The 72,089-nt window shown below is 49.0% G+C and overlaps 1 protein-coding gene across 1 annotated transcript; it reads right to left on the bottom strand.

The window, feature by feature from the left end:
- Nucleotides 1–27,974: 27,974 nt before the first annotated feature.
- LOC104584112 lies at nucleotides 27,975–47,239 on the bottom strand. Its single transcript, XM_010238251.1, has 3 exons — nucleotides 46,934–47,239; nucleotides 45,856–46,320; nucleotides 27,975–28,568 (listed from the first exon to the last, which is right to left on the bottom strand). The coding sequence occupies exons 1-3, from the start codon at nucleotides 47,237–47,239 to the stop codon at nucleotides 27,975–27,977; spliced, it is 1,365 nt and encodes a 454-aa protein (XP_010236553.1).
- Between the last annotated feature and the right edge of the window lie 24,850 nt (nucleotides 47,240–72,089).

Raw genomic sequence — 72,089 nt, 5'->3', positions numbered from 1 at the left:
GGCCTTTATCCAGCTTGTCTGGCAGGCTGGTCTCCGGTGCCTCCTCTTCTACACCCGTCGACGTCCACTCCGGGACAAAGTCTGCCAGGGCCGCACTCTTGATGCTCTTGGAGTTGGTGAAGTGCAGATCGAACTCCGACAGCTCCATCCTCCATTCAGCCACCCTCCCGGTGGCTTCACGGTTGGTAAGGGCTCGAACTCCGTGACATGGTGTTCCTGGAAGTAATAACGCAGTTTGCGAGAGGCGAGCAGAATCCCTAGAAGGAGCTTCTGTACCTGCGGGTACCTCGCACGGGCGTCATGGAGCACCATGCTGACAATGTACACTGGGTTCTGCACGAGCCGCCTGCGCGGTGCCGATGCTGCCGGCACGGGGGTGCTCCCGGGGTCCGAGGTGGCTGCTGGGGGCCGTTTAGCCCCCTTCCTCACAGCCTCAGTCTCCGGGACGTCTTCCTCCCTCTCGGCAACCAGCACCGAGCTGACCACCTGGTCAGTCGCTGCTAGGTAGAGGAGCGGGGGCTCGCCCGGCTTGGTGGCGACGAGGATGGGAGGCGACCTCAGGTTGTAACATCCCAAAATTTCAAATTCTTACATGTGCATTGCATCCATGAGCATCATGCCACATTTGCATATTTGAATTCAAATTTGAATCTCAAAAGGCTTTGAAATGATTTTATTTCAATTTTAAACCCTAGGGTTTCACCCATTTGGTCTTTAGATCTTTAAACCAATAGGGTTTAACTACAAAAGTGGTTTATTACATAAATAAGCTATCCCATAATCTTTAAGATTTAATTTGAAGTTGAAAAACTATTCATTTCAAATAGTTATATAGCCCTAAAGTCATTTATAGCGCAAATGTATTTTTATATATTTTATTTTGAGGGGAAATCACTCCCAAAAGTTGAATCACGATAAAACATGATTTTACAAATTTTCTGGAATTTATTTGGACCAATTTGGCGTTCAAAATCAAAAGTTACAAAGGATTTACAGAAAAAGAAAAAGGGAAAAAGAAAAGGAAAAAAAAACGGTAAACGGACCGGCCCGGCCGATTTGGACCGAACCGGCCCATTCCCCGGCGAGCGCCGCCGGCCCAGCACCGCACGCGCGTGCGCCCACAACCATTGACAGGTGGGACCCGCCTGTCAGGCGCTTCTTCCCCGGAAGGAAAGCTCCTCGCGTCTCGCCGCCGAATCCGCGCCACACTCGCCGCGCCGCCATCTCCGTTCCCGCTGATTCCGGGCTTCCCGAAGCAGGCCGCCCGTGTCCTTTAAAAGCCCGGAGCCCCCTCTCGCACGCGCCCACGCCGCCGCGATCCTTTAAAAGCCCGGAGATCACCGGACGCCGCCGCACAAATTGGTCGCCGCCGGCAAACTCACAGGTCGAGTGCCGCTAGCACCGGCCTCTTCCTCTTCCCCTCGCCTCCGCGCCTCTACTGACGCGCTGCATCTCGCGTTTTTGCCACCGCAGCACCCCGACGACCGGACCCGAAGGCTCCGCCGCCCGCCGTCGTGTTCGAGCCGTCCTAGGCGTGGCGTCCGACGTCCACGAAGGACCGCCACAACCGCCATCGTCCTCGCCAGGCCGAGCCGCTCCCCGCCGCCGCCGGAGCCCCTCGCCAGAACCCTAGGTCGCCGGAGGTGAGCCCGATGCCCCTCGTCCGTTGGATCTTGATCAACGGCCGAGATTAGATCCCGTGTTTTAAATTTAATCGAACCGGTACCGACCAATAGGGATGCGACATGTGGCACTTTAATAGAAAAAAATGTATAATTTTAATCCCCCGGTTTATTTATATGGCACTTTTGCAGAAAAGCCCCTGTAACTTCAAAAGCTTATAACTTTTAAACCCTTTGGCCAAATTTGACAAACTTTACCTCTTTGGGAAGCTCTCAACCTGTAGAAACTTTTGGCGCTCTTTAAATTTAAATTTGAATATTTGAATCTCAGTCAATTTACAGAAAGTCCTTTTATGCCATTTAATTCATAACTAATTATTTAGAAATCCTTTTTAAATGAAACCAGTGCCCAAAATTTTGTTTTAATGTCCTCTGTCCACTGGGAAAGAGAAATAAATATTTTGAATTAAATTTTTTAGCTGATGCAAATAAAACCTTGTACTAGGGTTTAAACCCTACTTTTTGCAATAAGTTTTTAAACCCAATGCATTAATTTTAAACGCTAATGCTTTGGACCAGTTGATCACCCGAATAAAATCAACCCAGTCATGTCACATGTTCTGCATTGCATCATGGCATACTCTTTTCCATTTGATTGTATTGTATGTTTATGTATGTATTGTTTGTATTTGATTTAGTTTTCTCGGAGAGCGATCTGTGTGATTGTGAAGAGTGCTTGAATACCAACTGCTATCAAAGTTCACTTTGACCATCATCGTATTATTTTATTATGCCCTAGAATTTATTAGTTGCATTGTTAGGATTATTATTGTACATATGCTAGCTATGATTCTCCTAGCAGTATAGGATACCTTTGCCATGTCCTCACCACCAATTGCCAACGTAGTAGTAAATGCTATGCTATGTTAGTACACGAGGTTTGGTATTATTACAGTGTGATGTTATTGTATTAAAGTATGGTTTTCCAAGTGTATGGCAAAACAAGTAATTCAATGAACCGTCCTGGGTAGGCTGCTTTGAGTATTTGAGATGTATGTTGACGTCAGGTCCATTTCCATGGGTCCATTTGTATGAGTCGTCTCGCCATTTGTATGGGAGCGCCTGCGTCACAAATGTGGGATGCCACCCGGGGTAACCAGAAACTGGACTAGTTTCCTGTTTAGTAGCTTCCAGTAGTGTAGGTGGGGGCGCGTCCCTCAGGTGGTCTAGGGGATTATGTTCTGAAAATTCCTGTAGTCGATGCCGTTGCTACTATACCCTCAGGACAGCAAGGGATTAACACATCGATTTCTTATGGGTAAAGTGTACCACCTCTCGAGAGTGTCAAACTAAGTACTTAGCCATGTCCCCGGTTACGGACAATTATGAGCAACTAGGTTTGGAGGCTGTAAGGAAGGTCTCACTCATTCCAATTTCATAATAAAACGAATGGATTGAACTGGGTAGGAGCATTGATGTATCTACTCAATGTGCCTAGGTTAATAGGAACATGGGTGTTTCTACCCCGTGTCCAATAGAATTCAAAACTATTTGTTTAAAAATGATAGGATTGAACAATGATTCTTTTATGCAACTAGCCAAACCCCTCCTAGCCAAATTATGCATGTACTTGGTAGGTCTTTTATAACTCCGGTGAACTTGCCAATACATTCAAATGTATTTACCACGTAGTGGTTGCAATTAACAATGCAGGTGGATCCGACGATGAGTGAGGTTCGTCGTTATGTTGTGGGTCATGTGCTTACATTCCAACATGCTCTCACCTTGGAGTAGTTGTGGCCCTTATGTTCTACCCTTTTCCGCTGCAGTATTTTGAAACAATGTTTTATGATGTTGAAACCGTATTTGTTTAGCTGGCCCAAGAGGTCATGCAAGGTTGTAAGTACTATTTAAATCCTGGATGATGCGATGTAATAAAGTACTTTTGACCTTTGTTTCTGTATATTTCATCATGAAACTGTGTGTGCTAGTGAGTCGATCCAGGGACTAGCATAGTAAGCACAGAGATCGAACCCTGTAAGGGGGAGTATCGCTTCAGATGGTATCAGAGCAATGTTTTGCCTGTAGGAATGTGACCCTAGCTCTGATTAGGATAAGACCAAAACCATAAGACCAAACCTTAGGATTATTTCTTATCTCTATCTGATATATATATATACATATATCTTACTCCTTATCCCTATTCATCCAAATCATTGCATTTATACCTTACATATGCATGACATGTTTGTTGATTTATTCTACATACACACCAAATATTATGCCTTATACCACAGATGCATATTTGTTTTATTATACCATCCACCACTATAATCATGTTGCCATGTTATTCACATATTACCACTATAATCATGTTGCCATGGTATACACATATCATCATGCATCCAATTATATATCTGCAATTCCACCTTTAATTTTAATCCTTATCACTTTATCGACTTTACTATCTTTTATTTTACTTTACATACATCCGACCATTTGATCATGTCACTGATACTCCCTTACCCTCCTTTCTTGTTTTCTATCTTGCGTGGGTTGGCTTGTATCCCCCTGTGCGAAACCAAGAAACCCAGAAGCTGGCCCGAGTCTACACCGAAGGTGCACTTCTGAGGGTTCAACTTGAGTTTGATCCTGCGGAGGTTATGAAACGTTTCCCGTAGGTCATCAATCAGCGAGTCCCCGTGCTTCGATTTGATGACGATATCGTCCATGTAGGCCTCCACGTTCCGGCCGCGCTGGAATTTTGAGCCTGCATTCTTCAACCCGAAAGGCATGCACGTGTAACAGTACCAGCCAATCGGGGTGATGAACGCCCCGGTGTGCATTCCTCGACCTGCCACCACCCAGGTTCAGAGGCCGAGTCGAGACCGCCGCACCTGAGGGATGGCAGCCATGGTGGCAGATCGAGGCGAAGATCTGCGGGCGTGAGATCGCGCCAGCAATGCTGGATATCACCTTCATCAGCCACTACCCCACCTTCGAGCAGGGCCTTCAGTTCGCCATGCAGTGCGCCTTTGCGCAGGTGTGCCGAGACTATCGGCACGAGTTTCCAGAGGACTCCCCCTTCCTTCTCTTTGGAAGGCGGAACCATGCATGCTCGGCAGTGGCAACAACCAATGACGAGGATGCGACCCCGGTGATGACCCACTTCGAGAACATGGAGGCAAACACCGTAGACCTAGAGTCTTGCCTCGAGCACGAGATGACCAGGGCCGAACTAGCCGAGGAGCAGGTCGGTAATCTAATGGGAGAGAAGACCCAATGGCAGGAGGACAAGGCATTGCTGCAAAACACCATCCTCAACATGGGGGACGCCATTGACCAGCTGAAGTATGAGAGAGACCAGGCTTGCTACTACTGCGAGCAGTTCTAGGCATTCATCGCAGCCGCGGCCGCAGCCGCACCAGCTACATTACCGGCGCCTGTTCAGACCCCACCTCCACCACAGGATCAGGAGATGGTACCTCAGGAGGGAGTGCCGACTGAGGAGGAGGAGCCCCAGGAGGTCCACGAGATGGACACCCCTGCCACCAACACCCGCTCCAAGAGGAAGAGGGTGAATGGAGCCACGGCGACAGCCACACCTCCCTAGTCTCGATGCCTACCAGTTTTTATCGTTATCAATATTGCGAGGTAGTCATTGACCATACAATCTATGTGTATGGCAATGTAGATCGATTGCATTTTCTGTACTTTTTATGGGCAGTGTCCCATCATGAACAAGTGTGATTTGTTATCTTTTTCGAAACCTTTTATGAATGGTTGAGAGTATGATTGAGATATGCTTGTGTTAATATCTGGTTTTGTGGGGACTTATACATCCTTAGCTCTATTCTATCTGTTTCCTCGTCTATGCTACCCTAAACAGATGCCTTCGAGACGCGAAAACCCCGCCAACAATGCTGAGGCCGGCAATGCCGAAGTAGACGGAAATGCTGCCACCATGCAGCAGTTATTGGCGGCACAAATCCAATTCTTCCAGCTGATTACTCAGCAATTGGCCAACAACAACAACAATCAACAGAACAACAACAACCAACAGCACCACCCACCTCAAGTGGATATGCTGACCAGATTTCTACGATTGCGCCCACCTACCTTTTCCAGCTCCACTGAGCCCATTATTGCTGACGATTGGTTTCGTTCAGTCAACAAGAATTTGGTCACCATCAACTGCACTGATGAAGAAAAAGTGAGGTTTGCAGCTCACTTGCTTGAAGGACCCGCAGCATCTTGGTGGGAGAATTTCCAGATCACCACCCCCATAGAGAATGTCACCTGGGACATGTTCCGGGAAGCCTTCTGCACCGCCCACATCTCTGCGGGGGTGCTGAGCCTGAAGAAGGAGTTTCACAGACTACGGTAGGGAGGCCGCTCTATGTCGGAATATTTAGAAGTTTTCAACCAGCCGTCCTGGTACGCGCCGGACGATGTGAACACCGATGCCAAGCGCAGAGAGAAGTTCTTGGACGGTCTGAATGACGAGCTATCAGTTCAACTTGTTGTTGCTTATACCCCCACCGACCAGTCTTTGATTGACAAGGCCATCATTTTGGAAAGTAAGCTCACTCAAATGGAGAGCCGCAAGAAAAGACTTCACCAAGGAGGCTCTCACACTGGCCCGCACCAGAAGCAGCGAACCTCCTATGATGGAAGTGGCAGTTCCTTCTTGAGCAGGAACGGGAACCAGAACAGCCACCGCAGTGGAGGTAATGGTCACAACCACCGCCAGGGAAGCCAAGGACACCACCACCAGGGTGGCAATGGGAACCGGCACCATCAGCAGCACCAGCATCAGCATCAGTCTGCTCACCCAAGGCCCACCAATGGCAAAGGAAATGGCAGGAACAACGGCAATGGCCAGAGCAATAATGGTCAGAACCACAACGCCAACAAGGACCTGAGCAAAGTGGAGTGCTTTAAGTGTCACCAGCTGGGACACTATGCCACCAACTGCCCGGAGAACCAGGATAGCACTAGGAACAAGCCCAATCCATTCCAGAAGGGCCACGTGAATCACGTGGAGGTGGAAGAGATCACCGAGGAACCAGGTATCATACTTGGCACCTTCCACATTAATGCTTTTGAAGTACTAGTTCTATTCGACACTAGTGCATCACATTCAATCATTTCAAGAGTATTTGTAGAAAGAGGCAAATTACCCTCTAAGACCATGGCTAGACCCATGAAAGTGAACTCACCGGGTCGAACAATGCTAGCAACCCAACACTGTCGCCAGCTACCCCTAAGTATTGGGAGACACACTTTTCCCTCTGACCTCATAGTTATAGACTCCCGAGGACTAGACCTCATCCTGGGAATAGACTGGTTGGCCCTATATGAAGGACTAGTAGACTGTGCCCAGAGGACTGTCACACTTACAACCCCTGACCAAAGAGGCATATGGTACAAGTCAGCCCATCAGCTTAAGAAACCCAAGGTTAATGCTCTTAAGGGGGTTAGCATGGACGAAGTACCAATAGTGAAGGAATACCCGGACGTATTCCCAGAGGAATTACCAGGCATGTTCAAGGGTTTGCGGTTCGAGCACGTCAAGCGGAAGGACAACTTCGCTGCTGACGAGCTGGCCAAGATGGCAGCAGAGCGCCGAAAGCCCCCGGCAGGGGTGTTCTGCCAGAAGCAAGCGGCTCCTTCAGTCGCCCCCGAGCCGGTCGCCGGGGATGCCCCTCCGGCGACCGAAGGAACCCCCGCAACAGCAGGGGTCCATGCCGCTGACATAGCGGCATGCGTAGGCAGGGAGACCCCTCCCTGGGAGATGGAAATCGCCCGCTACCTGAAGGAGGGGGCCCTCCGGGACGATGACGCCGCCGCAGAACGAGTGGCCCGGCAAGCCAAGATGTACGCCGTGGTGGACGAGAACCTCTACCGCAGGCGTGCAAATGGAGTCAAGCTCATCTGCGTGCCACAAAACGAAGGGCGCGCGCTGCTGGATGAGATACACCAAGGCACATGCTCCCACCATGTGGCCTCCCGGACACTGGCTGGCAAGGCGTTTTGGCACAGTTTTTACTGGCCCACGGCCCCTACACGTCATCCCCTCCTCGTGGCCGTTCGCGGTATGGGGCTCGATATCATCGGCAAGCTATCGAGAGCAGTTGGTGGTTACGAATATTTGTTCATGGCCATCGACAAGTTCTCCAAGTGGGTGGAAGTGGAACCGGCACGGAAGGTGACCGCCCAGGCGGCCATCAAGTTTTTCAAAAGCATTGTATGCTGGTTTGGTGTGCCTAACGGCATCATCACCGACAACGGCACGCAGCTCATGAGCGCAGTGTTCCAGGCCTACTGCGAGGGCATGGGCACCAAGTTGCACTTCGCGTCCGTTGCTCATCCGAGGAGTAACGGGCAGGCGGAGCAAGCCAACGCAGAAGTGCTGCGGGGGCTCAAGACGAGAACCTTTGACAAGCTCAAAGGCCACGGGAAACACTGGGTTGAAGAACTCAAACCCGTGCTGCGGTCAATCAGGACCACACCTAGTCGGGTGACGGGTGAAACTCCTTTCGCCCTTGTCTACGGGGCAGAAGCGGTGCTGCCCCTCGAGCTCAAGCACGGATCTCCCCGAGTACGCGCGTACGGCAGCACCAGCCAACACGAGTAAAGGGTGGACGATCTAAACTTCATCGAAGAGCTTCGATGCCGGGCTGCTGTGCGAGCCGTGCGCTACCAGCAGGGACTCTGTCGTTATCACGACAAACGAGTCCGTCCCCGGGGGCTCGAGAACGGAGACCTTGTCCCGCGCCGGCTACAAGGGACGAAGGCCGGGAACAAGCTGACTCCGAAATGGGAGGGCCCGTTCCAGGTAGTGCAGGTGACCAGACCAGGGGCTGTCCGGCTGGAAACCGAAGATGGCTTGCCGGTGCCAAATAGCTGGAATATTGAGCACTTGCGCAAGTTCTACCCATGAAGCAGCGGAACCGGACCCTCAGGTGATGCCGCCGATGCATACGTCTCGAACTAGTGTAGCCGGGCAGCCCCCGTGTGTAAACCACTAGTTATTGTGAATAAAGATAAGTGCTTCTTTCCTAAACTTCAAAGTTGCGGGACGTGTGGTTGCCGGGCTCCCCGCAATGTGCACCACGCAGCCATTGTGGCTGGGAAATAGAATGCTCACATCCAAGTTTGGCATCAACCCTTCCGTGCCCGGGGGCTGGGAGGCAGGAGATTACCCGTGTTGCTTTCTGTATTTTCGTGAATTTCGGAAAAAATTGCAGCACCTTGGGCCTGGTAAGAATCTAATCTGCAGGGAAAAGTGGAATCTTGCGCACTGTAATACCCGTGGGCTGCCCACGGGTCGCGGCATGTAGCAGTGCCTGGTGGTGTGGAATGACCGCGCCACGAGGGACTCACCCCACACTCCAAGGCTCTTGACTCAGGAGGGGGCTGCCACGTGTGCCATAGCAACTTGGCATGCAAAGTGGCGAAGACTGCACCGCACTTCAAGGGGAGGGGTGCCACGAGTGCTGCGCTGATCTGTCGCGCGTGGTGGCAAGCCCTTCCCCCGCGCCTATAAAAAGTGCGCCCCAGCAATGGAACGGCTCAGAGCGAAGCCAAGAAAGGGGCTGTTAAGGCGGGCGGTGCCGTGGAGGCGCGATGGTGGTGCGTACGATCAGCGCCTAGCCCCGATGGGTGCACTGCCATCGCGCCCTTGCCGCATCACCCCATCGAGCCTACTCCGAGGGGCGTCGTAGAGACACGGTGGCAGTGCATGCCATGGGCGCTCCGCGCCGATGGGTGCACTGCCACCGTGCCCTTGCCGCGCCTCCTCTAGCGAGCGGCTCCTGGGCGAGGGTTGCCGTGGAGACACTATGGTGGTGCATACCATCGGTGCCCGGCGCCGACGGGTGCACTCCTGTAGTGTCCCTGCCGCCTCCCTCTAGAGAGCGCCTCTACAGGCGGGGGTCGTCGCCAGGACGCTGTGATGGCGCTGGTGCCAGCGGTCGCCGCTCGTTCCGGCCCACCATCGCGTCCCTGCCGCGGCCCTCGAGCAAACTCGCTCCCGAGCAGCGAGGGCTGCTACGGGGACATCGTGGCGTCCTTGCCGCCCGCGCTCGGCGGTGGTGGCGAGGAAGCCATGATGTCCCTGTTGCGGCCCTCAGGTAGATCTTGTCCTAGCAGCGAAGGCTGCTGTGGGAACGCCGTGGCGTCCTCGTTGCCCGCGTTCAGCGGCGGTGCCGAGGAAGTCACGGCATCCCTGCCGCATCCCTCGGAACGAGCTCTTCTGGAGGCAAGGGTTTCCGTGGCGGCGCGACAGTAGCATCGTTGTCGGCGCTTGACGCCGGCGGCAATCCTGCCGCAGCTCCCCCGCCGCATCCCTCTATCAGGCGTCTGCAAAGGCGGTGAACCAAGAGTGCACCTCCAATGAACGCTTCAAGCGTAAGATGGAACGAAAAGCTAAGTGCTGACACCTAAATGGCAAACCCACTAAGAACTTAACATAATTGAACACTGCTTCGCCAAGTGTGGCCCCGGAACCCGCGCGTGGCCGAAGTGTTAGAAGGACGCTTGCGGGCGATTCAGACGTTGAGCGCCCCAAGCTTCCCCAACAGGTCGGAGAAGAAGGGAATCAATGTGGAGACGTCTGTGCCGTCCACTGCCGCGGCCTGCAGCTCGAACCGGGGCATCAAGTCATGCATCGCCTGGGCGATCTTCAGCAGCTTCTCGGTTTCTAATTGCCGCTGCCCGATCAGCGTGCCGTGATGGAGCCGAGCGTAGTGTGTGGCCTTCTTGGCCTTGCGGAGGCTGCCCTCCAGCGCCGCAAGCTCCGCGGTCTTGACCGCGATGTCGTGGTCGGCCTTGGCGAGCTCCTCCCAAACGGCGGCCAGTTCGGTCTCAAGCCTGGCCGCTTTGTCCTTGGCGGAGCCGAGCTCGATCTCATGCCGGGCCGCCGCTTCCACCGCGCCCTCGGTGACCTTGACCTGCACCTCCAGCTTGACCCGCAGCCCCTCGATCTCGCCGTGGTAGTTGGCGATCAGGTCGCTCTTCTCGTCGAGCCGGGCCTAAGCTGTCGCGAGCACCCCGGCGTGCTCCTTCTTGGTTTCCTCGAGGGTCGCCGCCAGCGAGTCCAGATCCCCCTGAAGTTCGGCGCGCTCAGCCTCCAGCCGTCGGTAGAGCTGAGCCTCCAGGACGACCGGTTCCTCGGCGTCCTCCAGGGCTTGCCGAGCAAGGCGCTCCTCCTCTCTGGCGAGGCGAGTCTCCTCGCGCAGCCGGGAAAGCTCTTGTCGCTCCCTCTCCATGGTTTCCCGCACCTCGCCAAGTTGGCTCTTGGCGATGGCGTGGTGCTCCCTCCCCTCGTTGAAAGAGGTGACGAAGGCTTGCTGTTGGTCCCTGACGGCATCCAGGAACTGGTGCCCTTGCTCGAAGATGCTCGGATCACAGGTGATGGGATTCCAAGCCACCCCGGCAAGGGTGCCGAGGTCGGTGTTGGGGAAGGCAGCCGAGGACGACGAAGCCCCCGCTGCCATTATAGGGCTGTGCGGGGGTTCGTCTGCTTGCTTCGGGGGATCCTGTCGCCATTACCCGGCAGCTTCCCCTTCACCCATGCCCGGGGACCACGGGGCTGGAGAAGCCTCCGTGCCCCCGGCAGGAGCCGTTCTCTATTGGGCGGCAGGCGAATCGGCGCCAGCCGCGTCCTCGGCTGCTGGCACGTCGCCAAGCGCCGTCCCAGTGGTGACGGTGGCCACCGCTGCCGCCGTGGCCGACGATGCAGGGCTTGTTGCGGGAGCCGATGCTGGCTCCTCTACCGCCCCCGTGATCTCGACATCGGGGTTGAGGTCAACCATGGTTGCGTCCGCTCCTGATGCGGGCGTGTTTGGGCCTGCAGCAACAAAGAGTGAGAATCGGCGAGCAAAAGGATAACCGGAAACAAGAGGAAGGGGACCAGGGTGGTTACCCGGCAAGGCCGTTGGACATGCGGGGGGAGCCTCCCCCACCTCATCCATCCCGACGGGAGCCTCCGAGAGGTTTGCCGTGGGCGAAGTGCAGTCTGTGGAAGGAAAAGGTATGGTTGTGTGATTAACTAACAATTGAAAGTGCAGCAAATGAGGCAAGATGGAGCTGTACCTGTTGCCGGCGCCACCTCCGGTGGAGTTGGGGCGCCGGCAAGTGCGGTGGCGGCGCTACTAGCCCCAGCGGCCCCGGGGTCGGCAGCACCGCCGGCATCCACACGCGCCTTCTTGCTCGGCGCGGGCGGCCGTCACCGGGGTGGTCGCCGCCGTGGCTCCGGCGACCCCCACGGGTGTGGTCGCCGCCGAGGTACCGGCGGACGCCCCAGAGGCGACTTCCACCGTAGGGCTGGGAGCCGCCGCTGGGGTGGTTGTCGCCGTGGCCCCGGAAACCACCGCGGCTATGGGCACCGCGGAGCGGCCAGCAGATGTCTCTGGGGCGGCGGCCGCCGCAAGGCTGGCCGCCGCTGCTGGGGCGAGGACGTCAACGCCGAAGAAGATACCGCCGCTGGAGCGGCGGATACCGCTGCGGGAGCAGCGGCGGCCTCTGGGGTAGGAATCACCGCAGCCGCCGTGGAGGCAGTCGCGGCCGCTGCGTACGCCCTTGATCTCCGCACGATCAGGGGTGCGTCATCACTGTCGTCGTCGTCGTCCACAGGGATGACTCCTGGGACGCCGCAGGCTGGCCCGCCTCGTCGTCCAGGGACTGCAGGGGGGGCCAGCTGGTCTCAGATTTGCCCCGCTCACCTCGAGCACCTGCTTCCCACGAGGTGCGGGCAGGGGAGCGCGCGGGGCCTGAGTGGGGGTATCGTCCATCAACCCCCCCTCGTTGCAGGGCGGGAAGGCGGCGATGATGTCGTTGAGCCCCGCGACGCCGGCGTGGAGGGGGATAACCCCCGGCGGGAACCCCGTTGCGGGGAGGTTCTCGCCGGAGACCCCTCTCACCCACGCCTTGAGGGATTCCAAGTCCACGCCTTCACAGGGGAGGCGTGTCCTGTCCTCGGTGCCCGTGTACATCCACGCGGGCCGGGAGCGCAGTTGGAGTGGCGCGATGCGCCGGGTGATGAAGGAGCGCGCCACGTCCACGTCGGAGAGCCCCGCCAGCTGCAGTGCCTTGATCTTCTCCATGATGGGGAGGAGATCGGCATCGCGGTGGTACCTATCCTGCCAGCTGCTGTGGGGTTCCGGCAACTCAGTGGGCGAGAGGATGAACTCCTGGGGGTACTCCACCCGGACCCAGCACTAGTCTCCCCACCACTCCTTCTCGATCTTCTTCCCCGACCGAACGATGAACTTGGACTTCATCTGGTTTCGGGCGTGGAACACCACCCCCGATGACATCGCCTTCGCGTTATCGATTCGGGGGTAGAAGTAGTGGCGGAAGAGCGCCACCGACGGCATCACCCCTACGAATGCTTCGCAGAGGAACTGGAAGGTGGCGAGGAGGAAGAGCGACGTGGGATGGAGCGGCGCCACCCGCTGCTGGTACGACTCCATCAGCGCGTGGAGGAACAACGAGAATGGCGGCACCAGCCCGGTAAGGATGAAGCGCTCGAACACCCGAAAGTCTTTGTCCTGATGCTCGGCGCCCGCGGGGAAGATCAGGGTCTCCCCGTGCTCGTTGAACTTGGAGGCGACAGCGTGCCAGATCTTGTCCAGCACTTCGCCGTTGTAGCCAAGCCGATAGAACGCGAGCGTGGCCCGCATCTCCCACTTCCTCCGGTCTTTGTCGGCGGCTGCCTTGGTTGCCGCCGCTCTCTTCGGGATCTGCACCTCTTTTCCCTTCCTGGTGGTGGGGGGCGCCATGGGGAACGGGGGTGGAAGCTAGCAAGAACACTTGGGCGCGAGATGCGAAGGAGGTTGAAGGCGAAGGCTGTGGGGAGCAGAGTATTTTCCCCTTTTGGCAACAGTAAAAACTTTATAGCGCCCGGTCGTTTGGTAACGGCCGGTTTCGTACCCTACGGGTGGTGGGGATAACTCCTAATCAAAAGGAGTAATGCGGGGAGTGGCCTTAACTTCCCTGTTTAAGGGGGAGGTCAGGGCAGAAATCACGCGCCCACTACTCCGTCTGTAACGGCGTAGTACTAGGGGCAGCGAAGGGATGCGGGCCCGAGGCGAATCGGAGCCCACGCGTCAGTTGGGGCGTAGCCCGGCAACCGACCTGGGGAAAGCTCGTCCGGGAACAGGTGTTGCCGGCCCACGCCCGGGTGCTACTGTCACACCACTGGCACCCGGGGTACCACCGTTGCGCGACGCGTGGGCCTCGTCTCCGAGTTCCTGGGAGGGTCTCATCCCGGGCAGCAGCCACAAGTGGCCCGGCAAGCTACCAGCCTGGAAGGACTAGCGGGGCTTCGGGGAATATTCCTGCCTGGACACCTCCTGGGAAGCCACTTGCCGGGAGGGGGTTCCCGGGTGTGGTCAGGCCTGGGCGCCTCCCGGGAAGCAACTTGCCGGGAGGAGGGGTTCCCGGGCACAGGCTCCCGCCACAAGGGTGGGGCCCAGCGGGCAAAGCAACGGCGCCACGCGGGCGCATGCCAGGCGTCGAGTGCGCAGTTTCGCCAGGGCGAGGAGTGAGGCGCACGGCGCATTAAATGAGCCAGCGGGAGGGGCGTTACCCGTCTAAGTCAGGTGAACAGTGGCTGTCCAATCCTACTTTTAGGATTTTAGACCCCTAGCAGCAGAGTTGGCACTCATGCACGCTCACCAGCGCACCGAGGGGGAGTTGCCATGTCTCCCTGCTCGCCACTTGTAATGCATGCATCGTGACACCTGTGGTATCCCCTTGGCTATAAAAGGAGGACCCCGCCGACGGTCAAAGGGTTCATTTGAATCCCAGTTGGTTCCGGTAGGCTGTCCTTTGGGTTCAGCTCGATCAGCTCACAGTTAGCTTCTAGTTAGCTTCTAGCTGTATCAGAACAGGGTAAGGAACACTTGGCCAAAAAGGAGAGAGTACCCGGGAACTCACCCGGCCACCTGTAAACACTCGGTTTTGCAATAATACGGGCTTAGACAAGCAGGACGTAGGGTTTTACACCTCCGGGTGGCCCGAACTTGGGTAAAAACGTGTGTGCATGTGTTCCTAGCTTGCATGCATTCTGGGTGTATCACTTTGCAGTTTGCGTACGCCATCGGCCACGCTGGCGATCACCGAAGCGATCCCCGACGCCCCTGCCGAACCTAAAAGGGGGTGTGCCAGCACGCCCCCGGTGACAGAGCCCCGTGCGACGACAATCTGAGACAGCGGAGATGGTTGGAACTGATAAAGGATTATGACCTGAGTCTACAATACCATCCCGGCAAGGCTAATGTCATAGCCGATGCATTGAGCCGCAAGGGCTATGTAAATGGACTGACAGCTGGAGAGTTACCACCAGAGTTGTGCAAATAGTTCAAGGACCTGAGACTTGAAATAGTACCAGAAGGTTATGTAGCCACTTTGGAAGTACAGCCCACGTTGCTGGATAAGATTAGAAAAGCACAGAAGGGTGACTCAGAAATAAATGAGATAAAAGAGAATATGATTGCCGGGAAAGCAAAGGATTTTCATGAGGATGACCAAGGAACCATATGGTTCGGTAAACGCATTTGCGTACCGCAGGATCTAGAAATCAGAAAGTTGATACTGCAAGAAGCCCATGATTCACCGTACTCAATCCACCCTGGGAACACGAAAATGTACATGGACCTAAAGGAAAGGTTTTGGTGGTCCGGATTGAAGCGAGACATCACAGAATTCATTGCCTTGTGCGGTGTGTGCAGCAGAGTTAAAGCCGAACACCAGAAGCCAGCAGGATTGCTAAGACCGCTTCCAATACTGGACTGGAAATGGGATAAAGTTGGCATGGACTTTATCACCGGTTTACCAAGGACCAGATAAGGATATGATTCCATTTGGGTAGTGGTTGATCGTTTGACCAAGGTTGCCCACTTCATACCAGTGAAGACCACATACAACAGCGCACAGTTAGCAAAACGCTACATATCCAGAATCGTGTGTTTACACGGAGTACCCAAGGAAATAGTTTCAGACAGAGGTACCCAATTTACCTCAAGATTTTGGGGACAACTACATGAGTCTCCGGGGACGAGACTGGAATTCAGTACATCATTTCATCCGCAGACGGATGGACAGACCGAGCGTGTGAATCAGATCCTTGAGGATATGCTGAGAGCTTGCGCTCTAGATTATGGATCCAGTTGGGATGACAACCTACCGTATGCAGACTTCTCGTACAACAACAGCTTCCAAGCCAGCATAGGAATGTCACCATTTGAAGCTTTGTATGGAAGGAAGTGTAGAACACCATTGTTATGGGATGTTGTAGGAGATCGTAGCCTGTTCGGCCCAGACATGATAAAGGATGCCGAGGAAAAAGTTAGGCTCCCGAGACCAACTGAAGGTAGCTCAGTCAAGGTAGAAAAGCTACGCAGATTCCAAACGTAGGGAAGTTACCTACGAGATTGAAGGTAGAGCGTATCTTAGAGTTTCGCCGATACGCGGGGTAAAGAGATTTGGAATAAAAGGAAAGTTAGCACCCCGATTCATTGTACCTTTCAAGATCTTATGATGACAAGTAGAGGTAGCCTACAAATTGGATTTACGGGAAGCACTGTCCAATGTCCATAATGTCTTCCATGTGTCGCAACTGAAGAAGTGTCACCCCGAGATGGGCGACACACCACTAAGGGACACGATACCGCTAGAGGAAGTCCAACTGCAAAGTGACCTCACTTATGCAGAGAAACCGATCCGAATCTTAGATACAACAGAGAGACATACTTGGTCCAAGACTATCAAGTTCTGCAAGGTTCAGTGGGACCATCATACTGAAGAGAAAGCCACTTGGGAACGCGAAGATGATCTTCGAGAAGACCACCCACACCTCTTTGCTAACCACACCGAATCTCGAGGAGGAGATTCATCTTAAGGGGGTTAGGTCTGTAACATCCCAAAATTTCAAATTCTTACATGTGCATTGCATCCATGAGCATCATGCCACATTTGCATATTTGGTCCTTAGATCTTTAAACCCATTTGGTCCTTAGATCTTTAAACCAATAGGGTTTAACTACAAAAGGGGTTTATTGCATAAATAAGCTATCTCATAATCTTTAAGATTTAATTTGGAGTTGAAAAACTATTTATTTCAAATAATTATATAGCCCTAAAGGCATTTAGGGGGCAAATGTATTTTTATATATTTTATTTTGAGAGGAAATCACTCCCAAAAGTTGAATCATGATAAAACATGATTTTACAAATTTTCTGGAATTTATTTGGACCAATTTGGAGTTCAAAATCAAAAGTTACAAAGGATTTACAGAAAAAGAAAAAGGGAAAAAGCAAAGGAAAAAAAAGGTAAACGGACCGGCCTGGCCGATTTGGGCCGAACCGGCCCATTCCCCCGCGAGCGCCGCAGCCCGGACGGCCCAGCACCGCCCGCGCGTGCGCCCGCAGCCGTTGACAGGTGGGACGCACCTGTCAGGCGCTTCTTCCCCGGATGGATCGCTCCCCGCGTCTCACCGCCGGATCCGTGCCGGACTCGCTTTACCGCCATCTCTGTTCCTGCTGATTCCAAGCTTCCCGGAGCAAGCCGCCCGCGTCCTTTAAAAGCCCAGAGCCCCCTCTTCCATTTCCCTCTCCTTGCCACCTCTCGCACGCGCCCACGCCGCCGCGATCCTCGCCCGAGATCACCGGACGCTGCCGCACAAATTGGTCGCCGCCGGCAAACTCACAGGTCGAGCGCCGCCCGCGTCGGCCTCTTCCTCTTCCCCTCGCCTCGGCGCATCTACTCACGCACCCCGTCTCGTGTTTTGGCCACCGCAGCACCCCGACGACCGGACCCGAAGGCTCCGCCGCCCGCCGTCGCGTTCGAGCCATCTTAGGCGTGGCATCCGACGTCCCCGAGGAGCGCCACCCCCGCCATCATCCTCGCCAGGCCGCGCCGCTCCCCGCCGCCGCCGGAGCCCCCTCGCCGGAACCCTAGGTCGCCGGAGGCGAGCCCGATGCCCCTCGTCCGTTGGATCTTGATCAACGGCCGAGATTAGATCCCGTGTTTTAAATTTAATCGAACCGGTACCGACCAATAGGGATGCGACACGTGGCACTTTAATAGAAAAAAAAAGTATAATTTTAATCCCCGGTTTATTTAAATGGCACATTTGCAGAAAAGCCCCTATAACTTCAAAAGCTTATAACTTTTAAACCCTTTGGCCAAATTTGACAAACTTTACCTCTTTGGAAAGCTCTCAACCTGTAGAAACTTTTGGCACTGTTTAAATTTAAATTTGAATATCTTAATCTCAGTCAATTTACAGAAAGTCTTTTTATGCCATTTAATTCATAACTAATTATTTAGAAATCCTTTTTAAATGAAACCAGTGCCCAAAATTTTGTTTTAGTGTCCTCTGTCCACTGGGAGAGAGAAATAAATATTTTGAATTAAATTTTTTAGCTGATGCAAATAAAACCTTGTATTAGGGTTTAAACCCTAGTTTTTGCAATATGTTTTTAAACCCAATGCATTAATTTTAAATGCTAATGCTTTGGACCAGTCAATCACCCGAATAAAATCAACCCACTCATGTCATGTTCTGCATTGCATCATGGCATACTCTTTTCCATTTGATTGTATTATATGTTTATGTATGTATTGTTTGTATTTGATTTAGTTTTCTCGGAGAGCGATCGGTGTGATAGTGAAGAGTGCTTGAATACCAACTGCTATCAAGGAAAGTTCACTTTGACCATCATCCTATTATTTTATTATGCGCTAGAATTTATTAGTTGCATTGTTAGGATTATTATTGTACATATGCTAGCTATGATTCTCCTAGCAGTATAGGATACCCTTGCCATGTCCTCACCACCAATTGCCAACGTAGTAGTAAATGCTATGCTATGTTAGTACACGAGGGTTGGTATTATTACAGTGTGATGTTATTGTATTAAAGTATGGTTTTCCAAGTGTATGGCAAAACAAGTAATTCAATGAACCGTCCTGGGTAGGCTGCTTTGAGTATTTGAGATGTATGCGATGTCAGGTCCATTTCCATAGGTCCATTTCTATGAGTCGTCTCGCCATTTCTATGGGAGCGCCTGCGTCGCAAATGTGGGATGCCACCCGGGGTAACCAGAGACTGGACTAGTTTCCTGTTTAGTAGCTTCCAGTACAACCACATGGTATTATGGGCTCTGCCAGAATGGATGTAAGAAATATGAACCCGGATCCGAGGTGACATCGGTATGTAGCAGTGTAGGTGGGGGCGCGTCCCTCAGGTGGTCTGAGGGATTATGTTCTGAATATTCCTGTAGTCGATGCCGTTAGTACTCTACCCTAAGGACAGCAAGGGATTAACATATCGATTTCTTGTGGGTAAAGTGTACCACCTCTCGAGAGTGTCAAACTAATTCACCGTACTCAATCCACCCTGGGAACACGAAAATGTACATGGACCAAAAGAAAACGTTTTCGTGGTCCGGATTGAAGCGAGACATCGCAGAGTTCATTGCCTTGTGCGATGTGTGCAGCAGAGTTAAAGCCGAACACCAGAAGCCAGCAGGATTGCTAAGACCGCTTCCAATACCGGACTGGAAATGGGATAAAGTTGGTATGGACTTTATCACCGGTTTACCAAGGACCAGATCAGGATATGATTCCATTAGGGTAGTGATTGATCGTTTGACCAAGGTTGCCCACTTCATACCAGTGAAGACCACATACACCAGCGCACAGTTAGCAAAACGCTACATATCCAGAATCGTGTGTTTACACGGACTACCCAAGGAAATAGTTTCAGACAAAGGTACCCAATTTACCTCAAGATTTTGGGGACAACTACATGAGTCTCTGGGGACGAGACTGGAATTCAGTACATCATTTCATCCGCAGACGGATGGACAGACCGAGCGTGTGAATCAGATTCTTGAGGATATGCTGAGAGTCTGCGCTCTAGATTATGGATCCAGTTGGGATGACAACCTGCCGTATGCAGACTTCTCGTACAACAACAGCTTCCAAGCCAGCATAGGAATGTCACCGTTTGAAGCTTTGTATGGAAGGAAGTGTAGAACGCCATTGTTATGGGATGGTGTAGGAGATCGTAGCCTGTTCGGCCCAGACATGATAAAGGATGCCGAGGAAAAAGTTAGGCTCATCCGAGACCAACTGAAGGTAGCTCAGTCAAGGTAGAAAAGCTACGCAGATTCCAAACGTAGGGAAGTTACCTACGAGATTGAAGGTAGAGCGTATCTTAGAGTTTCGCCGATACGCGGGGTAAAGAGATTTGGAATAAAAGGAAAGTTAGCACCCCGATTCATTGGACCTTTCAAGATCTTGTCACGACAAGTAGAGGTAGCCTACAAATTGGATTTACCGGAAGCACTGTCCAATGTCCACATTGTCTTCCATGTGTCGCAACTGAGGACGTGTCACCCCGAGATGGGGACACACCACTGAGGGACACGATACCGCTAGAGGAAGTCCAACTGCAAATTGACCTCACCTATGAGGAGAAACCGATCAGAATCTTTTATACAGCCGAGAGACATATTCGGTCCAAGACTATCAAGTTCTGCAAGGTTCAGTGGGACCATCATACTGAAGAGGAAGCCACTTGGGAACGCGAAGATGATCTTCGAGAAGACCACCCACACCTCTTTGCTAACCACACCGAATCTCGAGGAGGAGATTCATCTTAAGGGGGTTAGGTCTGTAACATCCCAAAATTTCAAATTCTTACATGTGCATTGCATCCATGAGCATCATGCCACATTTGCATATTTGAATTCAAATTTGAATCTCAAAAGGCTTTGGAAAGGTTTTATTTCAATTTTAAACCCTAGGGTTTCACCCATTGGGTCTTTAGATCTTTAAACCAATAGGGTTTAACTACAAAAGGGGTTTATTGCATAAATAAGCTATCTCATAATCTTTAAGATTTAATTTGGAGTTGAAAAACTATTTATTTCAAATAGTAATATAGCCCTAAAGGCATTTATGGGGCAAATGTATTTTTATAGTTTTTTATTTTGAGGCGAAATCACTCCCAAAAGTTGAACCAGGATAAAACATGATTTTACAAATTTTCTGGAATTTACTTGGACCAATTTGGAGTTCAAAATCAAAAGTTACAAAGGATTTACAGAAAAAGAAAAAGGGAAAAAGAAAAGGAAAAAAAAGGTAACGGATCGGCCCGGCCGATTTGGGCCGAACCGGCCCGTTCCCCCGAGAGTGGCGCAGCCCCGCCGGCCCATCACCGCACGAGCGTGCGCTCGCCGCCGCTGACAGGTGGGACCCGCCTGTCAAGCGCTTCTTCCCCGGAAGGAAAGCTCCCTGCGTCTCACCGCTGGATCCGCGCCGAACTCGCCGCGCCGCCATCTGTGCCGCCCGCCGTCGCGTTCGAGCCGTCCTTGGCATGGCGTCCGACGTCCCCGAGGAGCGCCACCATCGTCCTCACCAGGCCGAGCCGCTCCCCGCCTCCGCCGGAGCCCCTCGCCGGAACCCTAGGTCGCCGGAGGTGAGCCCGATGCCCCTCGTCCGTTGGATCTTGATCAACGGCCGAGATTAGATCCCGTGTTTTAAATTTAATCAAACAGGTACCGACCAATAGGGATGCGACACATGGCACTTTAATAGAAAAAAATGTATAATTTTAATGCCCCGGTTTATTTAAATGGCACCTTTGCAGAAAAGCCCCTGTAACTTCAAAAGCTTATAACTTTTAAACCCTTTGGCCAAATTTGACAAACTTTACCTCTTTGGAAAGCTCTCAACCAGTATAAAATTTTGGCACTCTTTAAATTTAAATTTGAATATTTGAATCTCAGTCAATTTACAGAAAGTCCTTTTATGCCATTTAATTCATAACTAATTATTTAGAAATCCTTTTTAAATGAAACCAGTGCCCCAAATTTTTTTTTAATGTCCTCTGTCCACTGGGACAGAGAAATAAATTTTTTGAATTAAATTTTTTAGCTGATGCAAATAAAACCTTGTACTAGGGTTTAAACCCTAGTTTTTGCAATATGTTTTTAAACCCAATGCATTAATTTTAAACGCTAATGCTTTGGACCAGTTGATCACCCGAATAAAGTCAACCCAGTCATGTCACATGTTCTGCATTGCATCATGGCATACTCTTTTCCATTTGATTGTATTGTATGTTTATGTATGTATTGTTTGTATTTGATTTAGTTTTCTCAGAGAGCGATCTGTGTGGATTGTGAAGAGTGCTTGAATACCAACTGCTATCAAAGTTCACTTTGACCATCATCGTATTATTTTATTATGCACTAGAATTTATTAGTTGCATTGTTAGGATTATTATTGTACATATGCTAGCTATGATTCTCCTAGCAGTATAGGATACCCTTGCCATGTCCTCACCACCAATTGCCAACGTAGTAGTAAATGCTATGCTATGTTAGTACACGAGGGTTGGTATTATTACAGTGTGATGTTATTGTATTAAAGTATGGTTTTCCAAGTGTATGGCAAAACAAGTAATTCAATGAACCATCCTGGGTAGGCTGCTTTGAGTATTTGAGATGTATGTTGACGTCAGGTCCATTTCCATGGGTCCATTTGCATGAGTCGTCTCGCCATTTGTATGGGAGCGCCTGCGTCGCAAATGTGGGATGCCACCCGGGGTAACCAGAAACTGGACTAGTTTCCTGTTTAGTAGCTTCCAGTACAACCACATGGTATTATGGGCTCTGCCAGTATGGATGTAAGAAATATGAACCCGGATCCGAGGTGATATCGGTATGTAGCAGTCTAGGTGGGGGCACGTCCCTCAGGTGTTTTGGGGGATTATGTTCTGAAAATTCCTGTAGTCGATGCCGTTGCTACTCTACCCTGAGGACAGCAAGGGATTAACACATCGATTTCTTGTGGGTAAAGTGTACCACCTCTCGAGAGTGTCAAGCTAAGTACTTAGCCGTGTCCCCGGTTACGGACAATTATGAGTAACTAGATTTGGTCTCACTCATTTTAATTTCATAATAAAACTAATGGATTAAACTAGGTAGGAGCATTGATGTATCTACTCAATGTGTCTAGGTTAATAGGAGCATGGGTGTTTCTACCCCGTGTCCAATAGAATTCAAAACTATTTGTTTAAAATTGATAGGATTGAACAATGATGCTTTTATGCAACTAGCCGAACCCCTGCTAGCCAAATTATGCATGTACTTGGTAGGTCGTTTATAACTCTGGTGAACTTGCCAATACATTGAAATGTATTGACCACGTAGTGGCTGCAATTAACAATGCACGTGGATCCGACGATGAGTGAGGTTCGTCGTTATGTTGTGGGTCATGTGCTTACATTCCAACATGCTCTCACCTTGGAGTAGTTGTGGCCCTTATGTTCTACCTTTTCCGCTGCAGTATTTTGAAACAATGTATTATGATGTTGAAACAGTATTTGTTTATGCTGGCCTAAGAGGTCAGGCGAGGTTGTAAGTACTATTTGAATCCTAGATGATGCGATGTAATAAAGTACTTTTGACCTTTGTTTCTATATATTTCATCATGAAACTATGTGTGCTAGTGAGTCGATCCAGGGACTAGCACAGTAAGCACAGAGATCGAACCCTGTAAGGGGGAGGATCACTTCAGATGGTATCAGAGCAATGTTTTGCCTGCAGGAACGTGACCCTAACTTGGATTAGGATAAGACCAAAACCATAAGACCAAACCTTAGGATTATTTCTTATCCTTATGTGATCTATATATATACATATATCTTACTCCTTATCCCTATCCATCTAAATCATTGCATTTATACCTTACATATGCATGACATGTTTGTTGATTTATTCTACATACACACCAAATATTATGCCTTATACCACAGATGCATAATTGTTTTATTATACCATCCACCACTATAATCATGTTACCATGTTATTCACATATTACCACTATAATCATGTTGCCATGGTATACACATATCATCATGCATCCAATTATATATCTGCAATTCCACCTTTAATTTTAATCCTTATCACTTTATCCACTCTACTATCTTTTATTTTACTTTACATACACCCGACCATTTGATCATGTCACTGATGCTCCCTTACCCTCCCTTCTTGTTTTCTATCTTGCGTGGGTTGGCTTGTATCCCCCTGTGTGAAACCAAGAAACCCAGAAGCTGGCCCGAGTCTACACCGAAGGTGCACTTCTCAGGGTTCAACTTGAGTTTGATCCTGCGCAGGTTATCAATCAGCGAGTCCTCCCGCTTTGATTTGATGACGATATCGTCCATGTAGGCCTCCACGTTCCGGCCTAGCTGGGGTCCTAAACACTCACGCAGCGCACGCTGGAATGTTGAGCTCGCGTTCTTCAACCCAAAAGGCATGCACGTGTAACAGTAACAGCCAATCGGGGTGATGAACGCCGTTTTCTCCTCGTCTTCAACTGCCATCTTAATTTGATGGTAGCTGGAGAAAGCATCCAAAAAGCTCAACAAGTCGCAACCATCTGATCGATAGTGGAATCAACTATCTGATCGATGCGGGCTATAGGGAAAGGATCCTTGGGACATGCACGGTTAAGATCAGTGAAATCTACACACATGCGAAGCTTATTTCCCGCCTTGGGTACTACTACAGGGTATGCTAACCAAATGGGATACAAAACTTCCCTGATAGCCCCTGCAGCCTTGATCTTGTCCACTTCTTGCTTGATGAAATCCTTCCGCTCCTGCCCTTGCCGAAGGATCTTCTGCTTGACGGGGCAGGCGTCCGGACGCACCGCGAGTCGATGCTCAATCACCCCCCTAGGGACTCCGGGAAGGTCCGACGTCTCCCAAGCGAACACGTCGGCATTATCCCGGAGGAAGGTGATGAGGGTGCTTTCCTATTCGGCAGTAAGGTTTGCACCGACGGTGACGGTGCGCTCCTTGCTGCCGGCTTGGAGGGGCAGCCTCGTCACCCTGGCGGCTCCTCCCGGAGCTTCTGGCCCTTGCCGGGGCACGAGCTCGAGCCTGCACTTCCCCCAGCAAGCTCTTGCAGGGCAGCGCGGGCCTTCTTCGTTGCCGGGCTGTCGCCCGGCAAGCCTTCATCTCCGGCAATGTCTTCGTCACCAGCGTCGGCTGCGGCGGCGGCCCTGACGACCTCGCGCACACACCAGGCCGCGTCCTTGAGATCGCACCTGATGGAGAGGACGCCGTACACGGATGGCATCTTCATCACGCCGTAAGTGCAATGGGTCACCGCCACGAATTTGATCAGCGTCGGCCGACAAAGGATCCCGTTGTAGGACAACGGTGTATGCGCCACGTTGAACCCTATGTGCTCGGTCTTGAACGCTTCCCGGGACCTGAAGGTCATCGGCAGCGTCATGCGCCCCAGAGGACGCACGATCCCGGGGTTCACTCCCCAGAACGGGTCGGTGGGCTTCAGCTGCTCTAGTGGCACCTGGAGCTTCTCCACCAACCTGGCGTACAGGAGGTTTAGCCCTGCTCCGTTGTCCACCAGCACGTTGGTCACCGTCATGTTGCTGATGATTGGTGAAACCACGAAGGGTATGACCCCTGAACCCAGCTGCCGCGCTGGGTGATCGTCGGCGCTGAAGGTGATCGGCACATGCGACCACCTCAGCGGTTGTTGCGGCTCTGCATCCGGCAACAGCGCGCACACGTCGCGGGTGAGGCACTTCACTGCGAGATCGTAAGCTCCCCCATGGATGCAGGCGACGCCGCGAGGCTCCTGAAAGCTCGGCTCGTCGCCGCCAGTGCAGTCAGACTCGCGCTGCTCCTCAGCACGAGCCCTGTCTCATCCCCGGGGAGGGTGCTCCCTACCAGCGCGGGCTTGGCCGCGTCCCCCCTGGGCTTCCTCTCTGCCTGCGTTGCCGCCGGCAGCCTTCAGCCCCGCTCTGGGGTCGTTCGGGCAATCTCGGGAGAGATGCCCGATGTCGCCGCTGTTGTAGTAGGCGCCGGCTGCTCGGCACTCCTCATGGCGCTGATCGCGCCGCTGCTTGATACCTTGCAGGATGCGGCTGTCCTGCGCATTGTGGGTGGAGTTGGCGTGGATGGGGCAGCGGGGCGCGTCGCCCTGCTTGCCGCTAGACCCGCCACCGGGCGAGCCTTCTTTGCAGGCCTCACAGCAGCCCCTGACTCCGCGGGGAGGACTTGCTTCCTGCTGCGCTTGCGCGAACTCTTCTTCTGCGAACCCTCTCCCGGGCTCGCGGCAGCCTTAGCTGCAAGTTCGGGCGCTAGATGCCCTTCCTCGGCCATGGCACACTTGTGCGCCAGGGTGTACAGATCCTGCGTCGTCCGGATCCGATGCGTACTCAGCTTCTCGCGCATCTTGGGGTCACGGACGTTGATGGCGAAGGTGTTGACGATGGCAGCAGCCTCCGCATCCGGGATGGAGTAGGAGAGACTGGAGAAACGGTTGACGAAGTTCCACAGCGTCTCTCCTGGCTTCTACACTACAGTGTGCAGCTCCGCCATAATTCCCGGGCGCTTGTAGCCGCCCAGGAACGCGCTCACAAACTGCTCGTGCAGGTCCGCCCAAGTGGCGATGGACCCAGCAGGCAGGTTGAGCAGCCAGGTTCTCGCAGATCCATTCAGAACCATTGGGAACCAGTTGTCTCTGACCTTGTCGTCGGCGCCGATGGCATGCATCCCCAACGAATAGGTCAGAAGGAAATCCTTGGGATTTACGGTCCCGTCGTACGTACCGAGCGCGGGCGCTCGGAACTTGCAGGGCCATGTCACCCGCCGCAACTCGCGTGTAAACGCGGTGCAGCCGTCCTCGGGGCCCATAGGAGCATCCTCCTGCTCCTGTGGGCGTTGGCGCTCTACCTCGCGCCGGCGCCGGCGCTCCAGGCGCTGATGCAGGTCCTCCTGCTAGCGGGCATTCAAGATGCCGTGTGCATCACCTCGCGCGACGGTGGGTGACGAGTCCGAGGACCCCTCCGGGTCCCCTCCTCCCGGGCCACATTCGCCCTGTGGCTGTTGGGCGGCGAGCGCGAGGAGCGCGTCCAACTCAGCGCTCCATGCCTCATGCGCTGGCGTTCCCTGGGGCAGCTCAGAGCGCACCATGACTCGCGCGGCGATGATGGCCTCCGCCGGGGTTTGCGCGGGAGGCTGCTGGTTTCCTGAACGGCTGCACTCCGCTCTATCCACGGACACCCTCGGGTGAGCCAGCCGCGAGCCAGTTGGCGTCACCCGCGACGCACCGTGCTCCTCGTGCGGCCGCTGCCGCTGCTGCGGTTCGTCGGCCTGCGGGCCACCCTGTTGCACGGCACGGGCGGCATTGTGACCGCTCGCGCGGCTGGCTCCGGCGCTGGGAGCCGCCGGCCCTCTCGACCGGTTATCAACCGACGGTCGAGGAGGCGGCGGTGGCAGCTGTGATGGTTGCGCTCGGGCAGGCTCAGGATCACCCTTTTCCTGCGACGCGCGTGGCACGTTGTGCGACCACGGGTGCGCCGCTGGGGCCGCACGCGGGTCGATCCTCGAGTCACCAGCCCGCTTGGGGGGCATGGTGGCTGGCTCTGTCGTCAAGAAAGGCGAAGCCGATGCGGGTGCAGACGTCGCCACTGGCGGTCACCGGCGAGCTAACCTCCCGCGCCCCCTACCTGGCGCGCCGGATGTCGTCGCGCAGGGCTCCGACACCGGGGGTGCGTGGGCACCCCCTTTTAGGTTCGGCAGTGGGCTGCGGGGATCGCTCCGGCAATCGCCGGCGGGGCCAATGCAAAGCCTACGAAGACACTAAGAACGCATGCACACCCTTTTTACCCAGGTTCGGGCCACCCGGAGGAGTAAAACCCTACGTCCTGCTTGTCTGAGCTTGTATTCTTGTAAAACAGAGGGTTTACAAGTTCTCGGGGAGGGTCCCCGGGTGCTCTCTTTTTGGCTAAGTGCTCCTTGCTACTTTTGGCTAAGGCTAGTATAGAACCATGAGTTGCTTGACCGAAAACAACCGAACCGAACCCTCCCAAAAAACCAACCCCTTGACTGTTGGCGGAGGTCCTCCTTTTATAGCCAAGGGGAAACCACAGGTTCCGTGGTGCATGAATTACAAGTGGCGAGCAGGGAGCTTGGGCAGCTCCTCCTCGATGCGCTGGCATGCATGCATGAGCGCCAATCCCATGGCTAGGGGTCTAAGGCCTAGAAACTAGGCCTGGACAGCCACTGTTCGCCTGACTAGACGGATAACACCCCTCCTGTCGGGTCATTAAATGCGTTGTGCGCCTCACTCCTTGTCCTGGCAAGACTGCGCACTGGGCGCTTGCCGCGCGCCCACGTGGCGCCGCTGCTCCGTTCGCTCGGCCTCGCCCTCACGGCGGAAACCTGTGCCCGGGAACACCTCCTCCCGGCGAGTGCCTTCCCGGGAGGTGCCCAGGCGGAATTATTCCCAGAACCCCGCTAGCCCTGCCAGGCTGGTAGCTTGCCGAGCAGCCTGCGCGATGCCGCCCGTGGCAAGATCCTTCCGAGAACCCAGCGATGCGACCCACGCGTCGCGCAACGGGGGCACCCCGGATGCGACACCATTGATAACTGTGAAAGCTTTCGATCGCCGCATAACCCTTCTAGCTTCGGTTGTATCCTCTGGCAGCTCCTGCCGGAGCATGTATGTGAGTAAAGGCTTCATCCATGTTGGTTCAATTGCCAGGACTTCGGCTGCGCCGGCTGCTGCTTGCTCATTTGCGGGGTTTTCAGGTGAAACTGCTGAATCGGCTGTGGGATCTGAGTTGGGCGACTTTTTGACCGAAATTGTCACGCTCTTCTCTTTGATGCTTCGCTGATGGATGATCTCCAGAAAATCGCCAGGCGGAACTGCTGCCCGTGTGGATCCCAGGTTGACCAGATGATCAGCCTCTTCGTTACTGGCTCGGCTGACATGCGCGAGTTCACAACCATCAAAATTACCCTCCAATGTGTTGTACATATCACGGTAGGCGATCATGGTGTCTGATACTGTGTCACAGGTCTTCATTGTTTGCTGCACAACCAAGTTGGAGTCGCCATATATCATTAGGCGAGTGGCGCCGCACGCTTTTGCCATCCGCATGCCATGCAACAGAGCTTCTTATTCGGCTTCATTGTTGGAGGCATCTGAAAAACATAGCGTATCCTGTCTCCTTTTGGTGAGATCAATATTACTCCTGCCCCGGCGCCTTCTGCCCGTTTGGATCCATCAAAATACATGGTCCAGGCACTCGACAAATCGGGTGGGCTTGGAGTCTGCATCTCGGTCCACTCGGCGATGAAATCTGGTAGCACCTGCGACTTGATTGCTTTCCGGCGCTCCTATGTGATATTCCTGGGCGAAATCTTGATTCCCCATTGGGCGATCCGTCCTGTTGCTTCTAGGTTATTGAGAATGTTGGCAAGTGGAGCTTCACTCACTACGACGATCGGTGTTGCTGAAAATAATGTTCCAGCTTCCGAGCTGTCATAAATACTCCGTATGCTAGCTTCTGATAATGTGGATAACACTGCTTCGTGAGAGATAGTACTTCACTAACATAGTATATCGGCCTCTGGACTGGCTACGCTTTCCCTTCTTCTGCTCTTTCTACTACCAAGGCCGTGCTGACCACTTGATTTGTGGCGGCGAGGTATAACAAGAGAGGCTCATTCTCGAGTGAAGCTACAAGGACTGGAGGAGTTGATAGCATGCGTTTTAGATCGGCGAATGCGCTGCTGGCTTCGAGTGTCCACGGGAATTTGTCTCCCTTCTTGAGTAGCTGGTAGAATGGTAAAGCTTTTTCTCCCAATCTACTAATGAAACGGCTAAGGGCTGCCACTCGTCCTGGAAGCTGCTGTACTGCATGGATGTTTGTTGGTTCCTTCATTGTTACTATTGCTCTGATCTTGTCTGGATTGGCTTCGATTCCCTTTGCAGAAAGAAAATAGCCCAGAAGCTGCCCTGCAGGTACTCCGAAAACGCATTTCGTCGGGTTAAGCTTGATCCGATACTTATCGAGATTCTAGAATGTCTCTCGAATATCTTCTAACAAAGTATCTTCAGTCTTTGTCTTGATAACGATATCGTTGATGTAGACTTGAACATTTCTGCCAAGCTGCGCCCCAAGACACGCTTGCATGCAATGTTGATACGTAGTGCCTGCGTTTTTCAGTCTGAAAGGCATAGTTGTGTAGCAGAAAACTCCATAAGGCGTTACGAATGTTGTCTTGTCTTCGTCCTCCTTCTTCAATCGAATCTGATTGTATCCAGAATATGCATCAAGGAATGACAACCGAGCACATCCCGTAGTCGAATCGACGATCTGGTCAATTCGAGGGAGGGGAAAATGATCTTTCGGGCAGTGCTTGTTCAACGAGGTGAAGTCGACGCACATGCGCAAAACTTTCGTGTTTTTCTTCAAGACAAGCACGGGGTTCGCCACCCAGGTAGCTTGTTTTATTTCCCGGATAAACTTTGCATCGAGTAAACGGTTGACCTCCTCACCAATGGCCTTCCACTTTGGTTCTGAAAAACGTCGCATCGGTTGCTTGATGGGTTTGGCATGCTCGTCCACATGCAAAGAGTGCTCGGCGAGTTCCCTGGGAATTCCCGGCATATCGGATGGTACCCAGGCAAAAAAATTCCAATTCTCGCACAGGAACTCGACGAGCGTGTTTTCCTATGCGGGAGGAAGACTCGAGGACACCAGCACTGTTTTACTGGGATCCGTTGGGTGTACCTGATGCTCCGTCGTGTCGCTCTTCGTGCTGAACTCTATCTGCTGTGGCGCTTTCTTCGTCATGGGAAGTACGTCGTTGTCTGTCGTTGCCTTCAAAGAGGCGAGTTCTGTCTGCATGCCAAATGATTCGGCAAGTTTATGGAATTCTCTGTCACAATTGTCCGATCTTGTAAAGCTTCCTCGGACGGTGATTATGCCATCGGGTCCAGGCATTTTCATCATGACATATGCTGTAGCATACCAGTTTTCGTAGTTCCAAAATCTATTTCCTAAAAATGTGTGCCGAAGTTGAGTTAATCAAAGCTTAATTGAACTATTTTGGGTTCCTTGGTTTTAAATCGAATTAACACCGACTGGAATATAAATTTGATTTATACTTGCTCGTTTGGTTTGTTTGTATTTTATTTGGATTCTCCATGTTAAAGTATACACCTTTGAATCTCTCTGGAATTCTCGAAGTTGATTTGGTGTTTGATTGAAGTTTGTTCGATCTCTAATTAGCTTTCTGTAAAAAGAAAAGCATTTCCTCTTCCTTTTTCGCTTTGGCTGAAATCCCCAGCCGTAACCCATCTCTCTTCTCTCTATTTTTCCCTTGCCCAATTCCAAGTCGAACTCCCTAACCCACACATGAGTTGTCTGCTGATCATCTTGTTCCTAGTGTGTTTAATCTCCAGAACGCAGGCGCCTCTTCCCTCTGAAACTGCCGCAGGCAATTCTAGCCATGCCAACTGCCGCCTCCTTCCTTTCATCTTTCCCGACAGGCAGCGCCGATTCCCCTCTGCATGCAGCCCCAACTCCAGGCCGAACCATTGCTTCCCAATTCCCACACGTGTGTCTCCCGTCTATATCTTCTTCCAGCCTCCTCTCAAAGCAGCGGTTGCACTCTTTCTTTCTCCAAAACGCACAGCCACTCCCTCTGCCCTCTCCCCACTCTCAACCGAAGGCTCCCATGGTGCAGCACCGAAGGGGATCAATCGCAAGGGAGAGCAGCCAGCGATCAGGAACAGCACATGCGTGGAGAGAAGGCCAGGCGCATGTACCAGGAAGGAAGAGGAGGACCGCAGAAGCCTGAATGATCTGATCGACTACAGCAGCGACCAACTTTCTTCTCTCCTCGATCTACTGTTGTTCATCAAATTGGTGAGAATCTTGTTCAATCAACAACCTTAAGAATGCTTCTATACCCAGCCCATCCACAAATTCAATTGGAATTCTGAACCAATTGATCCAACAGCACCGAATCCTTTTTCTTGGACTTCTGAATATTTTCCACCGATCAAATCTTTCTTCCTTGCTTTAGTACTCATCTCTGGACGTCATTAATACTGGTTAGATGTCCCGGACCAATCAGTTAGGGGTTGGGACTCAGAAACTAAGATCAGCCTATCTTGTTTAGAGCCAATTTTGGCTGATTTCCTGTTTTTTGCTAAATTTAGTTTCGTTGGCTGAAACTTTGCTGCATATACAGTGTGTATAATGTTCTAGTATTCATTTAGTTTGCATACAAGTAATTTCACATGTTCTGGGCATGTATATTTGAGTATATATTGAGATTGCAAAGTCATTATTTCATGTGCACTAGTTACTTTGATCATACTTGTTCTTGCTTTGTAGAAATCTGCATAAATCTCTTTAAGTCATGTTTGTAGTTGCTTTTACTTTCACACCTGTTAGTTAGGTATTCACTTCTGCATCTCCATTCTTGGACAAGTCTTCTATTATTTTAAAAAGCACAGTTCGCATTCTAGTTCATCGGTTTGATCAGAAATTCATGTGCATGAATTCCATGGCATAAAACTGCATAACATAACATCTTAGATATTTTTAGGAGTACTCTGGATATGTTACTTAATTCAGTCATGTTTATTGCTGAATGCATCTATTTTGTGCAGACTATTGTAATGATCATGCTAGCTTGCATATATATGTTTGACATGTCTTTATCTGCGGGTTAGATTTATGTCTTGGCTTGCTTGTAGTATTTTTAGCCTGTGGTGAATTGTAATGTTGTATAAATGTTTCTGCAGTTTGTAGAATTCATCTCATGACTAAAGTAGTATTCTTGCTAGTGTATTTGTTTATGCTTATACAGATTCTGTATGCTTACAAGTACTGTTACTAATTCTTTGAGTATTTATGGACTGCTAGTTTGTTCTTAGCATTATTATTTCGGTACATACATCATGTTTAGTGTATATAAATGCTTGGTACTGTATATAGTAATTTTCTAATCATATTGCAGCATCCCAATGTTATACATAGTTTGTTTTGATGCTTTCCATGCTGTTCATATATATGTCATGGTATGATGTTTGCATTTATCCACTACTAAATTGCATATAGAGTAGGTTTGTACAATTGCAATGCATTTGCTATAGTTTATTCTTGTAGCTATTCTGAAGTCGCATGAATGCTTTGTACAATTTTAGTACTATATATTCCAATGCCATGATCTTGATTGTATTTATAGATACAAATAATAGGCATGTGCTCTCATATTGCTTGGCATACTTTGTTATGGTTTGACTTATCTTAGTACAGCATATATGCTCATCCATGGATAGCCTCTTGCTTGCTAGCTAGTGATACATGTTAGTTGCTGCTAGCTTGTACTTGTATATGCTCTCATATAGAGATGTCTCTTCCCTGATTAATGTTCAATAGCTTGCCATGTTGCTTAGTGCATATGCATTGTTCATGTGCATTCATTTCATGATAGCTTATTGTCACTAGAAGTTGCATTCCAGATTTCTTTATCCCTATGGATTATTCTAACATGATAGCATTACTTGTTGTGGCATGCTTTGCTCATAGTTTTTCTGCTGTGATTAATTAACTGTTTGCCACTGAAGTCATACTTTGTTTCAACCATGCCTTGGATTAGACATCGTTCTATTTTTATGTATTTATCATGTGTAGAGAGCATTATTAACTTTGTAATTCTCTCGCTCATCCTGCTGCATGGTTGATGTTATGACTTCTACTTGTACTATGATATGAGTTGATTGTTACTTGCAAATGAACGTCCTGGATGCATTGCTTTGTCCTAGAGTGCTATTTGATTAGAGCTATATAACCTTTTGGTGTGGTACTTATTAGTTATACTAAACGGTATGACCAATAGAGTTATATTCCTTCCATTCTGGTATATAGTCATCTTTGTAAGAATCTGTCCCACTATCCAATCCTATCAAAGTGAAGCGACCGCCCCTATACAGGGTTTGATCTTTGTGCTTACAGTGCTAGTCTCTGGATCGACTCGCTAGCACACACAGTTTCAAAATGTAATATCAAGATACAAAGGTCAAAAGTATATTACATCGCATTGATCCAGAATTTAATAGTAGCTTACATATTGCATAACCTCATGGGTTATCTCAAAAGAAAATAAAATCTTGCAGCGGAAGGCAGAAGATACAGGAGTTTCATAACAATTCCACAGTCGAAACATGTTGGAATGTAAACTCGCAACCCTAACAATTCGTACCTCACTCTTCACCTGGTTCACCTGCAACATTTAAATGTTGCAGCCACTAGGGGGTCAATACATTGAATGTATTGGCAAGTTCACTCAAGGGTTATATCATACCTAACAAGTATATGCAGTATTTGGCAAGGTGGGGTTCCGGCATTTTGTGAAAAAGTATCAATGTTTCATCCTATCATTTTTAAACAAATAATTTTATCTCTATTGGACACCGGGTAGAAACACCCATGCTCCTATTAACCTAGGCACATTGAGTAGAAACATCAATGCTCCTACCCAGTTCAAACCATTTATTTTATTAAGAAATTAGAACGAGTGAGACATTCCTTACAGCTCCCAAATCTAGTCGCTCATAATTGTCCGTAACCGGAGACACGGCTAAGTACTTACTTTGACACTCGAGAAGCTGTACACTTTACCCACAAGAAACCGACAGGTTAATCCCTTGCTGTCCTCAGGGTAGAGTAGCAACGGCGTTGATTACGAGAATTTTCAGACAATAATCATCAGAGCACTTAAGGGACATACGTTCCCACCTACACGGCTACATCTGCACAATCCCTCGGATCCAGGATCATATGTCTTACTCCATCAAGCCAGAGCCCATTTAGCATGTGGTTGTACTGGAAACAATTAAATAGGAAACTAGTCCAGTCTCTGGTTACCCCGGGTGGCATCCCACATTTGCGACGCAAGCGCTCCCATAGAAATGCCGAGACGACTCATAGAAATGGACCTGACATCGCATACATCTCAAATACTCAAAGCAGCCCACCCAGGACGGTTCATTAAATTACTTGTTTTGTCATACACTAGGAAAATCATAACTTTACTCCATAATGACAATAGTATCACATTGTAATAATACCACCCTCGTATACTATCATAGCGTAGCATTGGACTACCTACGATGGCAATTGGTGGTAAGGGCATGGCAATGGTATCCTATACTACTAGGAGAATCATAGCTAGCATAGGTACAATAATAATCCTAACAATGCAACTAATAAAAACTAGTGCATAATAAATAATAGGATGATGGTCAAAGTGAACTTGCCTAATTAGTGTCTTTGTAATTTTCTTCTTTTCGATACTCACAGTTACCGCACTCCGTATAATCTATCGCGAAGAACGAAAAGTAATAATAAATAACCATTCGACAACTCCAAATCATAACTCCAAATAAAGAACCAAAGCAATATACAAAGTTTAAATTAAACAGTACCTAACTACTGTTAGGCTGCCCTAGGCATAGATCTAAGAGGTAGGAACAAGGTTGGGACAAAAGCAGAGTTGGAACGGAATTGATTTGATAACCTACGGGCTGTTAATAGATACAATTTTCTAGGGGTCATGGGATACTGTAGAATAGCTTTCGAAGGTGTACAAAGTGGTCCAGAAATTAGAGATTGGTGTACTCTAGTCACAACAGAAAGAATGAACTAGTTTAAAACTATGGATCAACATGTATGGGCTTTGGAACAGTGCTAATCAATAAGATAGTGCTAAAAGATACAGAGTTTGGTTGAAATTTGACTAGTGTGCCTGTGTGGGAAAAAGTGCACCAAGTGGTCTAAACTGGAGTTCAAGGTGTGCTCTACACAACACAGAAAGAATTGGCCGAAAAGGTTCTATGGTTCACAAGTTACCAGGCCTGGAATGTGCCTACTCAAAACAGCACATTGTCCGTCGTGACAGAGGAACGGTTTTGCAAGGACGATGCACTAGTGTGGATGAACTTGGAAAGGTGTTAAAAGAGGTCTAGGATGTAGAATTGGATTTGATCTTGACATGACAGAAAGAATCATCTAATTTGAAGTAATGGTTGAAAAGATAAGGCTCCGGAAGACAACTAACTGAGGTGATAATGTTAACAGATACGACTTTTGATTGAAGATGCACTTAGGTAGAAAAATCCTAAATTGCACACCAAGTACACTAATGTGTAGAACAGGATCTAATTGATGAACTACAGAAGGTTTGGAACCGAACGAATCAATGGAACAATTTATATTAATTTCTGAAGGTGGCAAATCCAGAAGCTACATACTGTGAATAGCAAGTTCCAATGAAGCTGCACTACAGAAGCTCATGGAGACGGGGTATACAAACTGATCTGATCTATAGTGGAGGACGTGATCTAACTACAATAGAAAGATTCGGCTGAAAATGAAACACAGGTCAAAAGATATGGTCTTCTAAACAAGGCTAATCAAAACAGATCATGCTGAAAGTTTTCTCACCGAGACGTCGGAGTTCGCCGGAGTTCGGAAAATGGCAAAGGAGTCGTCGGCAGGATCGATGTGGTTGGTGAGGAGGCTAGGGACGCGCACGGTGTCAAGGCGGAGGTCATGACGCGGCTTGCGCGGTCAGAGACGCATCCGGACGTCGACGGGCAGAGCTCCGGGCGTGGCTTCGGCATGGGGTCAGGGACGGCACGGCCAACGATGGAGATGGACCGCATAACCTTATCGCGGAGTTAGAGGAAGGTCATAGAAGTCTACCGGCGAAAGGAATCGAGAAAAGGAGCTTCGGGGTGATCTCACCGTGTACAATGGCGACGGTGACCGGCGGGGAAGGACGTCGATGTACCGGTCTGTACAGAGGTTTAGAGGCAAAGCTTTCCACATGAAAATGGGAGAGGAGAGGCAAAGGCTCAAACTGACGTGTGTGGAATCCTTTTATACCAGCCGAGGAGAGAGATCGGGAGCGGGATGCCATCGAGCGGGATTCGGGGCGCCTCTTTTGAAAATGGCGATTAAGATAGAAAACGACAAATTGATTGGTTGAATTGGTTCCTGTGATGGTGGGGATTGATGAGGTGGTTTCCTTTCGAAGAAAACCACGCGGGAAGGAAAGAAATCGAAGGAGGGAATCATGGCAGGAGGGAGGTTTCCTTTCATGCACAGGAGGAAGACGAGCACGAGGCTGCGCTCGGCTGGGCCGGGCGCTCGGGTGAAGTTGGGCCGGAGGGAGGTCGGCTGGGAGATGGGCCAGAGGAGAGGCTTGGCCCACAAAGAAAAGGAAAGAAAAAAAACAGGGGAGATGGGCTGCTGCTGGGAGATGGGCCGGCCTAGTTTGGGTCGGTCCATTCTCTTTTTTTTTCTTTTTTTTTCTATTTTCTGTATTTATTAATAACTTTTGATTCCTAACTCCAAATAAGTCCAAATAAACTTCAGAAAATTTGTAAATTCAAATCCTCCAAAGTGTGAGCTTTTGGGACTTGAATCCTTTCAAAATAAAATAAGTAAAAATACTTTGGCTTATGTAATTGTCATTAGGGCTTTATGACTAATAATCAAAATAGATTTCGAAATCTATTATGAAACTTTGTTTCATAATTTCGTTTAAACTCCAATAAAATATTGGGTTGGCATACTTTGCACTAAAACCCTTCCTTAGATAAAAGCCCCATTGGATTGAGCTCCAAATAAAATCTTACAATATTTGTATGGTTCACTAAATTCCCAAATAGCTTTATAACACCAAATCACAAACCATGTTAACCATCGCAGATGTTTCCAACTATATTATATTTGGGAGGTCACGTTATCTCACTCTCAATGATGGAATAAATGTTGGAATAACATTTGCACATGAGGATGTCACTTTATTCTCTTCTCGAATATTTGATAGTTTTCTCTCGGAAACAAAGTGAACACGACAAGGCAAATATCGAGAACAACATAGATGAATCATTAAATATTTTTCAAACCTTATAATCAGGAAAGTCATATTATTCCCTTTTTTTAACATTTAAATAAATATCAGAAATTATTTCTAATTGATTCAAATATTCCAACGATACTCTCAAATGGTCATGGCATCCAAATTGGAAACTTAGTGTGTTAGTAAATCTTTCAAAAAGAACATAGGATTTATTTAGATGCAAAGAATAATCGGGTGGAAATCGTAAGATGCATATGGGTCCAAAATAGAATGACTTTGAACTTACATAAATGTCTCAACCATGTTGTATAATTTGAATAGTCATATTAATCCACTCTTTTGTTGAATATTCAAACATGGGATGGAAAAATTTAAATAAGTCTTAAAAATTTCAAATCCTTCAAAAATTCACAACCAAAATATCTCCAAAGACAATATTTTAATTAAAATAATTATTTAATTTAACATTCCAAAATGGAATAATTCTGGGATGTTACACGATGTTGTTCCTATCATTTCCAAACGTATTCCAGGCCTCGTTGTCTATTCGCTCTCTTATTTCTATTTCGTTTGGCTTTATCGATTTTGTATTTATTTTGTTTGTTCTTGTTATCGTTACGACGGATAGAGAGTGACGAGGTGGAACAACGACAAAAAGGTTGAAGAAGAAGATTCATCAAGTGCCGATGGTGAGTGTGGTCGAACTTGTGTGACAAGTGCCGATGGTGTGTTTTAAAACTATTTTGGTTAACTTACCAGGGTATGGCGGCATCGGATTGTTGGTGGAGTGGGTTGGAGTCCCTCGAGTTTGTGGTTGCCGTTGTACCCTATAAGGGAAAATGCCTGATTACTGCTAACTTCACCATACCAGTTCAACCACATGCCTATATGGGTATGGCTACCAAGTAGGTCAGAGTGAATTGGTGGCGTCTCGGTCAAGTGGAGACTTGAGGGACTTGCTATCCCTGGCGGCTGCGGCTGTTGTTTGGTGCAAGAGGGCCCTTTAGTAGGTGGACGTACACACCTCTGACTGGGAAACCTTAGCGGGCTGAGACAATACCAAGGATCGTTGATTGAAAGGTCACGTAATCGACGGCATTGCTGCTCTGATGGGAGGACAGCAGCGGGGTAACATGTCGGTTTCATGTGGGTCCAGTGTACAAACTCTGTAGAGTCAAAACTATTCAAATAGCCGTGTCCGCGGTTAATGGATGAGTGAAGTGGCACTTTGGGTCATCTACCTAACATCTCTCTATTTCACGTGTTGGTGTGTGAGTGTGTTGGATCGACAAGGTCGATTGGGCCGCCAGGTCATGAGGATCCCGCCGCTTATCCGGTGTCGTTGTTGAACGTCATTGGATTCATACCATAAAAAAACTTGTTTTGGTGTAAAATCGCTTTCAACAAAAATATCATTGTACTTCAAATAAAATTGCTTTTATGCAAAAGAAACATATAGCCTTTCCTTTGAAGCCATACATGTAGTTATTCAGGTTTCCTGAGGGGGCACGCTAAGTACGTAATGTACTCGTGGCAATTGCATTTTGTTGATATTCAGAGTTCTATGAAGATGAGGATGCCGACTACAACTACTAGGAGGATACAGATGAGTGAGGTCACGTGGACTACCTCGACTGCCTGTGGCTGAGATGGAGTCTCTACGCATTTTATTTCCGCTAATTTCTGATTGTATTCGTGTCGTGAGACATTGCACTTTGTAAGTCTTTTGGCATATTCGTAATAAAGTTTATTTTATCGTAAGTTTGTTGTGCAATGGTACTCATTTTATATGTGTTCATCAGCTTGATCCTGGACTGATGAAGTTAAACACATGGAGGGTCTGGAAGTTAATTCCGGGTTCTCATATATGCATAGTGGGGGATGGCCATAAACCTGGCGAGTGTCGGCCGGCCCAGAAGCACATGGTATTGCGATTTCCAGTCGAGTACTTCAAAATCAATCCGTTCCTTGCGAAAATTAGTGGGGTTGCCAAAGACGACGTCGAGGCTGACCCGGCCCAATGGTACTGCCAGTTTTCCCGGAACAATTCCGTGGAAAGATGTGTCTGTAGCTTGGAGATTTGTTAAAGATCTGTTCATCGCCCTTAGTGTATCCGCAAATATGATGTTAATGCCATTGCCTCCATCTATGAATACCTTGCTCATCTCATAGCCTCCCACCTGAGCTTCTAGGACTAGTGATGACTGTCCTAGCCTCAGGATCTGAGGTGGGTGATCCGCTTGCGAGAATGAAAGGGCGACCTCAGACCAGTCGAGGTATTCTAGGGTGGCGGGTGGTGCAGCTACAGCCAGATGAACTTGTCGAGTGATAACTTTTTGATGTCGGTTGGACGGCCTTCCTTTCTGTATCATGCAGATATTTCCCAGAGGCGATGGATACGTGTTAAGTGCGACTGGTGTTTCTGATGGCCGTGCGCAGGCTACGTGTGTTGCACGGATCCAGCGAAATTTGGGGGCAATGGAGGGGGAGGTGGTTCATTGTGCGCGACCATCCCAGCTCGAGTGGCATGTGGCAGAGCCAAAGGATTGGGATTATTCCTCGTTGATTGCTGACCTGGCCCCTGAGGGTAATCCCTGCTTGCCGTTGAATTCTGAAACTGGTTGCATGTGTCCTGCAACTCATGAAAATGGTGGTACTCGAATAGTGTGTGGCCGCACCTTATATTTCCATCGACATCCCTGGTGCCATGGAAGGGGCAGGGAGATGACAACTGCTGCGTCAACGATAAAGCAGGTTGCCCATCTCGTAGCAACCTCCGAGGCTGCCGCTGCAGATTCTTGCTGCTATCCCGGTAGTTGCCACGGTAGTTTCTATCCCACTGCCCTTCATGATTTCGTTCACCTCGTCCACAGCTGTTACGGTCGAACTTTGCCGCTACGAACTCGGGAGCGTTAGGCTCCCCCTCCTTTCGCTTCTTTCGTCGTTCGGTGTTACGGCCGTGTCCTCTCTCGGCTTCTTCATCATCGGGTAGTGCATTGTGCTCATTTCGAATTGAATCTTCTCCATCCGCCCATTTATTTGCTATATCCATCAGATCTGCCACTGTTTTTGGCCTGCTTCACCCCAGTTCGTCCTTAAAAGTGACGCGTTTCAACCCACATTTGAAGGCGTCGACTGCACTTTCGTCTGATATTTCTTCTGCTGCATTTTTGAGGGATGTCCATCGTCAAATGTATGATCGAATGGACTCACTCGACCTTTGGGTGCACGCTCAGAGTTCCTCCAGTGAAACTGCCCTTTTATATGTTGCCCAAAATGTGCGGGTGAAAACTTGATAGAGCTCGTCCCACAAGCCGATTTCGCCCTCTAGCAGACTAGCTAGCCATGTGCGAGCGTGCCCCTTGAGCTGCAACTGTAAGCATTGCATGCCCGTGTTCTTCGTTTCTCCCTTCAGTCGTACCATTGTGAGGTAATCTTCTAACCAAGCTCGTGGCTCCTGAGATCCGCCAAACTTGATTGCGCTCGACGAAACTGAAAAATTGTCGGGCATCTTTGAATTGCAAACGCGACGGCTAAAGCAGGCCGCGCTGCAAGGTTCATCCTCTTCTTCTATGATGCAGCAAGCATGGGCTGACCGTTCGTGGTCGATTCTCTGCTGAGTAATGATATCTCGAGCATCTCCTAGCACGAGGGTGTTGCGGCGGCTATTAGGCTGTTCTTCCAGTCCCTGTCGTGGAGGAGTCGTGCGATTATTTTGCCGTGGGGAACCCTCATCCCTCTGTCACCGGGGCTCCATCTGGTTCGAGTTGGGGCCCATGAGGGCATTCCCGATGAGGCCTAAGCCGGCCAAGACCTGCTTGTGAATTGCCGCCTTCGGGTCGTCATCCGGTGGCATAGTGGATAGGAGGTACGTGTTTCCAGCGACCACGGCTCCTTGATAGCGCGGCGCTCTATATCTGGGAGTGCTTCGGGAGCAAGCACTGCGACTCTGAGTTGAAAGCTGTCTGCGAGCACTCGAGGCATCGGCGATCTCTCTCCGTTGCTATACCTCTGCCTGCTCATCTCGTAGTCAAGCATGCGTAGTGTTTAGCGCATGATGATATGCCATCATCTCGTTGCGCATGGCATTTGCTGGTAAAGGGGTAGTGCCGTTAAGAGCGTCCTCGACCCGAACTTCCTCTTCCGGCATGAGAATAATTGTTGGGCGATCATTAGTCGTGTCTCCTACGCACGCCTCGGCGAAGATGGTTCTGTTGGCGCGGTGTCAGTCTCCGCTGCTCTCGCCTACTTCCGCCGCAAAGACTTGTGCTAAGGTGATGCGAGGGATCGCGATTGCGTCATTGGGGTTGATGGCTGCACTCGAACAGGTATTGATGCTGTAAGGAGTGAGATCTTCGGCGAACACCGAGTGATGTGCAAAAAAATTTGGCCAAAATTGGCCCTGTTTCACCCAGCGAATGCATCGGGGGTGAAGGATCAGTCGGCGACGCCTCTGGAGAATCGTAGATCTGCCTTGTTGGTGACGGATCTGTGAAGCTGACAATTCCCTCACGGCTGATTCGGAGGTTAAAGCCTCCGAACCACAGGTCCAGAAGACCGCTGAGGTCACGGAAAGTGGAGCGCAATTCTGGCGGGTGAGCTGAGAAGCTCAAGGACCCGAAGCGGATCGACTCCTCTGTGGTTGATGCGTTATGGATTGAGAACAACATGGTCGAGAAGATCGTAGATCTGATGCATTTCTTCCCCACGGTCGGCGCCAATGACGAGGGGCTACCATGTCGTCTCGCAGGGTCACGTGTGCACCACGGCCGTACGCGGCATCAGCAACCCGCACGCGCCCAGAGGATTTATGATCAAACCGATGAACTAGAATGAAAACATTGCCTTATAAATAATCAAAAACTTGTGCTAAATATGAATATTCAGAAGTGAATGTCTAATTAACATGGGCGCAAATAAAACCAACTAGAAACATGATCCTAAAGACATTTTTGCAGATTTTTACAGAGCAAGAACATGTATGATCAAAGTAACTAGTGCACATGAAATAACGACTTTGCGATCTCAATATCTTCAGATATACAAGTCTAGAACACGTGAAATTATTTGTATGAAAACTACATGAATGCTAGAACATGATAGACACTATATATGCAGCAAGTTTCAGTCAGAGAGAATAAATGTAACAAAAAGATGCAATCAACCAATTTGGCTCTAAGCAGGATATAGGCTGATTTGAGTTTCTGAGTCCCAACCCCTACTTGATTGACCTAGGACCTCTGACCAGTGATACTGACGACCAGAGATGGTTACTAAAACATGGAAGCAATATTTGATCGGTGGAAAAATATTTAGAAGTCAAAGAAAGAGGATTTGGGGCTGTTAGATCAATAGGTTCAGAAATCCACTTGAATCTGTGGATGGGCTGGATGTAGAAGCATTCAAAAAGATGATGGTTTGATCAGATTCTCACACTACTCCAGAAAACCCCTCCACTGGCGGTAAAAAAATGGGGTTGGTGGCAGTAATCACGTCCGCTACCAACTCTGCGTCACTGGAGGTTTTAGCACCGGTGGCGGGTAAAATACCCGCCACTGCTGCACCGAGATAACCAATGGCGGGTAAAATACCCGCCACCGAAGACCTACAAACCGCCACTGTAAATCCCTCCGACACCACCCGAAAAGTGCGTGGAGTACAACAGTGGCGGGTGCAGTACCCGCCACTGGACATTTCCAGTGGCGGTCTGGTTCCAGTGACGGTGGTGTCTAACCGCCACTGGTGCTATTTTTCCCCGAAAAAATAAAAGAATTATGTATAAAAATAAATATTCCTGTAGCTCAGAAATAGCAGGAATGCAGCAAAGCACAGAAAATATCAGGAATACAGCAGCACCAAAGAAACAGAATAGCAGCAAATAAATTACAAAATTCCACACGAGTTAAACATTCAAGTCACATGCATGTATACATAGTGTTTGAAAGAATGAGCCACAAAATAAAAGTGTTGCACACAAATTAACCCCTTTTGGCGACAATCCCGCCGCCGTAGTAATCCCCGGTCGTTTTGATGACCTCCCTTCGGCTTGAAGTCGTTGATGAACTGTTGAATATTGTGCACGCAGTCGTAACCACAGTAGACAGATCCTTCAGGCTGTTGCTCGCAGGGGAACCTGAAACTATGCCTGAGGGGAGCGTCAGGATTGCAGCTGAAGCCAGGCATCGTGTACCATTTCACCGCGTCGCGATAGGCTGAGTCGATGACATTTTTGATCGGGTCAAAGTCGCGTTGTGGTTCATTCTCGTTGCGTCGTAGTGGATCAAAATATGTGACCCCCCCAAGATCGAGGCAGATGGCGATTGTCACCCAATGGCCGCTGTTTCACAAAAGGACGCACATTGTATTAGCCAAATAATATAACAAGCAAGTCGTCCGATGGAAAAAAAATGTATGTATTCACGCGAATTGAAAACAACTTACTGTAGATGGTACAATATCAACATAAAACAACAATCTTTGTGCTTCAACATGAATTGAGTGATGTATTCAATCGCCAACCTTCTACTTTCTGCCAGCAATGGGTCTGGACCAAGCAAAGTGGCGTTGAAGAGAAGTGGGTCGGCGACGGCCATCCCATATTGCTTCAGGTCATCCTAGGATACCATCGGTTGTCCGGGGTGGAACAACAAAAATTGGGAGAATCGCCTGTCCAGGCAATAAGATCCATCAGGCAATCTATCTCCAACACGGGGGTGGGTGGGCATCTTCAGAATGTCTAGTCGCCCTTCCCAAATCCCTTCTATTTGCGGCACGGTCTTTCGTTGTCTTCCCGTAGAAGATGACTCTTTCCCCTCCTTGGAGGAGCCTTGCTTGCCTTGCTGCCTGTCCCCCTCTTCTTTTTCCTGCGTCTCAGGAAATCGACATTGTCCGGTTTATGGGGGACCTGCATCCCAGATGGGGCACTTGGACGGGGTTCCAATGGGGCCGATGCTGCTGCGGCTCTCCGAGGGACGGGTCTTGGTACGGATGGCTTTGGGGCTTCGGGTTTGGGCGGCGATGGAGGATAAGGGACCGGTTCGTCCTCGAAGCCCTTGATGGAGATGGAGAAGGGCGGGTGGAGACGGACCGAGGCGGCGCGACAGAGATGGAGATGGAGAAGGCTCCGTAGCGAGGACCACCAACCTCCTAGGCCAGATGACCTAGGAGTTGACGCAATCCCTTAGGGTCATCGCCTCTTCGTGCAGAGGATAAGGGACCGGTTCGTCCTCGAAGCCCTTGAGAACGGAGTCCACCTGCACCCTGACCATGTCGTCTTGGAGGGTCACGTGGTGCACCACGACCGTACGCGGCATCAGCAACCCGCCCGCACCTAGAGGATTCCCCACCGTCGGCATGTGTAGCCAGCATTTGACGCCCTTCTGCGCATGACAAACATGGCAACATCATTAATAGATTGGAGCATGATAGTGGTATTTCACTATTTTTCCTACCGCGCGAAGACGCTTACCGTGAGGTTCTCGTCGGGTGGCCCAAGCGGGTTGAGCTGGCATTGGTGCCGGAGCATGAGATGCTCTTATTCCCCAGCAGGGACAGATCCGGTGTGGGTCGGGTTGGTTGGATGGGCGCCGGCGGGAAAACATCGTGATCAATGAAGTTGTCGACATCACGCTGGTCCCTTGCATGCCGCATGAGCTTCTTGAGCTCCTCCCTCGCCAACACCGGGATCTTCTCATCTAATTCCTTTGAGCTCTGTTCTTTGCTGACCGCCCTTCTGCGTTTCCAGGAACCTTGCTTTTTCGCCATCTACTTGCGAAAGGGCCCGGAACCGACACCTCACATATGGCCCCCGTGCTCATTTCGTTGCAGAGCGTAGCTGATAGCAACATCCCACTGTTGGTTGATAGACGAGTGGGAGCCATCCGACTCCCACTCTGCCATTGCACCCTGTATACAAAAAACAACATGCTCGATGTTAATCTTGTATCTGAGTATAATAAGCCCAACCGATAAAAGAAGATGTCAGGACGAGGCCTTACGAGTGCAGCCTCTTGCTTCTCTGACATAGGCTCCAGGCCCGCCCATTGATTTGCGGTAATGGATGACCGCGGCCATTTGCTGGAGTGCTCACCGCGAAGCAAAGTTGGGACCCTGGGCTGTATTCCGGCTTTGTCCAATGCTGCGTCCTCCTTCGCCCACACCTTCTCCTTTCTGGGGTGTCCACGACTGCCGAGGCGGTGGTCGAAGGGCCTTTTCTCACGAAGCTCCTTGTACCATTTTTCGCTGGCCTTGAATTCAGGGGACCTGACCCACACCTTGAACCTCTTCCAGTCCTCCTCCGAGATCCCCGTCCAGTGCTTGTTAACCACAGTCTTCCAGTCTTTGCCGATGAGCTTGCTACAGTTATATTGCCACGTGCTCTGGCCCTTCCTCATGACTTGGTATATCCGCCACTCCAACCATACGCGGATCTCATCATTGGCAGACACGAACCGCTTCCATGCCGCCTCGTAACAATCCTGCTTCACAGCTTCAGGGACGTCGCTCCATGTTTGATAGATCCGAGCATCTCCTAGTACGATGGCGTTGCCTGTGTTGGCGAATTTTTCTGCAGCCTCCACCGGTTCCTCCGGGTAGCTTTCTTTGTTGAGCTTGGTGACGACCCACGACTCCGACGGCACCTTGTTCGTCCCCCGCTTCGACTTCGATTGAGTAGTCGACGCGGTAGCCTGAGATGTCGCACCCTGGGCTTTTTCCTCGTTAGCTGCTCCTTGAAGAAATAGCTGCTCCTCGGCTCCTTTTTCGCCATGCTCGAAGCTATCGCTCATGGCAATTTCCGAACCCAAGGAAAATGCCCCTGCTTCTTCTTGGACTTCTACCTCCACAACCGGTGGCTGCTCATGCATCTCTTCAACGCGAGCCTGAGGTTCCTATCCAACACTTATAAAAGTAATTTAAAAAAAAGAAAAATTTCGGCATGACCTATGCTGTAAAACAAGAAAATTTCGGCATGACCATTGCTGTTAAATAACAAATGAGTCTAACCAAATTTTATACCTGCATAAAAAAAATTGCCACCCACATATACCCCCTCGGCACAATGGCCGGACCCTTCTCAACGACCCGGCACGATGGCCGGGCCCACATTGCTCATATCAATCAACACGATGGTCGGGATCACATGCACCATTAACAGCACCAACAACAACATATTTATTAAATAAGCATCAAATTATCTTAAGCACCAGCAAGTTAACCTAACTAGCAGCGACATATACTAATACGTGAACAGAAATAAGCACTTATAAGTTATATAACAACAGTTTAATCATTTAACTAAACTAAGAACAACCCTAAACAACAAGAAATTTTTGTTTTTCCTAAGATTAATCAAATTAACCCTTATAAGTTATATACTAAACAACAACCCTAAACAGCAAATTAAACCTAAGATTCAAACCCTAAGATTAACCCTAAGATTGAAATTAAACCTACCATTCAAATTAAAACTAAGATTAACCCTAAGATTCAAATTAAACTTACCTCTACAGTGGCAATGGCGGCGGCGGCTTCATCGGAGGTGGGGGCCGCGGCGGGCGCGGTGGTTGAGGCAGGGTCGGCGGTGGGGGCCGCAGCAACGGTGGTCGGGCTTGGGGCGGCAGCGGCGGCCGGTGGAGGGGGCGGCATCGAGGAGGCCGGGCCGCGCCCCTGGCGATGCGGGCCGGGCGGCGGCAAGGCGGGGCCACTAGATCCGGATTCGGCGACCGGCGGAGCCTGCGGGGCGAGGAGCTTCCCGCTCCTCGTCGTCCGTTGCGACCCCCCGCCGGAGCTGGGGTCCTGCGAGGACATGGCGGCGGCGGCTAGGGCTAGGGTTTCGGCGAGGAGCGGGAGGCGAGGAGAAGGGCGGCGGTGAGGGAGGCGCGAGGGAGGGGAGGGGAGGCGAGGGAGAAGGGCATCGGCAGCGGCGGCGTGAGATTTGGGTAGTGCTTCGGCGTCGGGGTGCTCGAGGAAGCGCTGCTGGTCGAGAAGACGCGCGATTTGGATACGAGAATTTTCGCCAAGTCCTGCTCTGTAATATATATATATGTATATAGGGGACATCACCAATGGCGGGTATTTAGTGGATACCCGCCACTGGTGACCCCTCCTTGGGTTTTTGGTACAGGAGACCACCGATGGCGGGGATTTCCGGATACCCACCATTGGTGACCCACCAGTGGCGGGTATATCAAAACCCCGCCACTGGTAACCGGAACAAGAGTGAGGGTTCACCACACCCCTGTTCCACGCACCAATGGTGGTGATATTGTATATACCCGTCACTGGTGAATATTGTGGCTTTAGTATTATATTTTTATTATATTATGTGTCTCTCTGAAAATTATAGTACCTGTACTTTCAAGTGCATAATAATAATTTATTGTCTCACTAAAGTTTTCTGTAAGACCCCTGATCACAAATAGACCAGTGATTCACCGTACTCAAGCATGTCCCAAAGGATCAACATCATACATGAGTAATTGATACAAGTGGTTAATCAAACACACGTGGCATTATAAATAAAAGTGACGTATTACATCATCGTGAACATATGGTTCAATACATAAATGACATAATAGAATTCACATAGCGGAAATAGAAATAAAAATAAATAGCATGGTGTGGCGCCAACTCCACAAGCAAAGTCAAAGTAAGTCCAGAACACCGTCACTACTACTCCTCGTCGTACTCACTGTCGAAACCTGCTGCTCCTGATAATCACAACATTAAAGAAATGGCCACCTGAGTACTTCTCATGGTACTCAGCTCCTCCCTACCCTAACCTGAATTTTATGCAAGACTCTATATGAGGCCGTATAGTAGAGGCTTGTTTGTCATTGCAAAAACAGCAACTAAGTCTACACAATTTTATAACAATTCTCTAAAAAGTTTTAGAAACATTTAACACACAATTTATAGTATCCATCCAATGCCGCTCAACAATGACACCGGATAAGCAGCGGGATCCTGATGACCCGGCGGCACAATCGACCGTTGTTGACCCAACACACTCACACACCAACCTTGAGAATAGAGAGATGACAGATAGATAACCCAAATTGCCATTTCACTCGTCCATTAACCGCGGACACGGCTATTCGAATAGTTTTGACTCTACAAAGTTTGTACACTGGACCCACATGAAACCGACGTGTTACCCCTTTGCTATCCTCTGGCCTGAGTAGCAATGGCGTCGATTACGTGACCTTTCAATCAACGATCCTTGGTATTGTCTCAGCCCGCTAAGGTTTCCCAGTCGGAGGTGAGTACGTCCACCCGTTAAAGGCCCCTCTTGCGCCAAACACGGCCGCAGCCGCCAAGGATAGTAAGTCCCCCAAGTCTCTACGAGACCCAATCCACCACTTGGCTGAGACGCCACCAATTCACGCTAACCTAGTTGGTACGCCTTACCCATTTAGGCATGTGGTTGCACTTGTATGGTGAAGTAAGCGGAAATCAGGCATTTTCCCTTATAGGGTACAACGGCAAACCACAAACTCGAGTGACTTCAACCCACTCGAGCAATCATCCGATGCCGCCATACCCTTGGTAAGTTAACCAGAATAGTTTACCCTTGGTAAGTTAACACACTCAGCATCCAACATGCTCAAAAATAATTCAGATTTAAATGAACAACTCACCATCAATACATAGTTGCAAAGAATATGAACTAAATTATTAAGCATGGCTAAGCATCAACTAACTATTCAGGTTTAATAGGTTTTGCTACTAACCGTAAGTAACATGGCATGGCATCATAATTGATGATAGGCATAAATAGTTTGACTCAAAAGCATAATGCAATTTTAAGTAAATGATTCATTTTGGAAATTATAGGATCAGAAAAAATGTGGTGGCACCTTCAGCGTGGATGTCTTCTCCTTCACCAGCTGAACCGTAGCCAAAGTCGCCCTCTCCTCCTATACATCATATAAGTATACGCGAATAAATAAATAGCAGAAACTCCAAATAGAACGAATAAAGAGAAATACACAAATCAGCACTTCACAAACATTTATAAAGCAGTACAGTTCGGCATAGGCTAGGAATACTACGAGTAATCCACAACAGAATGTATACTAATCTGCTAAAAAAAATAAGATATGCAAACCATATGTAAGAGGATGGCCATTTTTATTAATATCTGCAAAGCAAAAATACATGCAGCATTCACATAGATATGGATGAATTAACTAGCATGTTCAGAATACTCCTAAAAATATCTAAGATGTCATGCAATGCATTTTTATGTAGTGAAATTCATGCATATGAATTTTCAGGTCAAACAGATTAACTAGAATGCAAAATTTGTCTTTTAGAAAATAAAATACTTGCCCAAAATTGAGGATTCAAACATGAATGTTTGACTAACATGAATGTAAGTAAATCTGGGTACTAACATGATTTTATAAACATTTGTGCGAAATTTTACAGAGCAAGAAAAACTATGATCCATGTGTCTACTCCACATAAAATGATGATTTTGGCATTTCAATACCTTCAAATCTACTAGTCAGAAAAATATGATATTAATGGTATGCAAACTACACTAAAGATACAACATGTTAGACATTTAATATGCAGTAAGTTTCATACAAAAAGAAATTCTAACGAAAAAGATGGAATCAGCCTAATTAGCTCTATATGCAAGAATTTGTGTTTGAGACTTTGAGTTCCAAATCCCTAGGAGACTGATCTGGGACTTCTAATCAATACCAATGACATCCATAGATGATCATGAAAGCATGGAAGAAATATTTGATCGGTGGAGAAAAATGCAGAAATTGGAACAAAGGTTTTGGGGTGATTGGGCAAATCAATGGGATCCGAATTGTACAAGAACTGTTGATTGTCTGGGTAGAGAATCATTCAAAAGGGATGTGGATTGGACTAGATGCTCACCATTTCGATGAACAGAAGTAGATAGAAGAGAAAGGAATATTGGGCGGCTGGTGTAGTTGATCAGATGAAGATTGGAGCCCTCCCTTCTTGGTGTCACTACTAAAGAAAACCCCATCCGTGATCCCCCTCTCGAGGCATCCACGAGCGCCACCAGTTGCGGTGATTACCACCGCCACTGGTGCCTCACCACCAGTGGCGGTGAATAGTGTCCCGAAAAAAGTCACCGCCACTGGTGGTCCATCATCAGTGGCGGTGATAACCACCGCCACTGGCGCTGCCCATGGAAACCCTAAAAGCTACCAATGGCGGGCGTCCAAAAGAACCGCCACAGATAGTGATCACCATAGGTGATCACAATACCCAGTCGTCAGTATATTCCGTCAACGGAACAGGAAGACACTGACGACTGGGTATCAATGATCGATAAGAGGTGCAGCTGAAGCCTTTTTATGCTGGGAAGGCCGTACGTAAAGAACCGAGGTGGGACTAAACCTCAAAATTGCATACAGCAAGAGCACCAGTGGCAGGCAAAACCCCATCCGTGATCCCCCACCAGTGGCGGTTAAAACGCACCAAAAAACACACCCCCACTGTAGTCCTCTCGAGACATCCACGAGCGCCACCAGTGACGGTGATTATCACCGCCACTGGAGGTACACCATCAGTTGTGGTCATTTTGTTCACCGAAACAAATCACCGCCACTGATGCTGTAGCACCAGTGGCGGCGGCTATCACCGCCACTGGCGCTGCTCGCGGATGCCCCATTTGTTAGCAATGGCGGGCACCTGAAAAAACCGCCATTGGTGAGTCCGCACGTGATGGGCTAGCTACTCAGCCAACCGTGACCTTCCCTTGACCGCTGCAGCACGAAACTGATCGCGTTTCGTACTCCAGCGACCTGGGAAGTCACTGTTGAGTGGTTAGCCACCGATAGGATGGGCGGCCGAATCCCTTTTATGTTGGTTAGATCGTTTGTAAACAAGCGAGGTGGGACTAAAGTTCTCAACAGTGGAGGTTGTTTCTTTGGGGAACTATAGGGAGATGACCAGTGGCGGGTATAATCTTAGCCGCCACCGGTGAGTCCTCCAGGGGCGGTTTATGTCTCCGCCCGCCGCTAGAGATCACCAGTGACGATTATTCTATTTGCCCGCCACTGGAGACCTCCCTATATATAACCCCTGTACGAGCGCGAAGCTGTTCGAGCTCGCACGTCTATGTTGGACCAGCTGCGGCTCTGCTTCTCACCGGCGGCGAAGCCCTGCCAAATTTTGATGGCGGCGGCCGGAAGGTAGCACTCCCCTCTTCTCCTCCTTCTTCCTCTCCCTTCTTCCTCCTCCTATTCTTCTCCAATTTTGCAAAATGGCCATTAATGGTGCCTTGGCTGCCGGCGGGAAATTTGGCCCCGATCTCTCTCCGGCGGCTCTCCCGGGCTGCCCCCGCTGTCTCTGGAGCTCCCCCTCACCCTTGTGATGATCCTGCCTCTCTCTCGCTTTAATTTTGCTCGGATGAGCTCCCTCTCTCTCTAGATCTCTCTCTAGATCTCTCTCTAGCTCTCTCTCTCTGCAGCTCTCTCTCTAGCTCTCTCTCTATGTAGCTGGTATGGGGGAGCTTAGCCCCTGGGGGTTAGCCCAAGGGGTAAGCTTAACCTCGGGACCGGTGTACATGCATGTTCAAACATATTAAATGTGTGTTGACACCGGCCTTCGTGCCGTGTATTTCTTATGTGATGTGATACCGGCCGTCGTGCCGATGTGGGTGGGGGTAATTTGTTTTTGATGTAGGCATCGAATTTCGTAGTGCAAAATGCTATTTTTTTAGCAAAGGTCATGCCGAAATTTTCCATTTTTGTCGAGCAAGCTGATTTGTTTATTTAAAAAAAAAATTGTGTTGTAGCTTGATGGGCCGTGCTTGGATGTACGAGGACAGGTTACGTGTTGAGTGGATAGAGCGGCTGAAGACTTTTGTCGATGCCGGCGTGGAAGATATGCTTAGGAAAGGGGGTGATAAGATGTGTTGTCCCTGTGTGAGATGTCGGAACAGCAAGCTGTATGAGGCAGAGGATGTGGAGATGCACTTGCTCATGCGGGGATTTGTGTTAGGTTATTCAAGGTGGACTTCTCATGGGGAGGATGGCATTGAAGCCGATGGCGGCATTGAGATGGAAAACATGGAGTCTGACGACCAGCCTGGTGAAGAAGCATACCATGGCCTGGATCCAGTACAGGACGTTCCAACCGGCAGGATGGTTGAAATGCTGGATGATCAGTATCTGCAGAATCAGTTGGATAACCCCGAGGATGAGAGGGTGTCCCGTAAGTTCGAGAAGCTGAGGGAGGATGCCGAGACACCGTTATATGAAAATGCCGGCATGGATAAGAGTGTGCTAGAAGTAACGCTCGAGCTTTTGCGCATAAAGGCAAAATACAACATCATGGATTCGGGATTTTCGGAGATTCTGAGTTACCTACGTACGGTACTTCCTCCGGGCAACAAGTTGGCTAAGAGCACGTACGAGGCGAAGAAAGTTACATGCCCACTCGGGTTAGAGGTCATCAGATACCATGCTTGTCCGCTGGATTGCATCATATATAAGGGCGACTACAAAGACATGCACAGCTGTCCAGTATGCAAAACATCCCGATACAGGAAGAAAGACCCCAATCCTGACGGCGGCGAGGAGGAAGAATTGAAGCGTGGTGCGGCGGCAAAGACGGTCTGGTATCTCCCGTGTGGCACCAGGCTGGAGCGTTGGTTCCAGAACGAGAAGGAGACCAGGTGGTTCATCTACCACGACGCGACTCAGGCAGATATCGATCCTGAGGGCGTGTATCGCAACGATGATGGAGTCCTCAAACACCCCGCAGATGTGGCTCAATGGAGGACTCTGGACGACGAATTCCCCGAGTTCGGCACAGAGCCCAGGAACATTAGGTTCGGGATGAGTACGGATGGGATCAATCCGTTCGGAAACTTGAGCAGCAAACACAGCACATGGCTGGTGATCCTATTCATATACAACCTCCCCCCGTGGCTTGTCATGAAGAGGAAGTACATCCACCTATCAATGCTCATACAGGGCCCTAAGCAGCCTGGTCTGAACGTGTATCTGGAACTGCTGAAGGATGAGCTCAAGGAGCTTTGGGAGAAGGGTCGAAAGGTTTGGGACGCTCATAAGAAGGAGGAGTTCACCCTTCGAGCAGCTCTCCTGACATGTGTGCATGACTACCTGGCGAACGGGAACTCATCGTGCCAGTCAACACTTGGGTACAAAGTGTGCACAAAGTGCGGGGACGAGACAGACGGGTTGTTCCTGCCAGAATCAAATAAGATTGTGTACATGGGACACCATAAGTGGCTGGAGATGAAGGACCTGTGGAGGGATGATAAGAAAAACTTCAACGGGAGGGTAAAGAGGCGGCACAAACCGAGGGAACTGACTGGACACGAAGTATACGAAATTGTCAGGGACCTCGAAGTCGTGGCTGGGAAAGCACAGCCGGCTGCAAGTCCAGATGGAGGCGGCCTTACGTACAAGAGGAGGTCCGTGTTGTGGGACCTGCCTTACTGGAGGTTCTTACAGAGCCGTCACACCATAGACGTCATGCATGTCGAGAAGAACGTGTGCGACAGCCTGTTGGGCTTGATGATGCACCACACGGACAAGTCAAAAGATGGACCAAAGGCACGGAAGGACCTGCAGTGGATGGGGATAAGGGAGAAGGTGTGGCTGATAGAGGAAGAGGCGCCGCAGGAAAACAAGGATGGTGAACGCACGATATATACGCCAAAGAAGCTTGATGTGCATGCCCGCCAAAGAAAGGACGACTTTAAAAGAGCACACACAATGGTGCTGCAACTCACGCCAGAGGTCGAGCCGTTCATTGACATGCACATCGAAGAACTTCGAAACCTCAACCCTAACAGGAAGGATGATTGGATCCAGCGAAAACACAATTCTACATTCGCCATGTGGCTGAAGGATCTTTGGTATCCGAGGGCTGCGGCGAATGAAGATGAGAAGATTGTCCAGAAGTTGTCACGGCTTCCCGACCGCAACGTCATGACATACCAGTCCTACACAATGAATGGGTATACGTACTACACCAAGGCTCAAGACCGTAAGAGTACGTACCAAAACAGCGGTATAGTGCTCGTAGCTGAGATCGGGACCGACAGCGAAGGCCAGACTGAAGCGTACTACGGCGTGGTCGAAGAGATCTGGGAGCTTGACTACACCTTCGCATCAGATGGGCACACGATGTCAGGCATGAAGATCATAGGTTCACAACAATGATTCTGCCAAAAGAGATTCCCCGTCATCAGGTGAACGTCAAAAGAATCTCGGCACTGCATGAACCATGGCAGTTTGCTTCCAAATGCAAACAAGTCTTCTTCGTAGAAGACCCGATAGCGAAAAACCGCGTAGTCGTGAGGAGAGATAAAAGGAGCATTGTTGGGGTCGACGGAGTAACTTCACAACAAGACTATGAAGGTTTCTCCGATCCCATGACCAGGCAAGAAGAAGAGGTGGCAAGACGGACGATCCAGACAAGAAAGAAGTCAAAATTACCCACACAAGACGGGGCCTACACCAAAAGCAGCCACGATGAGGTCCAAACGTATAAGAGGAAAGAGAAGACAACAAAGAAGAAAGACAAGATTGTCCAAGAGTTCACTATTTGTGTAATTTTCAATGTAATTTGAATTCTAACGAGGTTCGAATCTCAACTTGTTCAAATTTGAAAACAAATGTCGTAAATTTGTTTGCTATGCTCGTTGATGATTTTCAATGTAATTTCAATTCTAACGAGGTTCGAATCTTAACTTGTTCAAATTTGAAAAAAAATGCCGTAAATTTGTTCGCAATATTTTTCTACTATGAATGCATATTTTATTTGCTTGTTTCATCATTATAAAGGAGAAAAAAAAAGTTTTTAAGCCCACTCGGGTCAACTAGGCTATTCGGGTTCGGGCCCAGCCAAGCGAACCCGGGAGCAGCCTACTACCTACGAGGCCCGAGCGGACACGGGCCCACGGGGCAGTTATCCGAGCACACAAAGAACAGTACAGGCACCAGGCCAACGGGCCAGGCGAGGAGCACAGGAGACAGGCGAGACGATTAATCGGACGATGATGGGAGAAGGGAGGAAAGCCTTATATGTTGGTCGAACCGCTTGTAAACTAGCGAGGTGGGACTAAACTCCCACCTCGCCTCGCGCGGAGCCCGCAGAAGGACACCACAGGCGGTTATTACAAGGAAAACCGCCACTGGAAGGGGACCAGTGGCGGTTATTACCAGGAAAACCGCCACTGGAAGGGGGACTAGTGATGGTGATTAAAGGTAAGCCCGCCACCGGAAGCATCCACCCGTGGCGGTGATTTCGCGGAAACCCGCCACTGGTGTGTGCTACAAGACTTGGGATTTCCCAAATCTTCTCCAACTCACGAGTGGCGGTTATTTTCCTGAAACCCGCCACTGGTAATTATTTCAGAATGCACTATTATAATCCTATTATATTCTCTGCGTTCCCAAAAAATATAACAGTTGTACTTTTGGGTGCATAGTAATATTGTTTGTTCCCAATACTAAGTTTAGACATTAATTCATAGTATTTCATACAAATTTCTGTGATTATGTGTGGCTTTGGTGCTAATTTAATTCCATAAAATTCAATTTTCATCAAAATGAGCTGAAACTTGGCATGGGAACACCTCTCAGTCCAATGAATCAACATGGAAAAAATCAAGCCCAAAGTTGTTATAATGTTACCATTTGGATGTTGGCTCAGAAGGTATCAGAGATATCTACCTATATGATCCCAATATGTTATTCTTATGGGCTTCATTTGGAATTTTGACACCAAACTTCATATACAGGCATATTGTTGTGTGAGCAGCCTCCATGCCAAATTTCAGACCATTCTGAGCAATTTTGTAATTTATAACAATTTTTAACCATAGTAAACACTACAAAAGCATAAGTATTTGAATTTCAGCAATGTATTTAGCATTTAAATCTTTAGTGAGACAAGAAATAATTATTATACACTTGAAAATACAGGTGTCATAATTTTCAGAGAGACACAGAATATAATAAGAATATAATACTAGAGCCAAAATAATAACCAGTGGCGGGTATTTGTAATACAACCGCCACTGGTGCTTCGAACAAGGATGTGCTTACCCTCACTCACGTTCCAATTACCAGTGGCGGGGTTTTCACATACCCGCCACAGGTGGATCAACAATGGCGGGTATCCGGAGATACCCGCCACCGGCGGTCTCCTGCACCTGTAACCCTAGGAAGGTCTCCAATGGCGGGTATCCGCAAAATACCTGCCACTGGAGACCCTCCCATATATATTACAGGGCGAGACTTGGCGACATTTTTCGTATCCGAAACGCGCGTCTTCTCGACCAGCAGTGCTTCCTCGAGCACCCCAATGGCGAAGCGCTGCCCAAATCTCGCGCCGCCGCCGCCGCCCTTCTCCCTCGCATCCCCTCCCCTCCCTCGCGCCTCCCTCGCCGCCGCCCTTCTCCTCACCTCCCTCGCGCCTCCCTCGCCGAAACCCTAGCCGCCGCCGCCACCATGTCAGAGTCGCAGAAGGGCGACAGCGGGGGGTCGCAATGAATGACGAGGAGCAGGAAGCCCCTCGCCCCACCGGCCGCCCGATCCAGCCGCCCCGCCTAGCCGCCGCCCGGCCCGCTTCGCCGGGGGCGCGGCCGGGCCGCCTCGACGCCGCTGCTGTCGGCAGCCTCCGCCCCCCCTGCCCCGGCCCCCTCTGCCCCTCTTCCCCGACCCCCTCTGCCCCGGCCACCCCAACCCCGTCCACGACCCCGACTGTCTCCATCGCCGCGACCCCCGCTCCCGCCGACCCCACGACGGCGACCCCCGCAGCCGACGCCGTCGCCACCATGCCCACTGCCCCGACTCCTCCGCCGGCTGACGAAGACCCTGTCCCGGTGAGTCAAATTAGGGTTCAATCAGGGTTCAATTAGGTTAAATTAGGTTTAATTAGGGTTCAATTAGGGTTAAATTAGGGTCAAATATTGTTGTTTATATTTAGTTAGGGTTTAAATATTGTTGTTTGTCTTTAGTTCTATAGTTAATTAGGGTTGAATCTTGCTGCTTTCTTAATTAGGGTTGAATCTTGCTGTTTTTTTTAATTAGGGTTGCTGTTTATGTTTAGTTAGGGTTTAAATATTGTTGTTTATGGTTAAGTATTGATGTTATTGCTGTTTATGGTTTAACGATACATGCATGTGATCTCAACCATCGTGTCGGTTGATATAAGGAATGTGGGCCTGGCCATCGTGTCGGGTCGTTGAGAAGGGTCCGGCCATCGTGCCGAGGAGGTATATGTGGGTGGGAGTTTTTTTTATGCAGGTATAACATTCGGGTAGACTCATTTGTTGTTTTACAACAATGGTCATGCCGAAATTTTCTTGTTTTACAGCATAGGTCATGCCAAATTTTTCCGTTTTTTTAAATTACTTTTATAAGTGTTGGATAGGAAGCCCAGGCTCGCGTTGAAGCGGGGGCATCTTCCTCGGGCTCGGAAATTGCCATGAGCGAGGAGCAGCTGTTCCTTGAAGGAGCTGAGGACTAGCTGCTCCTTCAAGGAGCAGCTAACGAGGAAGAAGCCCAGGGTGCGATGTCTCAGGCTACGGAGGCGACTACTCAGTCGAAGTCCAAGCGGGGGGCGAACAAGGTGCCGACGGAGTCGTGGGTCGTCACCAAGCTGAGCAAAGAAAACTACCCGGAGGAACCAGTGGAGGCCGCAGAAAGATTCTCCAACACTGCAACGCCATCGTACGGGTATGCGCTCTCATCTATCAAAGATGGAGCGACGTCCCGGAAGCTGTGAAGCAGGACTGTTACGAGGCGGCAGGGAAGCGGTTCGTGCCTGCCAATGATGAGATCAGGAGACGGTTGGAGTGGCGGATGCACCAAGTCATGAGGAAGGGCCAGAGCACGTGGAAGTATAACTGCCAGAAGCTCATCGGCAAAGACTGGAAGACAGAGGTGAACAAGCACTGGAAGGGGATCTCGGAGGAGGACTGGGAGAGGTTCAAGGAGTGGGTCAGCACAGATGAATTCAAGGCCAGCCAAAAATGGTACAAGGAGCTTCGTGAGAAAAGGCCCTTCGACCACCGCCTCGGCAGTCGTGGACGCCCTGGAACGGAGAAGGTGTGGGCGAAGGAGGACGCCACATTGGACCAAGTCGGTATACAGCCGAGGGTCCCAACTTTGCTTCGCGGTGAGTGCTCCAGCAAATGGATGCGGTCGTCCATGACCGCAAATCAGTGGCCGGGCCTGGAGCCTATGTCAGAGAAGCAAGAGGCTGCACTCGTAAGGCCTCATCCTGACATCTTCTTTTATCAGTTGGGCTTCTTATACTCACATATAACATTAACACCGAGCATGTTGATTTTTGTATACAGGGTGCAATGGTAGAGTGGGAGTCGGAAGGCTCCCACTCGTCTATCAACCAACAGTGGGATGAAGCCATCAGCTACGCTCTGCAACGAAATGAGCACACGGGCCATATGCGAGGTGTCGGTTCCGGGCCCTTTCGCAGGCAGATGGCGAAAGAGCAAGGTTCCCGCAAACGCAGAAGGGCGTCCAGCAAAGAACAGAGCTCAGCGGACCTAGATGAGAAGATCCGGGTGTTGGCGAGGAGGAGCTCAGCAAGCTGATGCGGCTTGCAAGGGACCAGCGTGACGTCGATAACTTCATCGATCATGGTGTTTTCCCGGAGGCGCCCATCCAACCAACCCCACCCGCATCGGATCCGTCCCCGCGAGGGAATAAGAGCACCTCATGCTCCGGCACTGAGTGCTAGCTTGACCCGCTTGGGCCACCCGACAAGAACCTCACGGTAAGCGTCTTCGCCCGCTACGAAAAATTGAGAAATACCACTATCATGCTCCAATCCATTAATGATGTTGCCATGTTTGTCATGCGCAGAAGGGCGTCAAATGCCGGCTACACATGCCGACGGTGGGGAACCCTCTGGGCGCGCGCGGGTTGCTGATGCCGCGTACGACCGTGGTGCACCACGTGACCCTGCGAGACGACATGGTCAGGGTGCAGGTGGACTCCGTGCTCAGGGGCTTCGAGGACGAACCGGTCCCTTATCCTCCGCACGAAGAGGCGATGACCCTAAGGGATTGCGTCAAATCCTACCTCATCTGGCCTAGGAGGTTGGTGGTTCTCGCTACGGAGCCGTCTCCATCTCCGTCCCCCCACCTCAGTCCGTCTCCACCCGCCCGGCGCATGACGTCTCCGTCGTTGCTTGGCGCCTCACCCAGTCCTTTCGACTACGAGCCCGTGGAACGAGACTTCTCACATGCGGCGGAGTGCAGTGACGACAATGCAGGCGAAAATCCTCCATCGCCGCCCAAACCCGAAGCCCCGAAGCCATCCGCACCAAGACCCATCCCTCGGAGAGCCGCAGCACAATCGGCCCCATTGGAGAGCCGTCCAAGTGCCCCTGCTGGGATGCAGGTCCCCTAGAAACCAGACAGTTTCGATTTCCTGAGACGCAGGAAAAACAAAAGGAGAGATAGGTGGCAAGGCAAGCAAGGGTCCTCCAAGGAGGCGAAAGAGTCGTCTTCTACAGGAAGACAACCAAAGACCGCGCCGCAGATAGAAGGGATTTGGGAAGAGCGGCCAGACATTCTGAAGATGCCCACCCACCCCCGTGTTGGAGATAGATTGCCTGATGGGTCTTATTTCGTGGACAGGCGATTATCCCAATTTCTGTTGTTCCACCCCGGACAACCGATGGTGACCCAAGATGACCTGCATCGCCTGCCACAGGAGATGCAAGAGCTCCATGATAAATACATGAATGTGGCATCATCAGGCGCAGACCTCCAGAATCTGGAAATCAGGGTTCGAGTGCCAAAGTATTATGGCTTCTTCGACTCCAATACGGAGGAAATCCAGAAGGAAAACGACGTTACCTTCGGCATTGACTTCCTTGACTTGTTTCACCTCTTCAACCGCAAGTGCCTCGACAACGCCATATTAAGACTGTGGTGTGTACACTACACGAGGGAGGCCTATAGGGTGAAGCAATATGGGATGGTCGTCGCCGACCCCCTACTCTTCAACGCCACTTTGCTTGGTCCAGACCCATTGTTGGCCGAAAGTAGAAGGTTGGCGATTGAATACCTCACTCAATTCATCATACATAAATCTTTTTCCGTCGGAAGACTTGCTTGTTATATTATTTGGCTAATACAATGTGCTCTTTTTGTGAAACAGTGACCACTGGGTGACAATCGCCATCTGACTCGGTGTGGGAGGGGTCACATATTTTGATCCACTAAGACGCAAGGGGAATGAACCACAACGCGACTTTGGGCCCAACAAATATGTCATCGACTCAGCCTATCGCGACGCGGTGAAATGGTACGGGATGACTGGCTTCAGCCGCAATCCTGACGCTCCCCTCAGGCACAATTTCAACTTCCCCTGCAAGCAACAGCCTGAAGGATCCGTTTACTGCGGTTACTACTGCGCACACACTATTCAGTAGATGATCAACGACTTCAAGCCGAAGGGGAAGAAGACCTTCGAAGAAGTGAGGAGTTGGTTTCTGGCCAACGCCGAGTTAGGGCACAACTCTGAAATTCTCGTGTACGAGATATAGAAGGACATCGGCGAAATCCTCAACAAGGAGGTCCTCAAATCGAGCGGGGATTACTGCGGCGGCGGGATTGTCGCCGAAAGTGGCTAAATTGTGTGGAATACTTTTATTTGTGGCTCATTCTTTCAAAGACTTTGTATACACATGCATGTGACTTGAATGTTTAACTCGTGTGGAACTTTGTAATATATTTGCTGCTATTTCTGTTTCTTTGGTGTTGTATATTGTGCTGCTGTTATTATCTGTGCTGTGCTGTATTCCTGTTATTTCTGTGCTAGAGGAATATTTATTTTTATAAATAACTCATTTTTATTTTTTTCGGGAAAAAATAGTATCAGTGGCGGTTAAGAACCACCGCCACTCGAAAATGTCCAGTGACGGGTACTTCGCCCGCCACTGATGTACTCCACGCACTTTTCGGGTGGTGCCAGAGGGATTTACAGTGGCGGTTTGTGGGTATTCGGTGCCGGGTATTTTACCCGCCATTGGTGATCTTGGAGCAGCAATGGCGGGTATTTTAACCGCCATCGGTGCCAAAATCTCCAGTGACACAGAGTTGGTGGCGGGCGTGATCACCGCCACCAACCCCATTTTTTGACCGCACTGGAGGGGTTTTTTGGAGGAGTGTGTGGCTTGACCTTTCCTTCCCCTGGTGTGCACTGCTCCTGATCGGCTGCTCTTTTTGGTGATGATCTTCTTCAGTGTTTCCCCGTGGAGTCCTTCGGTGGAGAATGGAGAATGGCAGAGGAATGGTCTGCGTTGGTGTGAAATGGTGGGAGGGGTGGTTGCTTTGGCGTGAAGGCAGTTCCACAAGGGAATATAAAGGGAAAAACTGAGAGGATTGTTTTAAAAGATTACTGGCTGGGTAAAGATGCATGGAGTGAGGAGACATACTGGTTAGGTTTTCAAATGATGCGCATGGGTCAATTGGGCTGTCTCTTGCCGTGACCGAAATACACAAGCAAACAATCACCAAGCAAAAATAAATTATATATAGTACTAATTTATTTTTGGTGAAATTGTTTTCTCCTAACTAAATTCTCGTAAGTAACAATACACTTTCATAGGCATGATGAAAGTGGTATGTTACATTTTCAATGCTAAATGCATTGCTAAAAATGAAAATGTATGCTTTTTTAGTGTTTACTGTGCTTAAAAATTGTTATAAATTAGAAAATTGCTTAGAATGGTTTGATATTTGGCATGGAAGCTTCTCACACAATAATATGCCTGCATATGAATTTTGGTGTCAAAATTCCAAATGCATAAGAATACCATTTTGGGATCATCTAAGTACATATCTCTGATACCTTCTAAGCCAACATCCTAATTGTCACATTAAAACAACTTTGAGCTTGATTTTCTCCATGTGGCTTCCTTAGACTTAGAGGTGTTCCCATGCAAAGTTTCAGCTCATTTCGATGAAAATTGAATTTTATGGAATTAAATTAGCAGAATAGCCACAAAATTTTGTCTGAAATATAATTAATTAATGTCTAAAACTTTTATTGGGAACAAACAATATTATTATACACCCAAAAGTACAACTTTTATATTTTTTGGGAACGCAGAGAATATAATAGTGCATTCTGAAATAATTTCCAGTGGCGGGTTTCACACAAATTACCACCACTGGTGAGTGGGGCAAGATTTGGGAAATCCCTAAGCCTTGTAGCACTCACCAGTGGCGGTTTTCAAGAAAATCACCGCCACGGGTGCCACCTTCCGGTGGTGGGTTTTCCCTATAATCACCACCGCCAGTTCTTCAAGGCACCAGTGGTGGGTTCCTGTGACGTCACCGCCACTGGTGGCCTTCTGAGGGCTGCCGCGCGAGGCGAGGTGGGAGTTTAGTCCCACCTCACTAGTTTACAAGCGTTTCGACCAGCATAAATAGCTTCCTCCTCCTCCCGTTTTAGATTCTGAATAAAATCAAATGCTGCTCTCTCGTCCACTCCCGTTCGCCTGGCCTGTGGGCCCGGTACCCTATATGTGCACTGGTGGGCTCGGATTATAACCCTGTGGGCCCGTGCTCTTCTGGTCTAGTAGGTAGTAGGCAGCTCCCGGGTTCGCCTGGCTGGGCCCCAACCCGAAACAACCTAGTTGATCGGGCAGGTTTCTGCTAATCACAGCCACTGGTAAACGTACCAGTGGCGGGTTTCCGGTAATCACCGCCACTGGTACTACTTTCAGTGGCGGGTTTCGTTGAATAACCGCCACTATTATGTGTCTGCGGGCGTGGTTGCGTGACGATAGGTGGAAGTTTAGTCCCACCTCGCTAGTTTACGTGCTTCTCGACCAGCATATAAGGCTTTGTTCCCTTGTCCTGTCAGCTTCCGAATATTCCACTCATCTGTCTCCTGTGCTCCTCGCATGGCCTGTGTGCCTGGTACCTGTACTGTTCTTTGTGGGCTCAGATTACAGCCCCGTGGGCCTAGGCTCTTCTGGCCTAGTAGGTAGTAGGCAGGTCCCGGGTTCGCCTGGCTGGGCCCGAACCCGGAACAGCCTAGTTGACCAGGCGGACTAAATTAAAAAACTTTTTTCCCTCCTTTTCTGGTAGCAAGCACCAGTGGCGGGTTTCTGCTAATCACCGCCACTGGTAAACGTACCATTGGCGGGTTTCCGATAATCAACGCCACTGGTACTACTTTCAGTGGCGGGTTTCATTGAATAACCGCCATTGGTATGTGTCTGCGGGCGTGGTTGTGCGACGATAGGTGGGAGTTTAGTCTCACCTCGCTAGTTTACGTGCTTCTCGACCAGCATATAAGGCTTTGTTCCCTTGTCCTATCAGCTTCCGAATATTCCACTCACCTGTCTCCTGTGCTCCTCGCCTGGCCCGTGGGCCCAGTACCTATACTGTTTTTCGTGGGCTCGGATTACAGCCCTGTGGGCCCGGGTCTGCTCTGGCCTAATACGTAGTAGGCTGCTCCCGGGTTCGCCTGGCTGGGCCCGAACCCGAAACTCTCAGTTGACTCGGGCGGGCTTAAAAACCGTTTTTTTCCTCCTTTATAATGAAAATAACATGTAATAAGTTTTAAAAAAAATCCATATCTCTTAATTGTTTCCGAAATCGAAACAAAGCAAATAAAATATGCATTCTGACTAGAAAAATATTCCGAACAAATTTACGACATTTGTTTTCAAATTTGAACAAGTTAAAATTCGAATCTCGTTAGAATTCAAATTACAATGAAAATCATCAATGGGCATAATTTATCAAAATTACACAAATAGTGAACTATTGGACAATCTTGTCTTTTTTCTTTGTTGTCTTCTCTTTCCTCTTATACGTTTGGGCCTCATCGTGGGTAATTTTGACTTCTTTCTTGTCTGGATCGTCCGTCTTGCCACCTCTTCTTCTTGCCTGGTCGTGGGGTCGAGGAAACCTTCATAGTCTTGTTGTGAAGTTACTCCGTCGACCCCAACAATGCTCCTTTTGCCTCTCCTCACGACTACGCGTGTTTTCGCTATCGGGTCTTCTATGAAGAAGACTTGTTTGCATTTGGAAGCAAACTGCCATGGTTGAAGCAGTGCCGAGATTCTTTTGACGTTCCCCTGATGACGGGGAACCTCTTTTGGCAGAATCATTGTTGTGAACCTATGATCTTCATGCCTGACATCGCGTGCCCATCGGATGCGAAACATAGCGATGGTGGTGAAGGTGTAGTCAAGCTCCCAGGTCTCTTCGACCACGCCGTAGTATGCTTCAGTCTAGCCTTCGCTGTCGGTCGCCGTCTCAGCAATGAGCACTATACCGCTGTTTTGGTACGTACTCTTTACGGTCTTGAGCCTTGGTGTAGTACGTATACCCATTCATTGCGTATGACTGGTAGGTCACCACGTTGCGGTGGGAAGCCGTGACAACTTTTAGACAATCTTCTCATCTTCATTCGCCGCAACCCTCGGATACCAAAGATCCTTGAGCCACATGGCGAATGTAGAATTGTGTTTTCGCTGGATCCAATCATCATTCTTGTTAGGGTTGAGGTTTCGAAGTTCTTCGATGTGCACGTCGATGAACGGCTCGACCTCTGGCGTGAGCTGCAGCACCATTGTGTGTGCTCTTGAAAGATCGAGTACGTCATAGAAGGGGGGTGAATGTGACCAATTTTAAGTTTTCTTCAAAAATGAAGACTGAAGACAGTCCCGGTACTTCGACAACAGAGATTTTACTTCGCAAATTTTAGAGTTGCAGCGGAATGAAGAAAGATGAACAAGTTAAGTAGTAGCAGTGAAGACAAGAATAGTAAGAACAATTGTATTTCAACACAGAGTATAAGATTGAGGAACAATATCCCCAGAACATGAAGACACAGGGATTTGTTTTCCGAAGTTCAGATTGTTTGCACAATTCTACATCTCCGTTGAGGGGGCTGAGTCACACAAGACTCGCGGACACACAAGTCCACCCAATCCTCCTGAGCTAAGACCAAAGTGTCGCCCAGTTACTCATGGTAGATCTTGAGGTGATCTCCGGACCTTCACAGACTGGTTGATGGCAAATCACAAGCTTCGATTGTCCTTCAACACTTACTCCTAGCCGTCTAGGTGATTCCAATCACCAAGAGTAACAAGATTCAAGTGTTCGGCTAGAGAGGGGATCCCATTCTTCACGCTCAGTTCAGCTCTAAGGGTTTTCTCAGGTGTACTTCAAAACATCTAGCCATTTGGACCCGTTGGATAAAGTGATCCCTGAGACTCCAACTCACACTTTATATCTTTGTCTCACAACGGTTAGATTGCGTTGTCAAAACATAAAGTGACAAAGTTTTTCAGACACATTTGAAATCAGAGTGAATACTTCACGCCGAAGTTTCTGTGAAGCCTGAAATGCTTCATTCCTCACTCCGACGAAAAACACTCACACAGAAAATGGTTTTCGCCTCTGAACATGAAGAATAGGTTTCACCTAAACCAACTCCACACTTCAAACCCCCTTAATAGTACGGCGTTCCTATACTCAAGTGAAGAAAAAGCTACGGAAAGACCTATGAAGAAAGGTACGCTTCACATTCTTCTCCGTTCTTCACTGAGTTCTTCATACTTCAAGCTAGTACCTGTACTTCAATTTTTTAGGGGTCATCGATGCTGGCTAAACCAACTCTTCTGAGGAACTAAAACCTAAAACACTCCGTGTAAGTCATTAGTTCCTCAACCATGTTGTCATCATTCATCAAAACCCATACAGGGGCAAGGTTTCCCTTTCAATCTCCCCCTTTTTGGTGTTTGATGACAACACTGGGTAAAGCTTCAAAGATGGGAATAATAAGTGTGAAGGTTTTAGCTTCTGAGTTATATGAAGACCCCCCTGAAGATATGCACTATTTAAGATTGCTTTTGAATGCAAGTGCAAAGAGCTTTAGGAGTGTGAGGAAATCTTCATATTCTTCAAAGCAAGGGTGTGAATCATGTATAAGGTTAGAGCAACAATAAATAAGAATTCATACATGCTCATAAATTGAAGTAAACAGATGCAGCACCAAGGTATTGAAATAAACATGCATGCATGAGGAACAAAAATGCATGAAGATTAAATTTATTACAGGCATCGCAGAATCCTCATGCAAGAGGCAATATTAAGTGTACTTCAACACAACCAATATTACGGGCATTGCAGAATTCTCATATTCGGTCTTCTCTCGGTCAACTTCTTCATTACCACCTTGTTCTTCGGGAGATTTCTCCTTGGCGGCTTTCTTCCTGGCTTCGCTCTTTGCTTTGTCAGCCTTCATGCTCTCGGTTGTGTGCTTCATTTGTTCAGCAAGTAGAGCCTTCTTCTTCTTCTTTTTAAGCTCAGCCTGGGTCTTCAAAGAAATTTCTTTTTCTTTCTTCACGGCGATGAGGTCAGCCCTTTTCTTTTCTTCAGCTCCCTTCTCAGCTTTCTTCTTCTGCAATTCAGCAGCTTTGTTTTCTTCTTTCCTCTTCAAGGCAGTTTCTGCCTTCCCTTTCTCAACACGTTCTTTCTCAGCTTTTTCCTTCTCAGCACGTTCTTCTTCTTCTATTCTTCGAGCAACACGAATACTTCTGTTGAGCTCCCATTCTTCAACCTGAGCCTTGGCCACAATAAGACCTTCAACATGACTCATGAGGTGATCTATGAGCGATCCTTCCTCAAAAGCAGCAAGAAGAACGGGGTCGATTTGTATGACTTGAGGAGGATAGGGAATTTCTCCAGAAGCCACAGAGGCAGCATCCGCAGCATCCTTTGATGAAGAACCAAGTCCAACAGCAGAGACTCTCTTGGCTTTCTTCAGGCCTTCTTAAACTGCTTGTCTGAGTCTTCAGAGCCCTTCCTTTTCTCTGGCATCTTAGCCTTGTCCTTGGATTCTTCACTGGGCTTCTTGCGAGGAACTTGATGAGGCAATAAGGAACCTCTGGGCCTAGAAGCTCTGGCAAGACCACGCAGCTCGACTGCAGGTTCAGACAAGAAAACATCACTGTCTTCAGCATCTGAAGCTTTCTTGGACTTGTGCTTCTTGGAGATGTCAATATAATTGATGTCTCTGATGATCTTCAGAGCCTTCTTGTTGAATTCCTCACGGTGAGGCCCTCCATCCTTGCGGACAATCTTGAAGTGCCCCAGCTCAGGAGCAGGAAAGTACATGTTGGCATTCTAAGCCTCTTTGGTTCTTCTTCTGATCTCAGCTTCGAGCACATGGGAGTGCTTACGAATGATGTGCTGGAGACGATGCTTTCTCTTCATCCTGGTCTCCCCTTCAACATCGTCTTCTGAGGAATAGAAAACGAAAATTTCTTCAGCTTTGGGACGAAGCACATCCTTATATCACTTGGCCTTTTCTTTCTTCTCGGCCTTGGGCTTACCACTTTGTTTCCACGACTAGGCAGAACTTCACCAGGACGTGGGGAACTGATAGCATACTTCAGTCTGACTCGATGTGAGGATGTCACTCTCAGAGGAACTGGTTCCTCAATTTCCTCATCTGAGTCTTCGAGGTTCACATGCGGAGAGGCAGGAGGTGAGGGTTCAGGAGTTGAATCAAACATATACTGAGTCTCTTTCTCTTGAGTCATTGCTAGACCTGCTCGAATCTGACATGGTGACACCTATGAAATAGAGGGTACAAGAACAGGCGAGAAGTACACAAATTCTCATAAAAAAATATTTTTGGCAAGAGTTTTTAGCTGAAGCAAATTGACCATGTTTATGAAGAATGACAGCTCAGTTCTTCAACGAAGACAGCTACACAAATTTAAACTGAAATTCTACTAGAAAGCTTCAACCTAGATCTGATTTAGTTGGAGCTTTGGAATCATAAAGTAAATCATTCTACACAAACACAGCAATCTACAGAATAGTTGAGGATTCATCTAATTTTAGGAATTAAATGAAGACTTGAAGTGTACCTAAGATGAGCTCGGTGAAGAACAGAGGAATCACCAAAACCCTAACCGCAAAGGCCTAACTCGGCGAGAGCAATCAATCTACTGCAGCAAACGAAGGAAGTCAAGATACGTTTGCTACTTGGAATCAATCTAAGAGGTGAAAAACGACGCTTGCCTGCAGTTCCCGACTTGAATCGATGCAGATCAATGACGGCACTGATGAAGATTGGAGCTTGAAGAACTCGTCCGGGCAGGGCAGAGTCGCGGCGAGAAGGAGTCGCGAGAGCTTCTGGGTGAGAGAGAGAACTGGGGAATTTGCGGTGGAGGGTGATTTTCGGAGGAGGGGTATGGTGGCCTCTTATAGGGAGGTGAAAAAGAGAGGATCTTACCGGTATCTTTTATCCCAAAAATTTCACTAGGGTTACCCCGTATAGTTAATTTTCTGTTGGGATAAGATTTTACCATTCAGAAAGATTCGTGAAGACTACGGCTAAAATGGAAATTCCGTTGAAGTGGTATTCTTCAGAACTTTGAAGACTTACGGTTTTACCAAAAACAAAACTCATTTTTGAAGAATGAAAATTCTTGCATCATCGACAAGGATTACGATGATGCATGAATTACGATGAACAATCTTTGTGTACAGACAAGAAATAGATAAGATAGATGGGTTCTATGGTGTCCTTAGCTTCATTTTCATCTGACAGTAAAGGCAAATTCAGTGAAGAACCACTGCGCAGATGAATTTGAAGAAAGAAACAAACAACAAGCTTCTAAACCTGCGGAAGACAAACGAAAAGAAGAACAAACAACACTAAAACTGAGGAACAGAAATACTGAAGACAATGCAGATGAAGTAAACAGGAATGCAAGAGTATTCACAAGTATGCAAGTCTTCAAGCGATATTCCGGTAATCCAAGATGTTTAATTCACTCCTCAGCTCACAGAATGAAAGATCGAGTACGTCACAGAGGGGGGGGGGGTGAATGTGACCAGTTTTAATTCTTTCTTCAGAATATGAAGACTGAATACTGAAGACAGTCACAGTACTTCAACAACAGAGATTACACTTAGCAATTTTAGAGTAGCAGCGGAATGAAGAAAGATGAGCAAATATAGCAGTAGCAATGAAGACAAACACAGTGAGAACAATTATACTTCAATAGAAAGAATTAGGTTGAGGAATGAAATCACCAGGACATGAAGACACGGGGAATTGTTTTCTTAAGTTCAGATTGTTGGCACAATCCTACGTCTCCATTGAGGGAGCTGAGTCACACAAGACTCGCGGACACACAAGTCCACCCAATCCTCCTGAGCAAAGACATAATTCTCGCCCAGTTACTCGTGGCAGATCTTGAGGTGATCTCCGGACCTTCACAGACTGGTTGATGGCAAATCACAAGCTTCGATTGCTCTTCAACACTGATTCCTAGCCGTCTAGGTGATGCCAATCACCAAGAATAACAAACTTCAAGTGCTCGGCTAGAGAGGGGATCCCATTCTTAACACTCAGTTCAGCTCTAAGGGTTTTTTATCTGGTGTTCTTCAAAACAACTCACTGGGGGATCACCACCGAACCCATTTGGGGTGGGTCGTCTTATATACCCTTCGCCATGGCTGATCTAGCCGTTGTGACCCGTTGGATAAAGTGATCCCAAAGACTCCAGCTCACACTTTATATCTTTGTCTCAAAATGATTAGATTAGGTGGTCAAAACGAAAGCGATAGATTTTCAAACACATTTGAAATCAGAGTGAAGACTTTACGCCAAAGTTTCTGTGAAGCCTGAAATGCTTCATTCGTCACTCCGACGAAAAACACTCACACAGAAAATGGTTTTTGCGTAAGCTGAACATGTAAGCTGAACATGAAGAACAGGTTTCACCTGAACCAGCTCCACACTTCAAACCCCACTTAATAGTACGGCGTTCCTATACTGAAGTGAAGAAAAAGCTACAGAAAGACCTATGAAGAAAGCTACGCTTCATGTTCTTCACCGTTCTTCACTGAGTTCTTCATATTTCAAGCCAGTACTTGTACTTCAATTTTTAGGGGTCGTCGGTGCTGGTTAAACCAACTCTTCTGAGGAACTAAAACCTGAAACACTCCATGTAACTCATTAGTTCTTCAAGCATGTTGTCATCATTCATCAAAACCCATACAGGGGCAAGGTTTCCCTTTCAATCTCCCCCTTTTTTGTGTTTGGTGACAACACTGGTTAAAGCTTAAAAGATGGGAAAAAATAAGTGTGAAGGTTTTAGCTTCTGAGTTATATGAAGACCCCCTTGAAGATATGCACTATTTAAGATTTTTTTTGAATGCAAGTGCAAAGAGCTTTAGGAGTGTGAGGAAATTATCATATTCTTCAGAAGCATGGGTGTGCATCGTGTACAAGGATAGAGCAGAAATAATAAGAATTCATACATGGTCATAAATTGAAGTAAACAGATGCAGCACCAACAAGTATTGAAGTAAACATGCATGCATGAGGAAGGAAAATGCATGAAGATTAAATTTATTACCGGCATTGCAGAATCTTGATGCAAGAGGCAATATTAAGTGTACTTCAACACAACCAAAAGTTTTAAACCACGAACGGATAGGACTTAAAGTTTAAACGATGAAGGACCAGATAAAGAGCAAACTCCCCCTCAGTCAAATAAAACGAAACCCTCCCCTTGACTTGTAACATCCCAAAATTTCAAACTCTTCCATATGCATTGCATTCATGAGCATCATGCCACATTTGCATGTTTGAATCAAAATTTGAATTTCAAAAGGCTTTGAAAAGGTTTTATTTCATTTTAAAACCCTAGGATTTCACCCATTTGAGTTTTGACTTTAAAAACCATAGGGTTTATTTGTAAAAGGGGTTTATTGCATAAATAAGCTATCCCATAATTTTTAGTATTTAATTTGGAGTTGAAAAACTATTTATTTCAAATAGTTATAAAGCCCTAAAGGCATTTACAGGGCAAAATTAATTTTAACTATTTTATTTTGAAGGGAATTTTGTCCCAAAAGTTGAATCGTATTATAATATGAGTTTACAAATTTTCTGAAATTTATGTGGATCAATTTGGAGTTCAAAATCAAAATATATCAAAGAAATCAGAAAAAGAAAAAGAAAAGAACAAAAAAAAGAGAAAACCGGCCCGGCCCGGCCATTTTGGGCCGACCGGCCCCGCACGACCGACCGAGCCGACACACCCGCACACGCCCCACACCGACCCTCTGAAAGGTGGACCCCACCTGTCAGGGTTGTCGTCTCCGCAAAGAAACCGGCCGCGCGTCACGCTGCTGATCCCGCGCGTGCCATCGTCGCCGCCCCGTCAGCTCCGTGCTCCCCGCGACTTGCCGCCCGCTTCGGTATAAAGCCCGAGCACCCCAGCTTTCCCCTCCCGATTTTCGCCGCCAGGCTGCCCAATTCCTCACCGGAGCAAATCGGACGCCGCAGCGTTTATTGGTCACCGGGCAACCGTGAGGTCAAGCTCTGCCATCTTCTACCTTTTCTTTCTCCCCTCGTTCTCGCGCATCTCCTGACGCGGTTCTTTTCGCGTGTAGTGCCCCGCAGCCCGTCGCCCGTTGCCGCCTGAAGCTCCGCCGCCGGCCGCCACCTCTTCGTCGTCCTAGGCAAGCCCTCCGTCACCCCCAAGCCTGAACTCCAGCACCAGGAGGATCCCCTCGTCGGGCCGCGTCTTCCCCGAGCTTCCCCGAGCCCAGCCGTCGCCAGAATCACCCCGCGCC

The sequence above is a fragment of the Brachypodium distachyon genome, chromosome 3 (genome assembly GCF_000005505.3).
Source record: "Brachypodium distachyon strain Bd21 chromosome 3, Brachypodium_distachyon_v3.0, whole genome shotgun sequence".
NCBI lineage: Eukaryota > Viridiplantae > Streptophyta > Magnoliopsida > Poales > Poaceae > Brachypodium > Brachypodium distachyon.
Note: the sequence above shows the minus strand (reverse complement) of the source record. Positions and strands in the feature narration are given on the sequence as shown.

Excerpts from the sequence above, each read along its gene's own strand:
- LOC104584112 (XM_010238251.1), bottom strand. The coding sequence starts at position 47,239 with ATGTCCTCGCAGGACCCCAGCTCCGGCGGGGGGTCGCAACGGACGACG. Across the intron at positions 46,321-46,933 it reads CCGCCATTGCCACTGTAGAG|GAACCTCAGGCTCGCGTTGA; the intron begins GTAAGTTTAATT and ends AGTGTTGGATAG. Across the intron at positions 28,569-45,855 it reads CTGCCAATGATGAGATCCGC|CAAACAATGAAGACCTGTGA; the intron begins GTATGGTTGGAG and ends TTGGTTGTGCAG.